The 72089-nt window shown below is 38.2% G+C and overlaps 2 protein-coding genes across 7 annotated transcripts; both read left to right on the top strand.

Annotated features, from left to right (window-relative positions):
- The first annotated feature begins 28596 nt into the window (after positions 1–28596).
- On the top strand, positions 28597–56073 carry LOC149847385 (uncharacterized). Of its 6 annotated transcripts, XM_089996986.1 has the most exons (11): positions 28597–31756; positions 40027–40231; positions 40527–40677; positions 42746–42866; positions 43073–43147; positions 44884–44974; positions 46054–46324; positions 46406–46448; positions 46868–46971; positions 55314–55738; positions 55866–56073. In XM_089996986.1, exons 1-10 carry the CDS (start codon positions 28711–28713, stop codon positions 55731–55733), a joined length of 4527 nt encoding a protein of 1508 aa, XP_089853112.1. In that variant the 5' UTR covers positions 28597–28710; the 3' UTR covers positions 55734–55738; positions 55866–56073. The 6 variants fall into 6 exon arrangements, 4 of the variants coding, with proteins under 4 accessions (XP_089853112.1, XP_089853111.1, XP_089853113.1 ...); XM_089996985.1 differs by having other exon boundaries at positions 55314–56073; XM_089996987.1 differs by lacking the exons at positions 55314–55738; positions 55866–56073 and adding an exon at positions 54781–55227.
- A 7562-nt stretch (positions 56074–63635) lies between these two features.
- On the top strand, positions 63636–63942 carry LOC149847386 (putative calcium-binding protein CML27). The gene is made up of 2 exons (XM_089994018.1): positions 63636–63785; positions 63829–63942. The coding sequence occupies exons 1-2, from the start codon at positions 63636–63638 to the stop codon at positions 63940–63942; spliced, it is 264 nt and encodes an 87-aa protein (XP_089850144.1).
- Positions 63943–72089: the final 8147 nt, after the last annotated feature.

Below are 72089 nucleotides of genomic sequence, written 5' to 3' on the forward strand. Positions count from 1 at the left end.
GACACAGGCTTAGCCCTTAACCTGGATGAGACATTTTTTGAAAAATACCTCGTGGGACGAGGTTCTGGTATAATCTTTATTTGAATGGATATACAAAGCATGGATTCCTTGATGGGGAATACCATGATGGGACTAGGAGAAATACCTTACCCGAATGAGGCAACTCTCTTTGAGAAATATGAAGAATGCTAAGTTGTATCAAAGTAGATATTGAGCATTTATCTCTTTTTTTGGATAACTAGAAAATTTTGCCAATAAGATGAAATTATAATTGATTCAAATGCTTGAAAGTGTGCACGTATGCGTAAAGATATTCTCTCTTTTACCTAGAGTATTTCCTTCAACGAGGTTAACTCCTTGGATTCTAGAGTTAGATTCAAATTTTAAAGCTGTTGAGTTTCTTTAAGGAAGTTATACATTTCCTTGACATGGATAGAGAAGAAATACTCTTAATTTCATAAAAGCAAGCAGTGAAAAGACATTGATGAAATGATTTCGCATAAGAAAAGATGATTCCTGGCAATTTTGGCAGTTTGATATCCTGAGGCTTTTCCCATAATGATCTTTTGGTACTCTTTTTGGGATATTGAGCTTTCTTGAGTTTCTACATCATCCTTCATTTGGATGTTTCCTGACTTTTCTCTCTTTTTCGGGGAAGGGTACGTCACAAACTCCGTCATCTTGGAGATGCTTCGATCCTTCTTTCTCTTAGGGATTATATAGGCTCATTGGTTAAAAATGATAGCAGCAATCAAATATCTTTTAGGGTTTGTCGGGAAGCTCAGCGCAGTCGCCTTCATCTTGGCGGTGATCTGAACGTTCCCTGGAAAGATCCGTCACAAACTCCGTCATCTTGGAGATATTTTAAATCTTCTTTGGCCCCGGGGGTCTACTCGCTTAATTTGCCTTCATCTTGACGACAATTGAGAGATCCCTTTTGTGGATATTTGATCAAAGCTTAAATGAATGAATGAGGAGATATAGAATGAGTGGATCCTTTTTAACGCTCAGGATATTTCCACTGCCTGATTGCCAGAAAGTCGTCTTAAAACATGCGTCATAGCTATTATCAATATCGATTCGCTTCTAACTTTTCAACATCATTGAATATTTCTTTTGCTAATCATACCAAGGATCTTTCTTGCATCCTCTTGGTTGACCAACAGAGAGAAGATTTGAATTTTCACTCCTTTTCGCAAAAAGCTTCATCCTTTTGAAAAGAATACTAGAGGTAATCTGAGGTGATTCTTTTTGTGCAGTAAAATATTGGAATCAAGACATATTTTAGCAGATTGGCAAAGTTTTCGAGAATCCTTTGTGAAATAATCACTTAATATAGATTTTGATAGGACCTCGGGCTGAACATCTTTTATTTTTGGCAATCTTGATCAGTAGAACTGGGTTTTACGAGACCAACTTAAAGAATGAGGCTAAGTAAAGAATTTTGGTAAAGAATCTTGTAAAAGAATTTGGTAAAGGAAATTTTGGTAAAGACTTTGGTAAGGAATTTTTGGTAAAAAGACTTTGGTAAAGGATCAGTGCTAGACTGGAATTTGAATGATCAATTTTTGAGAAAATTAGAATTTTGAAGGACCAGTATACACATTGGAATTTTGAAAGACTGATCGAGATTTTGAAGGACTGATTAGAATTTTTTGAAGGACTAGCATAAAATTGAAATTTTGAAGGACCAATTTGTAAAAATTGGAATTTTGAAGGACCAATGTAAACATTGGGATTTTGAAGGATCGATTCATAGAATCGGAATTTGGAAGGACCAATATAAACATTGGTATTTGATGAAGGACCAATTTGGAATTTTGAAGGACCAGCGTGAAACTGGAATTTTGAAGAAAGGACCAATTTGTGAAAATTGGAATTTTGAAGGACCAATATAAACATTGGAATTTTGGAAGGATCGATTCATAGAATCGGAATTTGGAAGGACCAATGTAAACATTGGTATTTGATGAAGGACCTATTGGAATTCGAAGGACCAACGTGAAACTGGAATTTTGAAGGACCAATTTGTGAAAATTGGGAATTTTGAATGACCAATTTGTGAAAATTGGAAATTTTGAAGGACCAATGTAAACATTGGAATTTTGAAGGACCAATTTGTGAAAATTGGAATTTTTGAAGGACCAATGTAAACATTGGAATTTTGAGGGACCAATTGGGATTTTGAAGGACCAGCATGAAACTGGAATTTTGAAGGACCAATTTGTGAAAATTGGGAATTTCGAAGGACCAATGTAAACATTGGATTTTGATGAAGGACCAGTGTTAAACTGGATTTGGAAGGACCAATGTGAGAATTGGATTTTAATGAAGGATTTTGTGATGAAGAACCAGTGTTAGACTGGATTTGGAAGGACCAATACGAGAATTGGATTTGGTGAAGGATTCTGATGAAGGACCAATGTTAGACTGGATTTGGAAGGACCAATGTGAGAATTGGATTTTATGAAGGATTTTGATGAAGGACCAGTGTTAGACTGGATTTGGAAGGATCATTATAGAAAGCTGCGCTGCTTCTATGAATGGTTTCAGGATTATCCCTTATCCTGAACGAGTAATTAAGGGATTTTAAAGAGAATAAAACTCAATTTGGATATTCAAGGAGATGGAATATATAAAAGGGAAAAACCCGAGTCGGAACCCAGATTTTCAAGATGAAAGATGAAAGAGAAAATTGAGTTTTGAAAACTTAAATTTCTAAAGAAACAATTGTTTTCCAATGCGAGGATTGGATTCAAAAGGAAGTCCGAGTCGGAACTCGGAACTTCGAACGAAAAATAATAGAAGAAAAACCCGAGTTGAAACTCGGTTTTCTAAAAAAAATGATCGATTTCCAATGCGAGGATTGGATTCAAAAGGAAGTCCGGGTCGGAACTTCGAACGAAAAATAATAGAAGAAAAACCTGAGTTGAAGCTCAGTTTTCTAAAGAAATGATTGATTTCCAATGCGAGGATTGGATTCAAAAGGAAGTCTGAGTCGGAACTCAGAACTTCAAACGAAAAATAATAGAAAAAAAACCCGAGTTGAAACTCGGTTTTCTAAAGAAATAATGGATTTCCAATGCGAGGATTGGATTCAAAAGGAAGTCCGGGTCAGAACTCGAAACTTCGAACGAAAAATAATAGAAGAAAAACCCGAGTTGAAACTCGGTTTTCTAAAGAAATGATTGATTTCCAATGCGAGGATTGGATTCAAAAGGAAGTCCGAGTCGGAACTCGGAACTTCAAAAGAAAAGATGAAAGGGAAGACTCGAGTCAGAACCCGAATCTTTAAAAGGAAAGGATAAAAGATAAAAGGAAACGATTGGTCCAATCAGAACCAAAGGGAAGCCCGAGTCGAAACTCGAAACTTCAAAAGAAAAGATAAAGGGAAAGGCTCGAGTCGGAACCCGAATCTTTTAAAAAGATAAAAGATAAAAGAAAACAATTGGTTCAATCAGAATAAAAGGGGAGCCCGAGTCGGAACTCGAAACTTCAAACAAAAAGATAAAAGGAAGACTCGAGTCGGAACCCAAATCTTTAAAAGGAAAAGATAAAAAGAAAATTAAGAATTGATGAGAATGGAAGATGGTTCAGGTTTATCCCTTAACCTGAAAGGGAATGAAGGAATAAAATTGACAAATTCAACAAAAGTTAATAAAGGGTTGATAAAGAATTAAAAGAATTGATAACAAATGAAAAAGAATCAATAAAATTGATAAAGAATCAGTAATAAAGAATTGACAAGGATTGACAAAGATCTAAAAGAATGGCGAAGCTTGGTAAAAAAATTAAAGATACTTGGAAGTTGATGAAAGACTTCAAGATTATCCCTGTTCCTGAAGGAAGAAGGACCTCGCGGGACGAGGTTCAGGTTTATCCCTTAACCTGAGAGGGAAATTCAGGTTTATCCCTTAACCTGAGTGGGAAATTGAATAAAATTTATAAAAATGGGGAAGAATTTGAAGGAATTTATTTTGAACAAAAATTTTCACAGGTAGCATTGGTGCTCCTATGAGGGGTCTCAGGATTATCCCTTATTCTGAATGGGAAAAGAAGAAGGAAAAAAAGGAATACCTCATGGGAAAGAGGCATCAGGTTTATCCCTTAACCTGAAAGGGTAATTTTTGAAAATAAGAATTTGACAAGAAAAATTAACAAAATCAATGAAGGATCAATAAAATTGACAAAATTGATAAAGATGAATAAAAATTGATAAGACTGATAAAATTGACAAACAAATAATAAAAGAAAAGAGTTGATTGAGAAGAAAAAGAATTTTGTTTGATCCTGCCTGCATGTGGGATCTCTTAAGAAGTAGGAAAAGAATACAAGGAAATCATTTTTGAAAAGAGGATTAACTGTGAGAGCTTGATTTTTGAAAGGGGATCATTCACGAGAGATCATCATGAGGGTTAAATTTTTTGAAGCAATGATTTGAAAATCAATTTGTAGAAAATATGATCAACACGAGGGTTGATCTTTGAATGTAATGATTCGAAATCAATTTTTAGAAAATATGATCAACACGAGGGTTGATGCTTGAATGTAATGAAATCAATTTTTGAAAAATGAGATCAACACAGGGGTTGATCTTTGGAATGCAATGATCGAAATCGATTTGTAGAAAGATATGATCAACACGAGGGTTGATCTTTTGAATGCAATGTCTCGAAACCAATCTTGGAAGATAAGACCAACACAAGGGTTGATCTTTTGAACATAAATGATTTGAAACCCATTTTGGAAGATAAGACCAACACAAGGGTTGATCTTTAGGTATAAATGTTTCGGAATCAATCTTGGAAGGTAAGACCAACACAAGGGTTGACCTTTTAATGCGATGGTTCAAAAACTTATTTTTTGAAAACATGATCAACTCGAGGGTTGATTTTTCAATGCAACGGTTCGAAAACCTGTTTTCATTAATATAATCAACACGAGGGTTGATTTTGACAAAGGTTGGACCAAAGAGTATTTGAACTCTTTGGTCATCATAATGAAGACTTTCAAAATTTCATGATTTTTTGAAAAACCCTCATAGGTAATATCATTTCTCTCATGAATGATGTCAGGATTTTGCCCCGCATTATGAAAAAGAACAGGAATTTAATGACAAGAGAATATTTTGAAGTGTAAACGTAATTTTTAACAAAATGTGCCCCAATATGGCGAAAGAAGTAAGAATTGAACACACAGGTATGAAGGAAATTGATATTTCATTTATAAGTAACTACTGAAAACAAGAACTTGACTATTTACAAGCATGCGACCAAAAAGATCACAAAAGACTAGGGCTGACTCGCGCCTATAAGACGACGGGAAAAAGCAAAAGGAAGAAAAACTTTGATATCATCAGTTCTTTGAGTGATCTGGGAAAGGCTTGGTTAGGACAGCGGGCTGCTCTTCTTCTTCGTCCTCTATCAGAAGATTTTTATCAATGCAATCTTGGATGATGTTCTTTAGGACGAAGCAGTGCTCGGTGTCGTGCCCCACTGCCCGATGGAACTTGCAGAATTTGTCCTTCCATTTTCCCAGGGAGACCGGGGGATCATCAACTCTCTGGAGTTTAATCATATCTTTGCTCAGAATATACTCTAGAACTTGTTTGAGGAACTGTTCCAGAGCAGTGAATTGGCGGTCATAACCCCAACCTTCACGTTTTATCTTTTCCTTCTGCTTGGCGAGAACTGACTTGTCATTCTGCTTGAAGGGTTCCTTTTGCTGACCCATCTGCTTGGTCTTGTTATCTTTGCTGCCACTGCCCCCAGAGTTAGCTGAAAAGGTATAATTCACTTTCTTTTTGAGGTCTTGGCCGCCCTTGATGAGAGTGATGCCTTCATAATTCCCATTGACCATCCCCATCTCGAGCCACTCAGCTCGTTCGATAAGCTCTATGAATGATTTAGAGGGGTAAGTGGAAATGAGGCTTCTAAGAGGTTGAGAAAAATTGTTCAGGATAACTTGGAGTGTGTGCTCCTCTGAAATGGGGGTTCTCATCTTGTTGCAGGTATCTCTCCACCTCCGAATGAAGTCTACAGCTTTTTCCTTATCTCCTTGTTTCAGGTTATACAGGTGATTGAGGGTTGGAAGTGCCTCAGTGTTGAACATGAATCTTTCTACAAACAGATTAACAACCTTGTCAAAATTTTGCAGCTCAACGGGGTTGATATGCTCTGCGTACCATTTTGCGACTACGCCTTCTAAGCTGGGAGGAAAGCACAAGAAGAGGGCCCGATTGTCTTCACTGAATCTGGCATATTCGGCAAAGAACATCGCGAGATGGGTCTTTGGGTTGCCGGACCCATCGAACTTAATAAACTTTCGGGGGAGATCTTCCAAGTTGTTGTCCCCATCTAAACCAAGGTAGAAGTCCTGTCTGGTATATACCCTCTTTCCCTTATCTCGGATCTGTAGGTCTTTGACCATCTTCGTCAATATTTAAACTGAGTCTTCTGCCGGGACTCCATCTTTAGGATTGTTGACTGATTCAGGTTCCTCTGCCACTTTCTTGACTTGTCGTAGATGTTTCGGGACGAACACAAATTGTTCTTCCTCAGAATCCTCATCTCCTGACTTTGTACCTTCAGAGGTGCTGTCTTGCTGAACCTTCTTCTTGCTGATCCTGACATGCTTCTTCACTGGCTTCCTTTTGACCTTGGTTTTAGAGGATGTTTTCTTTAAACCTGCCCCAGCTTGCTCATACATCATTTTTGCCATCATCTTTTGAAAGATTTTATACATCGCTGGATTGACACCATCCTCATCCGAATCATGTTTTCGGGACAACCTGGAAGAGTTCATCTCTTCCATTTCGTTGTTATCGCGCTGCTGAGCTGCCCTTCTTTCTGCTCTCGTTTGAACCATGATTGGAACTATTGGTGTTTTCTGCCGAATAAATGAAAGGTTCAGATCAAAGAATTTTGGAAGGAAAAGAGATAATGAAAGAGAATTTTAAAGAGATCTCTCGATAAAAAGGATTTTATATGAAGAAGATGGAATACACGAGGAAAGAGTATTTTTTGAAGATGACAAGACCCTGAATATTTTTGAAAATTGCAGGCAGGATCAAAAGAAAATAAATCAGAAGAAGAAGAATATGCCTGGACTTTTGAGAGATAAGGGAAAGAATTTAAAAGAATGTCCAAGGTTTAAGAAATTTATGGGAGAATAAAGAAATAAGAAATATACCATCCTGGATTTTGAGAAAATAAAAGAATTTTTATGAAATAAATATCCAGGGTTTTGAAAGATAAGAATTTTCAAGATAATATTTACAAAAGAATCAATTTATACAAGCAATGATGCACAGAATAGCACTCCCTAGAAGTTGACTCTAAATGTAAATTTTGAAAAGGCTCGTAGGACCTTAAACCTAACTCTAAGGCTTAGATCATCTGATTCCAATCAAGGTACGCCGATATACCCAAGCCGAAGCTCGAAGTACGTGGCATAAGAATTATTTCTCCGGTTCTAAGGTAATGGCTTCCCAACATCCTTGAGCACCTACCGATATACCTCGGACTATGGCCCTTAGGTACGTGGTAGGGGGGCGCGAACCCAAATAAGTGGCCCAGTTGTGAGGCTCTCTCCCGAACTATGGTTCAGTGAGACAGCCCAGCAACGTGAAGACCGGGACATTATAGGTAAGGAGGTTTTCAAAATATGTTCAACATGCAACAAAATCAGAAGGTTCTAATGCAAGTCCTAAAGAGATAGATTTAAATAAAGAGAAGCATACACTTGCATATATTGTTTTTGCATTCAATCCCTAGAATTGAGGAGCGTTGTATTTCAGACATAAGTCTAATGTGAGCATGGAATAATCTCCTAAATATGGTCCTACCAAACCATACTTATATCCTATATGCAATGATGTCAGCTTAGGATAAAGTTTAGGCTCCTAAGGTTTGCATGGAAAATATAGCTGACATAGAAAGAATAAAGACTTAGATGATATTAAAGCAAAGCAAAGGCATAGATTCAACCGGACGAAGACGAGTCCCATCTTGGTCGCCAAAACTGTGATCATCGCAAAATTTTTCCTCTCTTGGTGTTTCTCTCTCTTCCTTCTCTTTTTCCTTTTTCAACCTCTATTTTCCTCCTTTTTGAAGGGAGAAAAATAAAAGACAGAAAAAAAGAAGAGAGAAGCGAAAAGAAAAGAAGAAAAAGAGAGAGAAGAAATATTCTGCGAAGGTCTCACTTGACCTTATTTTTTTGAAAAGATTTGAAAGATTACTCGCCTCCGTTTTTGAAATATTTGCGGGAAAATGGAGAGACGGGATTCGCTCGTCGGTACGAGGTTCGACCGTTCCTGGCGCCTTTACCAGGGGTAATCGAACCAAGGATCGAATTTATGCCTTTTGCTTTGCCTAAATATTATCTAAGAATTTATTCTAAATCTAAATGCACAAAGAATCATACTTGTGCAATGCAAGGATGTATGCTCTTTTTGAAAAGATGTTTTGAAAAATTTCCAAGTTTTTTGAGATGAACTTGATAAGGGAGTGAAAAAATGATTGAATTTGACTTTAGAACTTGAGATAGATCAGAGAAGTTTGAAGTAAATCAGGATTGAAAGAATAAATCTTGATTTTGAGAAAGAATGATTTGAAGTTTTGAAATGAAAGGAAATGAAGTTTCAAAGTCGAAAATGGACTTTGAATTTTGAATTTGAATTTTAGGAAAGAAAATGAATACTTGAGATGGAATTGAATTTAAATTTTGAAGTTTGAAATTGGAATGGACTGAGAAAATCAAATGGTTTTTAAGAATAGAAATGGATTCAGATTAGATCCGAAAATGGAATTGAAATCTAGAATTGGAATTGGATTCCGGATCCTAAACAGAATGGGATCCGAGATTTGGAATCCAAGATGGACTTGGGTTCTGGATCCTAGAATGGATTTGGATTTGAAGTCTAAAATCCAAATATAAAATTGGGTTCCTGATCCTAAGATGGATTTTGGATCTGAAGTCTAAGATCCAAAAGTGGAATTGGATCCTGGATCCTAAAATGGAAAATTGGATTTGAAGTCTAAGATCCAAAGTGAAATTGGTTCTGGATCCTAAAATGGATTTGGAGTTACATTCAGAAGATGAATCAAGAACTTCCAAGTTTAAATTGAACTTGAAAAAATGAATTTTAGAATTTGAATATACAAACGAATTTCAAGGTCAGATTAGACCTTGAATTTTTGAATTTGAAATTTAGAAGGTGAATCAAGAGTCTCAAAAGCTAAAATTGAACTTTGAGTTTGATTAGGGTTTTGAATATAAAATGAATTTGAAATTTCAAAGTCAAATTGAACTTTGAAATCTGATTTGAATTTGAATACAAAAATGACTTTGAAATCTCAAAGTTAAATTGAACTTTGGGATTGAAAATGAAATTGAGGATGAATTGGATTTTATAAGAATAGATTGAGGAAGATATTTACATCACTTGGAGTTTTTGAAAAAGGAGTTTTGAAAATATGATGCAGTTCTATCCTAAATGATGAATGAATTTAAATTTTTGAAATTAGATTTTTGAAAAGCTATTTCATTCTTTAAATGAATTAAAATAAGATTAAAGATATAATACATCCTTGACTATGGTCATTGGATGTATTATATAATAATCTATGTTTAAATTCAAGTAAAGAATGAAACACATTTGGTGCTTTTATAGAATTTAAAATGAAATTAACTCTCAATATACCCTGACTATGGCCATTGGTATATATTTTGAATTAATTTTAAGTTAAATTCTGATAAAAGAAGAAAATATTTAAGGAAAATATGATGAATTTTGAAAACGGATCCAGTGTGGATCCAATGTTATTTCGTAAAAGATAAAAATGCTAAGTTTTGTCCACACCCTGACTATGGCCATTGATGTGGATCATCAACTTAATATCAATTACCTCTTACGAAATGGTGCACGTGCCATTCGTGTTTCACCATTGTGAGAATTTTGAGGAATAAAGGAAGAAATGTATGAATACAAGTAGTTCAATGCTTTTTACAATGCTCATTCATTCTATCTAAGACTAGAAATGTAGAGTCTTTATCATCTTATTTATTTACAACAATTGGATTTGAGAACATCAAAAAATATTTTAATCCTATCCTTCCTTATATTCCTGCTAGATAGAATTTGCACAAAAGGAGATGAAAAATATGAGTGTAAATGGTTATCCAAAATCTTACACAGATGCTTGATTCATATATGGTCTACCCTGTATTTATGAGAAAATGCACATATATATAAGAATATATGTACGTACGAAGAGAGAATGAATTTACAGTGGTTCCTGTTAACCACTTGTAAAAGAATCATAAAGATATGATGATTATGATAGTTCAAGAATGAATTATCATAAAGATAAGAGAAGATATTGCAGTGATTCCTGTGAACCACTTGTAAAAGAATGATAAAAATATGATGATTATGATAGTTCAAGAATGAACTATCATGAAAATAAGAGAAGAATTTACAGTGGTTCCTGTGAACCACTTCTAAGAAATGATAAAAAAATATGATGATTATGATAGTTCAAGAGTGAACTATCATAAAAAGAAGAAAAAGGGATTACAGTGGGGATTAGTAATGCATGTTAAAACAGATGATGCACATATGTTGTGCAAGTGCAAGTACAAAGGTGCACGAGAAGGAAGTGAGGATGTGGAGTATTATGGTGGACCTATGAAGGTATGTGAGGAGACACTGGGCGCGTGTCTTACACACTGAGCATGAACATGGTGCTGTAGTGAAGGATAGGTACAACTAATTTATGAGGCAAAAAGTGAAGTGAGGGCTGTGTAGGTGCAGAAAGTATTGTAGAATATATACGTGCAGCAGCTTCGGTTTCTTGATTTGCGGAGGGATAAAAAATTTCCTTACAGCTTTGCTGGGCACACATCCATAATCTAATACGCTTGATCCAAGAGGCTGATGATATGGACTGATGATTCATACAGTGTTAATACCCATTCTAACTTATATTGCTTAACACAGATCTAACATATTGTTTTCCTATCTAACACATCATACTATTCACACAAGGTTAACCCACAGACTATTAACTGTAGCTCATGCCCTATTAACTCAAATCTACTAATCCACATTCAGTGCCAAAAGTGTTAGCACACCTTAATTCTGAACATTTGTCACTCGTATGAACCCATTCACAGCTGTCATACATTCACTGTTATTGTCTACTCATTATATGTAGCCTATACCGCAATGAATTGACATCATATACCACAAAAAAACTGCTAACAGAGGCTATTACAATGTGCCAACTCCTATTGTACTAACTCGGGGTGCTAATACAACCAGTTATTAACACACCTTATTAACTAGCACTAACACAGACTTGTTCACTGCCTAGATGCCAACGTATCCTAATTTAATACATACACTAACAACTTGGACTAATTGAACTACTAACTATCCATACAAACGTTACTGCATTAAAGATTGAACATTAGTAAAAGATTACCAAGAACTAATGCTAAAGGCCTAGTTACTAAAAATTGAATAAGTCATTTAACAACAGCAAAGGCCAAACAGTTAGAAATCACCATTAACAATAACAGGGGATCATAATTGACCTAATGAAGTAGAAAATGCAATCATGACAGGAATTCAATGAATAAATATAACATCTGAAAGTGAATATGCTATTACGTAGGTGCAACGGGATGGTGAACTAAATATCATGCAGATGGTGTTGCTGTAGGAAGGCAACAGGGGAGTATTTATAAAACATCCCAACCAAATAATCGAAAATAAAAAAAAAACAAAAAATTTGATAATATTAGTGAAGGCAACGAACTAGGCAATAAGAGTGAAAAGGATAATACCGAATGATGTAGAGAGCTGCTAGTTTCGGATAATGAAAATTTTGTTTGCAATGCAGCAATATGAAACGCCACAAATTTAGCTGTCCTGGATCCAATTTGATTGGATCCCCAATGTATTTTCTGATCCACAGTTCAAACCCTTTGCATCCGAGATCATGATACTCTCAGCAACTCGAGCAGAACTCGAATTAGCTGGAGATGACGTCAGACATGAGTTTGACGGATGAGGGCATGAAACCAAACATCTCTTCTGGTTATCACCTGTAAAGGAAAAAAAAAAGAAGGAAAATGTCAAGTGTCAGGTTTCTAGCAGGAAGAGGGGGGGGGGGGGGGGGCGTTAGATCCTGCAACTTCAACCTGAACTTCTTTTGTTGTATTGACCTCATAGCTTTGCATAGTAGGAGTACCAACTTTTAAGTTTCCAAAGATATTATCGAGACCTTCTAACCATTTTGTCACAGTATTCAAGAAGTATTGATATTGTGAATTTTAACAAAACAGAACAATATAAGAGCATCGTGAATTAGTAATACCAGATTCGTCATTTATAATTCAATCAGGGCAGTCTTGAGGGATCGGCTCATCAAGGAACAAGTATAATCTGGAGATGGGGATTTCTGAACTTAATCACCACTGGCCTCTGGATGGTTCATAGATATCCACAAGATGATTCCTCAGTCGAGATTTAATATGAGTTTAGCCATATTCATAATGGCCTCAGCAAGGCTATGTCCAAGAGATATTGTCAAGCAATATTCTGGTGATAACAACCAGTCTTTACAGCAAGTCAAAAACGAGAAATAAATCAGGATTGCAGAATGCATGACACATGACATTAATAGTGAAGCTACGAAACTGGAGGTGGTAGTGATATAACAGGGGGAATTCCAATAGGGAAACATTTCTATCACCCATTGACGAGCCATCCCTAGATGCAAATTTATCTCTTCCAGCAGCCACCTCAAAAGAGAAAAATTAGCAATATATAACAAAACAAACAAACGAACAAGGCGTCTACATCTTGTTTCAAAATCTCAAACATTATTCAGTTCCGATAAACAGCCACAGCGTGTATTAGCAAATTCAAATGGATGACAAAAAGGGCTCCTTAGGATTAACATTAAACACGCACAGGCCTTTGCTTCTTATCCCAAGGTTTTGGTGGGTCTTGTTATGAATGTCAGTGAAAACCTTCATTCCCATAGCAGCTCTTGATCGGTCTTATAATGAACAAAGTATAGAAAAACAAGAGTTCATATAGAATCAGAACAGCATCTCATAATGAATCAGACGCAAATACTTGACAAAGACAAAAGAGATGAACTCAATCGTGTAAAACATGAGGATGCAGAGGAAAAGAAAAAAAAATCCTCACGATACAGCTAACTGATGTGAATAAGAAATCATTGCGTCGATCCCAATCGATTAATGATCAAATAGAAATTCAAGAAATCTAAAAGAAAATTTTCACGATCAATAATGTGGAACAGAGCATTAAACGAAACATAATGAAAATGGCCAAAACTCAAAGGCAAAATGAAAGGAAAAAAAAAAGATGTCGGAACATATGCATTCCGTTAGTGTTGCATGTCTGTAGATCAGTTTTGCCACTAACAAACTGAGAATACAGGGATGCTTCAATGGAAATAACAAAATAAAAAAAAGAAGAAAAAAAAAGAAACACAGAGAAATGAGATAAGAAGGGGAAGGAGATTATGAAAGATATAAAGAAAATGCAACGAGAAAACGTGAAAGAATACTAAAGAGAAAGAAGAGAACAAACCACTTACCTGTAACTGCAGGAGATTTGACCTCCTTAACTCAATCAAGGAGGCTCCGATAAAGAGAATCGAAGATCAGGAGAAAAGGGAAAAAAAAAGGAGCAGAGGACGAAGAAAATGTGGCTGAGCAAAAGCAGAAGGGTGGAGGGGTGAAAACGGGTGATGAAGAGAGAACCCTCTGTGCCTTTTTAAAGGAGGGGAAGCAGATTCGGGAAGGATGGGGTCGTTAGAGATAAACGGAGGGGAAAGAGGGTGCGCACATGGAGGAGGTGAAGAGGGATCCGAGATGGAGAGGGAGAGGCTCCTGGAGATGGCGATCTTTTGTGAAAAAAGGGAGAAGGCGCCTGAAAACCCTCTTTTACGAAAACCCTAAAAAACAAATTTTCAAGGGGCCCCCTTTATTTTTAAGTTTTGCGAAGAGGGGGCTCCCTAACAAATTTTCGAAAAAGAAGTTTTCTAAAAAAAGACTCGATTTTTCAAAAGGGTGTTTTTCAAAAAGTTTTTTTTCGAAAAAGAATGGTTTTTTTTAAAAAGTGATTTTTTTTCAAAACCAATTTCTTGTTTCTTTTCTATTTGTATTTTCCATTTTTTTGTATTTTTACGTAAAATCCTAAAGTTTGTGAGAAAACAAAGATTAAAACTAAATTTTTGTGTTTTTGCAAAAATATTTACAAAAGAGAATTTTCTGAGAATTCGGGTTTTTATTTTTTTTTTGAATTTTTTCTCGAAGAGGGGTTCGGATCCGATTTGGATCAAAATTGGGTCAGAGCTAAGACTTTGGGTCCGAATTCTAACGAATCCAGGGGATGAAATGAAATTTTTGGTTAAAAATTTACCCGATTATTCAGAGGACGGAGGTCAGGGGCAAAAGGTCATTTTTGGATTTTTTGGAAAATTTGGGGTGTTCACACGATGGATATAGTCCGTCGCTAATCCACAATTTTCTTATAGTGTTTCTCAAAATTTTGGCTCAACTTTTAGCCGAGTAACTTACAGCATTTTAAAGTTTCATTTCTAAGCTCGGGTGTACGGTTCGTACCCCACTGACCATGCACTCATATGACATGTCTCAAGTACAACTTTTCATAAGTGCTCGTATGGCACTATAATGGTCTCGCAAGACCGCAAGCTCGGTTTTGAGCTTTCACATGAACATGACATAGAAAACGTCCTTTATTATGCAATTTTTTTTTTTGTAGAATAAGCATAGATCAAAAATATTTGCATCAGTTTATATATGAATTAATTAGCATCATAAGTGCCCCTATGGCACCACAAGAGTTCTGCATGCTCAATTTCAATTTTATACTATCATGTCCCTATAGTTTTTTCTTAATTGTGCCATTATAACAAAAGTATGCATTTAACAATAGGCAGTTCATGTTTTTGAACATGGGTCATAACATTTATGTGTCAACCATCTACAAAACCATGTGCAACATAAATACGTCATTGATATCTCATTCATTGGCCACATTCATCAACACATAATATTCTCTTCATAAGCATTTAATAAAAATCATCATGCTATTTAAACATATGCACTGCAATGAGTTTTGCCATAACCAATGTATGTGCACATTAATGTGTCTCCTATCTACTCTGAGTATGTGCATAATAGTAAATCTCTGACATAATATATTTTTTATTTTTAGGGAAGTAACAAGTACAATTATCATTTTCTATACTTCACAAACTCAAGAATGAGATAAACATATATTTCGGGAATAAATAATGAAATGTGCAACTTTTGCAAAAATGTGTTTAAGTATACTATGATAGCCAAAACCATCCAAATTTCTATTTTGCTTTAGATTGACAAATATAACAAGAATACATATACAATTGAGGTTTTGTGAACTCGGGCATTTATCATTTATAAGGTCGAACCGAACCTTTTGTCTCTCAAAATATTTTATCATATATATAGTTTATCTTTTGACTATAGTTGGGTTGCATTGAGCAATAGACATGTCGATGGTCCCTAACAGCCAACACTAGGCACGATGATAGGGTAGCATACCCTATCAGTCACCACCGGTTGGTGAGGAGCTGAAATCATTTGATCTAGTTTGTTGTACCTGCAAGAGTGTGGCCGCCGCTACCATTCAAAAGAAACGAACAACGGGGCTGAAGCAGTGCCGATGGTTTTGTTTTATATTATTTATTTTTAAGCTTTGCTGGTTATAGCAGACCCCTATTGGTCTGCAGCTTGCAGCACGCCTGCAGTGCCAACAACAAGCTAGTAACGCCAACAACATGCCAGTAGCGCCAGCTTCCCTGGGCCAACTCGAATTGGGGCTGGGCAGATCAACGAAAAGATCTGGTTCGACCAGTCACGAATGCACCAAAAAAATGAGGCTCGGGTCAAGCTGACCCCTACCCGTTTCCACACCAATATGTGCCAACGTTTTTTAAAAAAAACAACGTAGCACACTAGTATCGTTTCTATATCACAACTCAAGAGTAAAACAAATTTTGAAATTGTACTTAAACAATCCAGCATGTTACATGGAAAGGTACGCCCACAGATGATGATTTTTTTTTAACATTTCTAAGAACCATCATGCAAGTCGATCCATATGTTGTTATTAAACTCTTTTAGGGAAATTCGTATACATCAAGGATGTCCATCTATATCCTAATGAATAGTCTAAATGTTTAATCTCATATGGTGAGATGTGTATCTACATATAACCGGTCACAAGAACAAAAAAATCAGAACATGAGTATGGCACACCTATATTTATTACTATTATTATTTTTTTTCTTTGTAAAACATGATGTACAAATGGTCTATTTCATCTATCTAAGGAATCAAAGTTTGTTTTTTCAATTAACCCATGTTGTTCACAAATGAAAGTCTCAGCCATGTACTACAAACAAAAAGGATCAGTAACCACCATTTACTTGTTTTGAATCCAATAATAACATGGCCGTTCAAATTAAAAATTCCAAAGATTTACCATAGGGTGAAAAACCAACAAGCACAACGCATAATCAAAACGGTATTTAATAAAACTTTAGGGCTTATAAAGGAAGAATCAAACAAAAATCATGTATGTCATGGTACCCTATCATGCATACATGCTGCATGCGTACAATGATCTACATCAAATTTTAGCATGCGTCTGGAACCATGTTGTATGTTTTTTTTTATAAACAGAAATTAAGGTGCATCCTAAAATGATCATATTGTATTTGTACAAGCTAGAAAGTAATGTTCTTTCCAATATAACCAATTCAATAGGCGTGATGCCTAACTTCATCAGTTCGTCAACACCGATTCAACATTCTCCATATCAACCACTCACTATGCGTGAACGCGGTTCTTTATAAACAAGGCAATACAAAAGCCTATTTGCACAGAGTAGATATAAATAGTCAGGCATTTGAATCAAGGTTGTATTATAAATATATATATTTTTGTAACTATGTACAATAAACCAGTTGTATGCGGCTTAGCACTGAACAACGTGCATACTTATAGGAGTACAAAGACACCTTGCGTCAACCATGGTGAAGGTTGTTGGTTGGACCTCTATGTATCATCCTATATGTAAATAGATGATCTAGCACATACACATGCCTTGTGACGCTAAGCACAAGCATATAGAGATTGTGCCCTACAAAAAAAGGAAAATTGTTGCAGCATATTCGTGCTACAGGGCACCGAACACATGCACAAAGATACTATACCCCTTACCTCAACTTGAAGAATCGAGCCCGCGGACGACGTCGCTTCCTTCCTTTTTGGTTGGAGCTCCACGTAAGGTAAAGAAAGAACTCTCACGTTAACAATGGTGGCTTAGAGAGAGAGAGAGAGAGAGAGAGAGAGAGAGAGATGAAAGCCAAAATAGTGGATTCACGACTTTCCAAGGGGCTACTCCCCTACTTTATCTCCCTCAAAAATAGGTTTTCAAAAATCTTTTTGAAAAAAAGTGGAAATCGTGCAGCCCATGCACGATTTCCCTTTTTCTAAGGCTTCTCACTCACCTTCCTAAGTTGCCCCTTCTCCTTAGTTGGATTTTTGCTTTTCCAACTAATTTTGTTTTTTATTTTCGGTACCCTTCCTCCTCTTGTGGTGGGATTTTCCTAAAAAATGTGGAAAAGTAAAGAGTAGCAACTCTCCACATATTTTTTTGTTGGAGATGGCTAAAATGTAGGAGTTCTTTGGCCCCACGTTTTACCTTTTTTAAAAAGTAAAATTGTGATTTAGTTTGTGTAAAAAAATAAAAAACAAGCACACGAGGGGTTTCAAACTAAGGTCCATCCCCACAGGGGCAACAAACCCCACCATTGCACAAATTCACATTTCGTTGCAAGTGGTATGATTTTTATTTTTTATAAACTCGTCTAGGACTATTTTTGGTTTTTATGTCAAAAAAAATGTGTTTCTTCATAACACGCATGTGCGCATGGTGGGTTTTGATTCTGCGTCAAACCCCAAGAGGTAACAAGCCTCTCCGCTACGTCACATTCAATTTTGTTGTAAGTTTTGTCTGAATCAATTTAGATAAACGCTTGTTTAGCATTTTTCCTAAACGGCTTCACCTTTCTCAAGTGAAATCTTCTGACTTTTCTTACACACCTACGGAACTTCGTTAATTGTTCTTCGGTTCTTGAATAGGGACCACAATATATTTGGATCCATCAGGATCTAATTGCAATCTGATTGGGATTCGGATCTCAAATTCGAGTTGGATCTAAAATACACTTTAGATCTTCTGAACTCACTAACTAGATTTTTGGATCTTGATTGAGATTCGATCGTATTTGGATCCATTGAGTTCCAATTGAATTGAAATTAGATTTCGGATCCATCAAGGATTTGAATCCACTCGCCCTAACTGAATCCACTCGCCCTAACTGAATCCAATCACTGGATTCATTTGATCTTATTCGGATTCAAGATCCATATGGATCAAATCCATATCATGCTATCGTATTCATTTTAAAGAATTTTAACATTTATTTATTTCGCTAATTACCAAAATTTTGCAGGTTTTACACGACCATTTTTTATCTTTTTCAAAACATTTAACATCAAAAAACTGAATATGTGATTATAGCATGCTCATATGTGTTCTCAGGCAGTCAAAAAACTGAATATGTGATTATAACATGCTCATATGTGTTCTCAGGCAGTCAAAAAACTAAATATGTGATTATAGCATGCTCATATGTGTTCTAAGGCAGTCAAAAAAACTTTATATGTGATTCTATCATGCTCATATGTGCTCTAAGGCAGGCAAAAAACTTTATATGTGATTATAGCATGCTCATATGTGCTCTAAGGCAGGCAAAAAACTCTATATGTGATTCTATCATGCTCATATGTGCTCTAAGGCAGGCAAAAAGTTATATATGTGATTCAATTATGCTCATATGTGTTCTAAGGCAGACAAAAAACTGAATATGTGATTATACCTGAGAGGGACCTGCAATCGAAGATCCCCTGTTCAGCACAATATTGTTGATCTTATCTCGAAGAAAGGGGGCGACGATGTCATGGAAGTAGTCATTCATTGTGTCCTTAATGATCTGACGTACATCATCACCAGAAAGAATAGGCTGCTGCTTGGAGCTTATGTCGGTGAAAAAAATCTATGAGTCGTAACTGGAATAAGCAATAACTGGTGAAGTGTTCAGATTACTCCCAAACCAGAACACGCGCCCTTTTTTGGGTTCACCTGCTGCAGTCACCCATGCTGTAGGATCAAATGATGGATGTTGAGTAGCGTCATCACCATATCGCTCTACCATCTGTTGCTCATATGCCTCCTACAAAATCTTTAAAGTATGCATTAATAATTAATGATAACATTATGATAACTTGCATATTGCAATGATTATTAATAGAATAAATACATACTGTTGTCGTTCTCGCCTTCTCTGATACGAAGACTCCCGTGGTCTTCCGTTTATGTGTTTCAACAAACACATCCTTATATGGTACAATGTCTCCTTTTTCTGCTTTCTGCGAAGTTAAAGGACAAAAGATTTAGTTTACAAGTTTGCAATAATACTTATAAAATTAATATTATATATTGATGAGTTACCATTTCCTTCAGGTGGCTCCCAAATGTCTTAGATCCACCTGTGTGTAGATGGGCTTTGAGCAATTTCGCTCGATTTTGTGCAGCCTTCGCAGAGCGATTTCGAAATGCATCTCCCGCCCACTTATCGCACATTTCATCACAATAATCTCTCCTGATAGTAATAGGGTCATGGCCCTTCCAATGTAGTGGATCATCTATTACGCCATATGCTTTTTTTGTTGCAGTCTTCATATTGTGCAGCATGTCTGCAAATCGATTGGCAACCACCTTCTGCCACACCTTCCTTGCATCATTTTCTTCCACCGTAGTTGCAAAGTGATTCGAAGCCTACAAATATTTTCAGAAAGTTAGTAGACATTACTTAAATAAATTAAATATGAAACACATTAACTATGAGGAACAACTGTATACCGTGAATGAGGACCACAATCTGTCTAACACCTCCTTTGGGTACTCTTTCCATTGAGAACCGGTCCTGGTAGATGTTGCAAAAGTGAATTCCTAATATCCCGTACTACTTCTTGTAGCTCAAACCCCGTGCTGCACATGAATTGTTACACAATAAATATTAATATAAAATATTTATAAGATATGCAATAATTGAAAATGAAATACTTACGATCGATTATCGATATACACTATTTGAATGAGTCTTCTTGTGCCAGACTAAGAAGACCATGCTTCCTGTGTTGGCTCCTGACTTGTGTGATCAACTGGTGTAGGTGGGTCGTGTATAGGTGAAACATCATCTGTAAAAAAATACGTTAGAAATTCTCGGAATGCGTATTTGAACTAATCAAACATCCAATTAGTTAAATGATATACCTATCACAGAAGCCCGTGAAGATGAAGGCTGGGCCTGGCTAGTACTGGATAAGCGACCACTGTAACCTCCACGAACCATATTCTAACAAATAACATATGTCATACAATACATTCAAATAATTTACATCAAGTATTACAATACATTCAAGTCATTCGCATCAAGTATTACAATAATTCAAATCATTCGCATCAAGTATTGCAATACATTCAAATGATTCACAACAAGTATTACAATATATTCAAATCATTCATATCAGGTACTGCAATGCATTCAAGTCATTCACATCAAGCATTGCAATGCATTCAAATCATTCGCATTAAGTATTACAATGCATTCAAATAATTCAAATCATTCACATCAAGTATTGCAATAATTCAAATCATTCGTTGCATAAATTACAATATATTTAAATAATTTAAATCATTCACATCAAGTATTGCAATGCATTCGAATCATTCGTATCAAGTATTACAATACATTCAAATAATTCAAATCATTTACATCAAGTATTACAATGCATTCAAATAATTCGTATCAAGTATTACAATACATTCAAATAAATTTTTTAATCATTCACATCAAGTGTTGCAATACAACTCATGCATTCACATCAAGTATTACAATACATTCAAATAATTCAAATCATTCACATCAAGTATTGCAATGCATTCGAATAATTCGTATCAAGTATTACAATACATCCAAATAAAATTTTTAATTATTCACACCAAGTATTGCAATACAACTCATTCATTCGCATCAAGTATTACAATACATTCAAATAATTTTTTTAATCATTCACATCAAGTATTGCAATATAACTCAATCATTCGCATAAAGTATTACAATACATTCAAATAATTTAAATCATTCACATCAAGTACTGCAATGCATTTAAATAGAGGTTTGTAGTACAAGATTTTGCTCACTAGCTTGAGAATTCTTCCTCGTCACTAGTTTGACTTTCTGCTTCTTCTTCTTCTTCTTTGTTTACCCATCCACTTAGTACATCATTTGGATCACATTTCTCTATAAATGTTTCATCGGCCAATGGAGATATGACATGCATATCATGCGCAACATCGTGACCATAAGCGAAGTCATAGACATCATCTGATTGATAGTAATCGTTGTCTTCAGCTAACTCATCTTCCTATAATTGATCATACTCAGGGTATAGTTTAGACTTCACCTTGCAAACTGCCCACCATTCATTTCTATCTAACTTTTTTATACTCAGATATGAAGTATAATAAACTTGTTGAGCTTGCGAGGCTAATATGAATGGTTTATATGTTCCAAACCTGGATTTATGATTCACCTCTACAATGCCTGAAGCTTTGTCGAGTCTTGTTACAGTTGGATCAAACCAATGACACTTGAATAAAGTTACCCTGTTATTTATGCCTAAGTAAGTCAACTTCATTATTTCCTCTATAACACCGTAGTAATCATGTTCATTTTCACCGTAGCTGCTACCCTTGACACACACGCCACTATTCATCGTTGATTTGTTTATACCGTAATCTTTTGTATGGAATCGATAACCATTTACGATGTACCCATTGTAGCATTGCACAACTTTGGTCGGACCATTTTCTAAATCACATATTCCTTGATCTTTAACATCACCATGGCAGACCTACGCACAGATATAAACAATGATTGTGATCACGATCAATTAAGTAACTTAGTGTTGTTTATAAGTACAAAATTTATGTTAGCTTCTTTACCAACTGTTTCAACCACTCCACAAGCTTAGTTTCACGTTCTTTTTGTATTTCTGCATCAGTGAGATGTGAAACTTCTCTTTGCAACTCCAGATCAAATCGTCTGCAAACCACAAATACTTATATTACAGAGCCATGTATTCACATATAGAACATAAAATGATTTATAATTGTGTTGCATCTACATATACTTACTCGATGTATGGGTCGATCGCTGAGCAATTAAAAAGAATATAGATGTGTGTTGTGTCTTTCTCTCGATCTGTCAATATCCTTGATCGGCATCTACCAAATGCATGCCCAAGTGGTTGAAATATCGACAGTTTGTCAGCTACAATTACTTGTTCTCTATCATCGTTACGGGGCAGGCATGTGTAACGTGTTGGAATATGAGGTTCGAAGTACATAGATGAGAAATTTGAAATCTTTTCTAAAGTGTACACCTCACAAATAGAGCCTTCTACTCTTGCTTTATTACGAATCTTTTTTTTTAGGTCGAACATGCATCTGGCAAAAATATACATTCCAAATTTTAAATATGTCATTAAAGAGACAAATATAAAAAAATATATACCTTTCAAATGGGTACATCCATCGATATTGCAAAGGGCCACCAACCCTTAGTTTATATAGCAGATGCATGATCAAATGTTCCATAACATCGAAAAATGCTGACGAAAATATCTTTTCTAGCAGACAAACAGTGGTGATGACAGAGTCCTCGAGATTCTTTACATCTGATACTACGACCTCCGATGCGCACAATGTTCTGAAAAATCCGCTCAACTCAGACAATACCTTCCATATAGGTTTGTCTAACATATCATGGAATGCTAGGGGTATCAATCGTTGTATAAAGATATGACAATCATGTCTCTTCAACCCATATAACTTTCCATCGTCAATCTTCACAGCCCGAGCAATGTTAGAGACATATCCATCTGGAAATCTCAGTTGTCTCAACCATTGACATATATGTTTTATTTGATCAGGTCCGGGCACGTATTTTGCCTTTGGTTTCAGTACTTTGCCATTATACTCTTTGAGTTCCAATTTTGGTCTTTTACATATTAATTTTAAATCCGTACGGGCCTTCGCATTATCCTTCATTTTTTCTTTAACATTCATTACTGTATTAAACACATTATCAAACACATTTTTTTCCACATGCATCACATCCAAATTATGTCGTATCAATAGGGTCGGCCAATACGGTAGTTCCCAAAAAATAGATTTCTTCGTCTAATTATGATCCTTCCTAAATCCATGGAAGGGTGTAGGACTGCGGGCATCTGTTAATACATCTAGAAAGTATCGCAATCTTCTTAGAATCTATATGCCAGACAATCTTGAGGATGGACCTTCTGTTTCAGTTGTGCCTGCTTTAAACGCATTCTTTTGTCGTCGGAATGGATGGTCACTGGGTAGAAATCGACGATGGCACTCAAACCAGCAAGGCTTCCTTCTATGCCTCAATCTAAAAGCTTTGGAATCCTCCATGCAGTACGGACAAGCCAACCTCCCATGTGTGCTCCAACCAGATAGCATACCATATGCAGGGAAGTCACTGATTGTCCATAGAACAACGACCTTCATGTTGAAATTTTGTTTTTTTTGGGCATTATACGTGGTAACACCGTCATCCCACAATACTTTTAGTTCATCAATCAATGGCCTTAAATATACATCAAGATTTCAGACCAGGGATCAACAGAGACAATAAAAGATTTGGACGTTTCATACACAAGCTTGGTGGAAGGTTGTATGGAGTTACAAATACTGGCCAACATGAGTATGGAGTTGATCTACCCCCAAATGGATTAAATTCATCTGTACATAGACCGAGTCTAACATTTCACACTTCCATTGCGAAGTTCTGATGAGTACGATCAAAGTGCTTCCAAGCTTCAGCGTCAACAGGATGTGTGATCTTGTTTTCATCGTGTCGAACTTTATTTTCATGCCATCTCATGTGTTTAGCTGTCCTTGAAGACATATATAATCGCTGCAATCTAGGAGTGATAGGAAAGTAGCGGAGCGACTTGTATGAAACTTCTTTTGATCTCGTGCTACCATTGCCTCTTATCTTTGGCTTGAACCGAGGATGCCCACATGACAGGCATGATATGTTGTTTTCCTGCTCCTTGAAATTCAACATGCAGTGATTTGGACAAGCATCAATCTTTTTGTAACCCATACCTAGAGCGTTGACCATAACTTTCGCACGACAGAAATTTTGTGGCGATTTATCATCTTTGGGCAACATACTCTTCACAATCATGCACAAACAGTCAAAACATGATTGACTCAAATTATACTCGGACTTCAAATTCATTAGTTGAAGAACTGCAGACAAGATAGTGTGACTCTCGCAACCGTTCCAAAGTGGCTCATCAGCATCTCTAAGTAAATCATAAAATCTACTAGCTGCATCGTTTGGTGATTCTTCATCTACGACAGTTCTTACATTACTAGAACTCATAGCAGAACTCAGTTTTGTTCTTGCGGCATCAAATATCAAATCCGTATATGGATTATCGTGCACCACATTCACCCGTGCATCAAAATCATTTCTAAATTCTTCTTCATGAAACATCCAGTTCTGATAATCACTCACAAAACCCTTCCTGTATAGGTGATGTCTAACGCTATGAGGTTCTACAAATCGATTATTCTTACAAATCTTGCAGGGACACCTAATCTGACCTGTGGGATCCACTGTACTAACACTTGCCGTTGCAAATTCAATAAAACTGTCAACACCATCCATATATTCATGCGATAACTCATTGTCCATTATCCTACAATACATCCATTCACGGTTTGCAGTGATTTTCTTATGATGTTACAAATAATAGCCTAACGAATTAAAAGAGAACAATCAGAATGCTACGATGAAGAAAATATCAAATTTATCATGCCATATATGATGTCATACAATAACAAGAATTTTGATGCATGCATTGATAACTTAATATTTTCATGTGCAAACTATTAATGACACGATACAATCATTTGAAACATGCTTTCATTATATAATTTCACATGGAAGTCATAATCAAATTGAAAGTAACTACATGCAAGCATGGATACAATTACATCAAACATTGCAATACATCGTAATCATTCATATCAAACAAATGGGAAACATGTACCTGCAGCAAACACACTTCAATATCTCACTAACTACTACCATGCCTAGCATGGACTCCGTACTCCAAAAATAAGAACACTTCAATATTCATACATTAAAATCATGCTCAATATAATCTTCGAACTCCAACAAAGCAACCCTAAATATCAACAACTAAGTGAGTGAGTGAACAATAAAGTGTTACATCTAATAAATTAAATAACATGTGATACGCTTGCATCACTTACTCACCACGGGTATTTACCCGATTTGCATTATTTTTGACACTTACTTACCACAGGTGGCTGAGCACGAGCAGGTTCCGTTGAAAAATCTGCAAAAAAAAACACTGTTTTAAAATAAAGTTACCACGAAAAAAAAGGCTGTTCCGGCAAGGGGTCGACTTCCCTGCTGTTCCGGCAGGGGGTCGACCCCCTTACGGAACATATAGGTTAACCCCCTTACGGAACATAGGGGGTTAACTGACCCCCTGTTCGGGCAGGGGGTCGACCCCCTGCCAGAGCAGGCAGAGGGTCGACCCCCTGCCTGTTCTGGCAGGTGGTTAAACCCCCTGCCGGGGTCGACCCTCTGCCGGAACAGGCAGAAGGTTAACCCCCTGCCTGTTCCGGCAAGGTGTTAACCCCCTGTTGGAAAGGCAGGGGGTTAACACTTTGCCAGAAACGCAAGGGGCCCTTGCCGGAAAATGCGCGCGGGGGGGGGGGGGGGGTCCTTTACCTTTCTCCGGGCGGCGGGGCCTGCAGACAGTGGGACCAGCGAACGGCGAGAGTGGGACCGGCGAACGGCTGGAGCAACGAAAGAAGAAAAGGAAAAGCTGTCTGAGATTAGGGTTATTCAAAACTTAGCGACAGAATTAATCCGTCGCTAAGCCCACGTAAATCAAATTTACGAAACCAGCGATGGACTATCTTCCGTCGCTAAGTAGCGACGGACTAGAGTTTGTCACAAGAGTCGTCGGCAAATGGTGCGGTCATAACAACAAAATAGTATGTCGCAAAATCTGTCGCTAAATAGCGACGAACTGGGCGACGGACTATATTTCGTCGCTATTTTCGTATGCTTCATTGATTATAGCGACGGATGTTTGTCGCTCGTTAATCCGTCGCTAACTAGCGACAGAAATAGTCCGCCGCTACATTCCGTCGCTAACAACGTATTTTCTTTTAGTGATAGTATCGTAAAGAAATATACAAAAGCAGTTATTCTTTGAGTTTCAAAAAGAAGGTGACACTCACGCTCATTTGAACCAACAATCAATTGGTGGGACCTTAGATTTAGGATCTATTTTTGAAGGCAAAAGACCTTGATCGAGGTCTATCAATTCTTTTAGCGCAGAAGATTGGTCTTTTACAGTTGTCTCTTAGCTCTTTTCTCTTTCATGACCTTGTGTGAGGCGCCACTTGTAGTCTGTGCTTATATTTTGCCTTTCAATATAACACAACTCTATTACAAGGATGAGGGGGGGTTTCGTCTAGCCATAGGATATGTTACAAGTTTTCAAAAAAAATAAAAACTTGAGCTCCACTCACACAATGATTACAAGAGATGCTGCCTTCCACACTTCAACCTAAACACAATAGTTTGCCTCACAATAGGCAACTCATAGAAGATGGTCGGATTGAAGGAGGTTCACAGTCGGAATGGACTGTGTTATGCCTACAGGCAAGCTTGTTGCGGGTTGCGACAATCTGTAGTCAAGTCATTGCACACACTAGATGTGGTGTGACGAAAGTGCGTGTAGCAGGAGGTGGCATGGATGAATTCGCGTGCTGCAGGTTAAGCATGAAGTCTGGAGCAGTGTGCGGTGAGAGTGCATCGCAGGAGGCAACGCTGATGATGTCGCATGTTGCAGGAATTGTGTGTTCTCTAGCGCGCCATGCAGGGAGCGTGCACGGTTGAACACGCGTGTGATGCTGCAGAGGTGCGACATCATGCTTCTAAAGGAGCGCATGCGGATGCGTGAGCGCTACACTAATGCCTTGCGCACTAACAGTTTGCACAAAGTCCAAATCGATGATCTTGGGCCTATGTTAGCCCTGAGTTGTGCGCTGCTCAGTTGGAAGTGTGTGCTCGACAAATTGTCTACACTGTAAGGCAGTCTAAGCCGAGAAGCCTCTCTTTACCTGAACAGAGTCAGAAAGACCTATGCAAGAAGCAAAGTTGATTCTCCCGTGCGGCAGCCATCAATGATCGTCCTCAGTTAAGAGTCAGCACATGCAAATGATATTGCATCAATGATTGTGCTGAGCATGAAGATCAATGAAAGAGCAAGGAGTGTCAAGTACTCATCTTTGAAAGAAGGTCAACACTGCAATCTTGACGTCTTCACTGCAATGAACAACTTTAAAGGAATTTGCAAAATTGTTGAACGTGCGATGAACCCAATCTAGGCTCGAAGTGCTTGATCAAGTCCTAATCTAACTCAATTAGCTTGAAACTAACTGAAATTGGCCGAAGAATAAATGTTGCGCATCAATCTTGAATATCCCTGATTAAGGGATCCGAATGCCCTGAGGCATCAAATAGATTTCTTTCTTTTCAAAAAATCACAGCCTCTAATTTCTATTTAAATGATTCAAAAGATATAATTCAATGACAATGAGACTTATTTATAGGCTATACAAAACCATAAAACCAGCTTGCATAAACCACCAACTGTTTCAACTGTCACAAGTGATCACAACCGTCTAAGGCTCCCATTCGCACAAACTTGCGTATCTGGCTGGCCATTAGACTCTGTTATTGTTGTGCTATGAGAGACTGCGCACTAACCGATCTGATACCTTAATAGATTTACTGTGGGTCACATCACAATCTAAAAGTAACATCACACTACCGGCAGCAATGCAGTCTCTTGGAAGTGTTACCTAGGAGACGTTCAAGTACTTCATGACTGAGAAAAGATTGTTGCAGTCTCTTGGAAGTGTTACCCAAGAGACGTGCTAGTTATATGTTTTAGTGAACAACGCTATACAAATTACTCATTGATGCCTAAGCACTTGTTCGACCTCGTAGCACGATAATGTGATCTCGATCCCTAACACCAGGTGCCGTATTTGACTAGCGCTGCAACGGTGCTTCGGGACCCAGCAGCGTTGTACTTCCAAAATGAAACCAAATCCTCTTTCGTGTCAATCTCAAAAGATTCCCATCGATAATAAAGAGACCCGCCTTTTCTTTCCTCAACAAATAAGCACGAAACAATCAAGAGGAAGAGGAAGAGGAAGAGGAAGAAAGAGAAGAAGATCCAAGAAAAGATAACAAAGAGAGAGAAAGGCTTACGGCAGCGTCTCTCTCTCCTTCGACCATGGAAGACGGCCGACGCGCCCTTCCCCGTTTCGTTACGGACGCCAGGTACGCTCTTCCGCACCATAACCATCCCCACCACCCTCTCCTCCGCACCGATTTCGTCGACATCACCAACGGCATCAGCAGCGGCGGCGGTGGCGCAACCAATCTGGAGGCCTCTCCCCGCATTTACCCACCTCCCCACCTCCCCCAAGACCTCCGATTGGGGATCCCCCACCACCCACCGGTGGATTTCCGGACTAACGGCGATCGAGCCCTCGATCGGTTCCTTTGCCGGGAGGGACACCCTGATTTCAGAGGTGCCCAGGATTTCTACCCTTTTGATTCCCCTGAATTTGGTGGAACCTTAAGAGAGGATCTCCGGGTTTGGGATTCGCCGCAGGAGGCAGAGCCCTTCTTTGACCCGCACGCCGTCAGGAGGGAACGGTTGCCGATCGATTCCCGTCTGCGTCCGTCGCATAGGCTCAGGATTGAGGAAGGGGTTTCGAGGGGGAAGAGGAGTAGGGTCGTCGATGAGTTCGTTGATGTTGATGGAATTAGGTATTTTAGGGTGAGTTCGTCAGATTCGCATGGGGTTCCGGGGAAATCTCCTGGGAATCATGGGTATAACAAGGGTTATAGGGATAATGGTGGCTTTGTTGATCAATTTGGGAGATACCCATCGAATTCACCTGCGGGTAAAGGGAAGAAGATCGTTCCCGGAGGGAATTCGTATAATACCCACAAGGTTCAGGTTTTGAATTCGAAAAAGAAGATGTTGAAGAATGGAACGAGTATTGGGAAAAGGAGCAGTTTTGATCAAGAGCCTCGCACGGGGTTGGTTGCAGCACCACCTCCTAAGGGTAAGGAGGATGAGAGTTTGGGAGTTGGGGATTCGGTAGCAGAGAAGATGGTGGACCTTGACGTCTCGTTTAAATCGAATGCGTTGGTAGCCAAAGAGATTCTGTCTGTGCCTAACGATCAAGGGTCTAATGCAAGCAAATCTACGGTGGCTAATTCATGCAAATCCATGGGAGCTAATTCAAGCAAAGCCATGGTTGTGAAGAAGAAGGTGAAGAAAGCCAAGAAAGTGGCTGCCCCTGTTTCAGGTGCACCAGTTTCCATTGTGCAGAAGAAAAGTGCAAAGGCATCGGGGTCACTAACTAATCGACCTGCAGCTATGGTGGATTCTAACAAGGATAAGTTAAGTAGTTCTTCAAATGGTACCACATTATGTAACAAGCCTGCTATGGTTATCGAGGGGTCCACACCGGATTTGATTTCACAAGATTTAGGTAATTGTGGAAGCAGTATGGATGGAGCTGATGGAAATGTGAAGCAGTTGGTGGTAGATTCTGAAAAAGAAAGAGTCTGCACTTTGGATACTCATGAATTGTGCACAAAGAGTACAGAATCTGGCAAGAAAGGTGATAATTTGATCTCTGTTAATTGTTCCAATGGCACTTTTCTCAATTCTAGTGAGGAACAATGTAATAATGTGATGCACCGGAAAAGAAAAGAAAACTCTGATGATACAATTCCATTGCAACCACCGTCTGAAGATGTGAAGGCTTCAGTTTTGGAGAGAAATCCACAATCTGAAATTGTGGGTGGTGATGCTTGTGATGCTTTGGTTACAATGGAACAGTCTGAAGATTTAAGACAGAGGGCTCAGGGATTCGTGGCTTCTTTTCATAATAACAAGTCAGGCGACAACCAAACTGTATGTGTGACTTCTGAAAGAAGTGAGTGCAATTCTGTGGACAAAACTGAACCAGGAGATATTGGTCCTCCAGGGAAGAAGTTAAAGACTGATGATGGTACTGCTTTAGTTGCAAATACTGTTGATTCAATCTCTCCTCCAAAGATTCCTCGTGCAGAAATCAGAGATTTGTATATGCATAAAAAGGTGCCAATTGAACACACTGTTCTGGATGCAACCTTGCAATCTTCATCACAAGCAACTGGTGAATTGACATCTAAACTGACCGGTGTGACTTTCCCATCTGTATCAAGGGCTATCGGTCAATCAACATCTAAGTTGAAGACAGCTAGAGAACCGACCAACAATAACTTGCAGAGCACTGTAGTACCTACATCGTTACCACAGCCAGCATTTTTTCCATCACTGTCTCTAAGAAAAGGCACAAAAGCAGCAGCTGCTGCTCGTATAAAGGGATCCAGGACCTGGCATCGAACTGACAATACTTCAAATTCCACATCAGCAGGACAACAGGTTTTATCACATGCTACTCCTTTGTCAAACCAATCACTAAAGAAGCAGGACATGTATCAGAATACTTCTTATATTCGTAAGGGGAATACACTCGTAAGAAAATCGACACCTATTGGTGCTAGCCCTGTGGTATCACCACCTTTAGGGCTCCCTTTAAATCAATCACAAGTGAAAGCAAAATTTTCATCAACAACTGGCTCACCTGATAGAGGGGATAATACCGCCAGTAAGAGTGTGGGATTCAAAAATAAGATCAAGGCAGTCAGTTCACTGCCCCATGAAAATCCTGATGGAATAACCCCTATTCAGAGGCCAGATACGCCACCTCTAGCTCAAGCTGCTAAATTACCAGTCAACTCTCCACAGAGTTCCCCTTTCCCAGAGTCGCTTGAACCACCTCCTGAAAATGGATTAGGGATCTCCTCTACATCTATGATGCTGGACTCGATGAAACAGAGTGATGATGAATCACATGCTGTGAAAGCTTCAGATATTCAGTGGAACATGAACTCGAATAAAGCAAAGTTAGAATCAAACCAGGTGACTGATGTCAAGACCAAGATAAATCAATTAATTGCAGCTTCCAAACCTGTCTGTCATGGCTCATCCCCCAAAACAGAAAATTATCAGGCACTGGCCAGCACAGTTTCATGCGAACACTACTACAAGAAAAATAAGAATCAACTTGGTCGGGATGTTACTGCATCAGAAAGCCAATCCATTCAAGCATTAGTTGTTCCTGATGATGGCTCCAATTCAGAGGAGAAAAGATCTCTTAAACTGCGTTCTCAACAGAGCCGTGGTTTAAACAAAAGAAAGTTTGATCGAGGTACAGAATTCAGTATTCTTGTTCAAACTGGAATATGTAGTTGAAATTTCTCTTTTCTGCTTTATCAACTATCATAAGATCAGCGTAACTTTAGTTAATCAAAGACAGGGGAAGGATGTGTATGTAGACTCTAGAGTGAATTCAATCTTACATTTCCATCTAAATAATTACCGCTTGACATGGCAATCTTCTGAAAAGAAGAAGCATGCACATGTTTAGGACTCAAAATTTGCTTGGATGAAAGATATGTTTGCATGTTTTGATTTTCCGGAACTCATTTTTGTCCTATAATTGATAATTAATTTGGAACAATTGGAGCAGATACATTAGGTGTCATGCTTGCTTTCCTTGAGGTTTATTTCCCATTTTAATGAAAGAATCTATTTTTTATGGTTTTCACTAAAAGAACCCCCTTTTTTGTGTTTTTGACCAAAAGAAAACCTAGGCTTTTGGCAAAGATAAATTCCAGTATGTTAAAGTTTTTGATAAAAAAATCTAGGCAGTGAAGTGGTTTAAAAAAGAAAAATAAAACGATATTTGTGAAGTTCTGATAAAGTGCTTGATAATGTTGGGCATTTTCTTAAAACTCAAGGAAATTTCTTTACATTAAGCTTGGAGACAGTCAATGCATTGTGTCTATCATTACCAGGCAGTTTAATGTGCAAAACTGGCATGTCCAAGCCGTGTCGAGTCATATTAGTATTAGTACCTGTGATAGCATCCCGCTGTATTTAACAGCAATGCACCAGACTCCTGAAAGAGTCTTGGTAACATAGTGCCGAAGCACTGGAATGCCGGAAATAGATAATTTGGAACATCCACAGTTTGATTTTTCTGAGAGAAAATTCAAAGTTGTATGGTTAAAACTGAGAACCAGGAGTTGAAGGCACATCCAAACTGTAAGAAGAAAGCATAATACATTGTAGAATTGTATATCTGATGCCTTAAGTAGATAAGATGTTTCCATGGGTTGCACCTAGAAATCTCCTCGGCCAGTCCAAGTGCTAGACAAGTTTGGTAGTGGGATCTTAGGGGGACTCTTAGCCAATATTGGGTGTGGGCAAGGGGAAGGGAGAAGGGGGATTTTATCATTAACTCAAAGCACCAGTTACATAATATGAGAAAGCATACTAATGTAAATTCCCTCCAAGAACTAAGAGAAATAGAGAACAAAAATATACAATCGAGAAATGGGTATGTACACTATACTGCATACAGTAACAATTTCCCTCTTTTCAGAGGCCAGCAAAAAAGTGGTTAAAGAAAAAAAATAGCATGAAGGCATTACGTGACAACAGATAACCTACCTAAAGAAGAGAGCAAGGATGAGAGTAAAGGAGTAGAAGATAGGATGTCAAGGGCATGATGTAGAGGGTTTGGAGGTTTTTCTTGTCCTTACTAGTGTCCTAGTATAGGTCACATTCGGTTTGCTGGGTCACATGTGACTCCAAATCAAATTTGATTTGGAGTCATATGAATCAGAATCACAAGAGGCCCCTTGTGATTCTGATTCTCATATAAATGAGAAAATGTCTCTCATTTGCAAAGGCAAATGAGAGTGTGTATCTCACCACTCATTTTCTGATGTTTGTTTAGCCAATACCAGTTAGATTCATTCTCTCATTTCAATGAGAGTCCAAATATTGTGAGCCGTGGGATGCTACAAAACATGCCCATAGTCCTGAAGGGGTTGGGTGAAAAGTGACAACAGATAACCTGCCTCAAGAAGAGAGAGCAGGGATGGGAGGGAACAAAATATAAGGTAGGATGTCAAGGGAATGTTGTAATCAGTTCAAAAGTTTCTGCCCGTGCTAGCATCCTAATATAGTCCCATTTTGGTTTGTCTGGCAAGCTTCCAGTTATCTTCCCTCATCAGTCTGTCTATTCCCATGCCATATGAAAGAAGGAAACCCTAATCGACAGTGAGAGAAGAGAAGAGAGGGAGAGAGAGATTCCAGATGAAGGAGGGTTCAGTCGATCGTGACTGCCCTCTCATTCTATTTAAAATAAAGTGTAAAACATTAGGGTACGAAAATACCCTTTTTACAAAATGTTAATTTACAATACATGAACTGGATCTGGACCCGATCCATTACATAAATGGATCGGGTCAGACATACACAATGAAGTTAATAATGCCTTCTTTTCAGCCTCCCTCAAGTTGTGCATGGTGTTGGACCATGAACAACTTGTTCTTCAAAAACCAAAATCTATCCTTTGTTAACCCTTTAGTGAGGATATCAGCAACTTGTTCTTTAGTTGACACATACATGGGCTCAATCTCTTTGTCTTCAACCTTTTTCCTAATAAAATGTTGATCTATTTCAATGTGCTTTGCTCGACTATGGTGAATGGGATTGAATGACATGTTGATGGCACTTTGATTGTCACACAGCAACAGTGACCGAGCAATCGGTTCTCCCATTTCAGTCAGAAGATGTCTTATCCATGTACCCTCGGCCGTGGCAGTGGCCATCGATCTGTATTCAGCCTCAGTGCTTGATCTAGCAACCGCCTTTTGTTTTCTACTGCTCCAGGATACCAAGTTTGGCCCAATGAAGCTGCAGTAACCAGATACTGATCGTCGTTCGTCTGGATCCCCCGTCCAATCAGCATCAACATAAGTAACAATCTCATGGCCCCCGTCTGGATCTAATTCTTCCTTGCCTTTGTATACCAGCCCATCACCCACTGTACCCTTTAGGTAGTGAAGTATACGTTTGACTGCCTCCATATGTGACACACGAGGTTCATGCATAAACTGGGATACCTGATTAACCGAATATACTATGTCAGGTCTAGTAAAAGTCAGGTATTGCAACATGCCAACTAAACTGCGATACTTAGTGGGATCTCCATATATATCCTCTTCTTGCGAACTCAATTTCTGATGAATGACACTTGGAGTTGTTAACGGCTTACAATCTGTCATGCCTGCTCTGCCGAGAATGTCCAGCGTATATTTGTGTTGAGTAAGGGTAAGTGTATCATTCTTGTTATCAACTTCTACCCCAAGAAAATATCGCAGCTCTCCCAAATCTTTCATCTTAAATCTCTGATTTAATAACTTCTTCACCTGCTTAATGTGGCTTTTACAATTCCCTGTGATGATGATATCATCTACATATATCAACAGAAGAGTAGTAACTCCTTGTTCATTGTGAATGAATAATGAGTGATCCAAAAGAGATCTAGAAAAGCCATGCCGTTGTATTTCTAGAGAAAAACTGTCGAACCAGGAACGAGAAGCTTGTTTCAAACCATAGAGTGCTCTCTTTAATTTGCATACATATTTTTTGGCGTCTCGTTTTGCATACCCAGTGGGTTGTTCCATGTAGACCTCTTCTTTTAAATCCCCTTGCAGAAAAGCATTTTTTACTTCCAGCTGGCTCAATGTCCATCCATGTTTAATGGCTAGACTCAACACAATACGAATAGTCCCCATCTTAACAACAGGACTAAAAGTTTCATCGAAGTCTTGGCCTTCCTCTTGTGTGAATCCCTTGGCTACAAGTCGAGCCTTGTACCTTTCGATGCTCCCATCTGGTTTATATTTTATCTTGTACACCCATTTTGACCCAACGACATTTCTGTTCAGTGGTCTAGGCACAATCTCCCATGTGCCACATTCATGTAAGGCCTCCATTTCTTCATTCATTGCTTCTACCCATCTTCTAGAGCTCGTAGCTTGATAAAACATAAGAGGCTCATCCTCTTTACTTATGGATGTCAAGAATAACTGAAAATCCATTGAAATTTTTTTATAACTTACCCACCTGTCAAGCGGATGTCGAATCCGTGAAGATCTTCTGATATCTATTTGCTGCGAAACGGATGATCCAGATGGATCCGTGTTCGTACAAGGAATGAATGAGGGCTCTTTCTCTCGCCGAGTGTACACAATTCCCTTATACCTTGTTGGCTCCAAGTCATATGTGACAGTTTCCTTCGTTTGAGTTTCATTGGCTGAATCCTCATGTGGCTCATTCTGACTGCAATTTTCTGGACAATCTACTGTACCGTTGGAGAAGAGTTCTGAATTTAACCATGGGTAGTACACCTCAATGCTGGAGCTTGAGTTATCAGTATCCACCATAGTTGAATTAGTATCCTGATCAGCAAAGTTCATTTCATCGAAAATAACATTCCTTGATATTTTGACACGCTTACTCAGGGGATCATAACACCTGTACCCTTTGTAATCTTCTGCATATCCTATAAACCTGCATTTCAAAGCCTTATCTTGGAACTTGTGCCTGAGTGAGCTATCAATGTGCACATAACAAACATACCCAAACACACGTAATTCATGATAATCAGGTTGTATGCCAAAAAGCGAGAAGTATGGTGACTTATTTTCTAAGATACTCATGGGCAAGCGATTTATCACATGAACTGTGGAGTGGAAAGCCTCAGTCCATAATGATATAGGGAGATTGCTCCCGTGCATCATGCTCATCGCAGTCTCAACAATATGTCGATGCTTCCTCTCAGCAATCCCATTTTGTTGAGGTGTATGAGGGCAAGACACTCTTCTCTTTATCCCATTATGTTGAAGAAAATTAACAAAATCACTCGAGGAGAATTCACCTCCTCCATCACACTGGAAATTAAGAATGTTGGTAGAGAAATGATTTTGAACAAAAGAGTAAAATTTCTGGAACAATCCAAAAACTTCTGATTTGTGCTTCATAAAGAATATCCAAGTGTAACGTGAGTAACTATCAATGAAAATAAGATAGTATGTACTGCCAGAAAAAGAAGTAATTGGAGCAGGACCCCAGACATCTGAACAAATGACCTCAAATGGCCTTTAAGCTCTTTTATTAATGGAAGCAAAAGGTAAAACATGACTCTTACATAGATGACAGCTAGAACATTTTGTATCAACGACTTCTGAACTCAGACTGGACTTAGGAATAAGATTATTCATGACAAGTTTTTCAATGAAATGACGACCACAATGGCCAAGACGACTATGCCAAAGTCTTGGCTTATTACTTTCAGAAACAGTAAATATAAAATCAGAATCAAAGACTTGACGTTGATGAGGCTTCAAGGATGAATAGTTGGAATGAATGAAGGAAGGATCTTCTTGGAAGATGTACATGTTGCCCCATCGTTGTCCTTCAGCGAATATCCTCCTCGTGCGAAGATCCTTGACATAAACAGAAGAGGGAGTAAATTCGACTGAAGCATTAGCATCATCAACAAGTTTTGAGACAGAAACAATGTTCTTTTGAATATTATGAGCATGGATGACACTTGGAAGTTTAAGAGAGGATTTTGACATGTGTATAATGGCATTTTCAGTATGTGAGATGGCATGATGGGATCCATATCCTGTGACTATGCTATTCTTTCCAACATAAGGTGTAAGAGTCAAGAGCTTACCTACATCACCTGTAACATGAGTAGCTGCTCCGGAGTCGACATACCAAATTCCTTTGTCATTTTGCTTCATATTTAATCCTGCCAAGGCTGCCAACAGTAACTCTTTTACTTCTCCATCCTTTTTAGTCTCTGCTTGTGGAGCTTTCCCTTTGTTTTGGGGATTAAACCAACAATTCGCTTTAATGTGCCCTTTCTTGTTGCATAGGAAGCAGGTGGGAATGGGTCGTTGTCCCTGGACATTGGGTGTTGGAAGAATGCCACGACCTCCATAGTTATTTCTCCCTTGGCCTCCTTTTCCTCGAAAAGAACTTCCTCTACCTCGACCATAACTCATTCCCATAGCCAGCACATCTTGTGTTCCGGAATTTCCATGAGAGGTTTTAGAGGAACCTTTCAGATTCATCTCATATTACAATAATTTTGCACGAAGATCTTCAAACTTTGGAAGTTCTGGTAGACATAGTAAGGTTGTCGTCATAACATGATAGTCTGGCCCCAATCCACTCAAGGTTTGTTGTACTTTATCTTTTTCACTGACAAGACACCCAACAACCGCCAACTGATCTGTGATGCCTTTCATTTTATTCAGGTATTCCATAATAGACATGGAATCTTTCTTCAGCATTTGAAATTCTCGCTTAAGAAACATAATTCTTGCCTCAGAAATTTGTGAATATGTTTGAACTAACGTATCCCACAGTTCCTTTGCCGAACAATCATCAGGAAGAGCAATAAGGACCTCCTGTGAAAGAGTTGAAGTGATGTATGCCATTAGCGATTGATCTCTCTTCATCCAAGCAACATATTCTGGATTCTTGTGAAGAACAACAGATTGTCCTCCTTTATCGTCCGCCTTTTCTTGCGAAAGGAATTCTGGAGGCGGTGGGACCGATCCATCCAAGTGACCAGAGAGGTCCTGACTTTTTATAAACGGAATAATCTGTCTTTTCCAGGTTAAGAAATTGCAGTTATTCAATTTTTCAGAAACTAGTTTACCAAGAAAACTTGAGGATAGACATGATTGACCGTGAGTAAATTCCATTTGATGAATATGCTTGAACTGACACTTAGGTAAAAAAAAACAGACGAGGAAAGACAGATGGCTACTAGCAGGCAGTTCTCTTTAGAATCAACAAAAAATACAAAGCAGTAGAAAAAGAAATCACAGATTGACAGTGATTAGCAGGTAGCAGGGAAACACATATTCAATGCAGGGAAAAACAGCAGGAAGGAAATCACAGATCAAGAGAGGCAGATTAACAATGATTAGCAGGTCACAGGGAAAAACACAGATTAAATATAGGAAAAACAACAAGAAAACAACAGGAATTAAACCACGGATCGAAAGAGGATCGAATTTTCACAAAGGAAAGGGGAAACCTGATTTTATTAGACACAGATTTTGTTGGTAGAAACACACTGATGAAAGAATCACAGATTGATGCTGTGATTCTTTGAGATTCACGGCTGATTTTGTTGGTAGAAACACACTGATAAAAGAATCGCAGATTGATGCTGTGATTCTTTGAGATTCACGGCTGATAGGTCCAGAAGTTGGTAGAAGCACACTGATGAAAGGTTCAGAATCACGCAGATTCACGCTGGGTATTTGCTTACACAGATTCACGGCTGATGAATCTGGGCTTTCTTCACACAGATTCCAGAATCACGCAGATTCACGGCTGGGTATTTGATTCACACAGATTCACGGCTGATGAATCTGGGCTTTCTTCAAGATTCACGGCTGATAAATCCACTCTGCTGACGCTGATGGACTCACGCTGGGATTTGCTCACACAGATTCACGGCTGATGAATCTGGGCTTTCTTCACACAGATTCACGGCTCACGCAGATCCACGCTGGGCTTTCTTCACGCAGATCCACGCTGGGCTTTCTTCACGCAGATTCACGCAGATCCACGCCTGGCTCTGATACCATGAAAGAAGGAAACCCTAATCGACAGTGAGAGAAGAGAAGGGAGGGAGAGAGAGATTCCAGATGAAGGAGGGTTCAGTCGATCGTGACTGCCCTCTCATTCTATTTAAAATAAAGTGTAAAACATTAGGGTACAAAAATACCCTTTTTACAAAATGTTAATTTACAATACATGAACTGGATCTGGACCCGATCCATTACATAAATGGATCGGGTCAGACATACACAATGAAGTTAATAATGCCTTCTTTTCACCATAGTCATCATATCGTTTTTTTCTTGCAAACAATTGCTGTGGTGAAAATCAATTCTTTGGTTATGTGTTCATTTTTCTTTAGCCTAGTCTACCACCAAAAGTGCCTTTGCTTCTATATCTTCCTTCGCATGTTACATGCTCTCATTTGTTGAAATTTGCAGATGTTTTGCCCTTCAATTCTAAGAGATTTGGATGTTTAATATTTCACAGCCAGCAAAGCTAACTTACATAACCATTGTATTTTGAATGTTACAAATTTTATTGTAGCTCAGTTCAACTTCTATGCAAGCCTGTGAATAGGTATGAAATAGAAACAGAAGAAGCTGTTTTTCAGATTTATTCAGGCAGGTATAACTCTAGGTGTGTGTGTGTGTGTGTGTGTGTGTGTGTGTGTGTGTGTGTGTGTGTGTGTGTGTGTGTGTGTGTCGGGGGGGGGGTGTATACGATTGTTCTGTTTCATCTTATCAACAAAGGAGTTGTGTATATTACTGCAATTTGAATTATGACTAGCAATTTTAAATGGTGAACTATGATAATGTTTTCAAGTTTAAGATGAGGATTTTTCTATGTAATGGCACTTGAGTCTTTGATTCAGTGGATCATCAACATTTTACCCTTTTTTAGAAATATCTGCTTGATGGTTTAATTTTTATTGAGATCTTGATTGGTTTCATATTTATGCAGTTTCTGAGGTTCAGAGTGGCAACCCTCAAAGGACATTAAAGGTTTGGACACTAAGCGGGACTCAGTCACAGTCTAAGGAAACTATTTCCTTTCAGAAAAGATTTGTTCTTCCATCACTTGTTCCTTGGAAGAGAAAGACATATCATACTTTTTATGGAAGGAGCATGGTGTCCAGTGCAGTTAGGAACTCATTATCCATGATCAGGCATGTAAACTTTTCTTAGTTGCTTTCAACTTTTAGTTCAGCATCTGTCATTCTTGCCTTGTTGCAGCTATGATGTTCTAGATTCCAAAGAATCTTTTGACTACAATTTGTGGTCAATATTTTTAGGCTGTTGCTGTTATCTCAGTAGAGCACTGCTAAATAGTTACTACAACTTTATCATAAACGGCATATATCATCTCATGATGTTCTGTGGTTGTTATATTATTATAGATGCCATGTCATCTATGTAATACAATTTATTGGTAATACTTTATTGATGTTGCTATTCCTTCAGTAGAAAGCTACAACTATCACGTAAAAGAGACACATTGTACACGAGATCTAGCAATGGATTTTCTCTGCGCAAATCAGCAGTACTCAGCATTGGAGGAAGAAGCTTGAAATGGTCAAAATCCATCGAGAAACGCTCAAAGCAAGCTTGTGAGGTTAGTGTCGGTTTTAATGTGCATATATAGATGAGATCTACCCTTTCTCCACATCATGGATGCAAAAAAAGAAAAGTGTGCATATGCATACACTCATAGACAATATGCCAGCATGCACACATTCATATTCTTTTATCCAACTATCTTTGCCTCATGATAATTTTAAAAGTTAAAAGGTTCATTCTAAGTGGAGAACATGCCCCAAAGGGGTTCGGCGTTGTAGGATGGGGCCTAGGCCGCTAGGCAGGCGGTCTAGGTTCAAATCCCATGGGCGTCATCCCTTGCACAAGCTGAAGCGTGACGACTCTCCGGGGGCAATGGGTAAGCCCACGGATTTTTACTCTGTCAGGACAATGATCATAAGTACGGCAGGCAGAGCCAGCACGGCTAGGTCTATGATCCTGGGGGTAGTTTCTCTGTGTAAATATCAAAAAAGGTGGAAGCACACACACACACACACAAAAACACAGTTATAGGGCTGTCAAATGGGTTGTTTGGTTGGTGGTTGGTTGTGATCCTACTAAGGAAATGGAGTCATCAAACTTGCATGAAGGTAAGATCATGTCAGAGTTACCAAATGCTCCTTAGTTAGGTTGGAAGTTTGCTTCCCAGAAACTCGCTTCGGAAGCATGATACTCCTCGCTTGCAAAACTTAATGGGAATCTTGATTCTCCTATACTTGTTTTTAGATTTTGACAAAAGTTTAGTTCTTACTTCTTACACTAGAAAATCATGAAATTTAAGATTAGTCGTTTTATTTTTAGTTTTTTGTCGCTTCTCATTCTATTTGAATTTCACTTTCCATTCAATCATTTCACTTTCAAATTGATTTCTCACTTCTTGCTTCCGCTTCCTGTATCGATTCTCACTTCAGCTTCCTAGTCTAGCAACCTTGGATCATGTTAGGTTTACCCCAGGTTACCAAGATACAAAGTGAATGCTGGAAGCTAAAGCAGTGAAGTGAGCAGTTTAAAAATGTGTGAAGCATGAAGCATGAAATGTTTAAGAAGCATCAAGGAAATGTTTAGAAAGCGAGATTGGAGGCAATGTGAAGCAATGTAGCCGATGTAGCAAAACCACCATTTCTCCTACTAAGAGGATTGAGCTAGTAGAGCAGCTTAAAACTTTAATTTGTTGGAATCGGTTGATCAACCATGAGAGGCAATAAGAATCAAGAACACCAAAGGTTTTATTGAAAATTTTATATAAAGATCGAATAATCAAGCTGTTGAAATGTGATGAGGTCTTTTGATATATTTATTGGTCTAAGATTCATTTTGGGAGTGATAAATCACTTGCATTAACAAGTTGAAATGTGATGAGGTCTTTGTACTTGTATTTTTTGACGACATTCTTGTGTACTCTAGGACTTGGGGGGAACATTTGGATCATGTAAGGCATGTATTGGGGGTGCTAAGGGAGCACCAATTGTACGCTAAGAGGGCCAAATGTAGCTTTGGGCAGACCCAAATCGAGTACTTGGGACATATTGTAACAAAGCAAGTAGTGGAAGCGAACACCACCAAGATAAAGGCCATGGTGGAGTGGCCTACCAGCACATCAGACTTGAAGGATCAGCATCCATTACTAATATTTTTCTGTTTTTCATGTGATTAACAACTTATACTGAGTGTATTTCCTGATGTGTTGTTTTTTTGTACTATGTTTCATTGGTTCTTAAATATTACAATACCATATTTTTCTTTTCTCATTGATTGAAAAGCACCTGATCACACCAATAGTTAACTTATTTGCAGCAATCATTCCTTGAACCCGTTCTTTTGAACTTTAAATGTGTTTTTCTTTTTTCCATTTCGATTTGTAAACAAAACAATATCTTTTTTGCATGTTCATAATAACCATATATTAGGCTTGTTAACTATTTTGATTCTTTTTGTTTCTTTCTTGTAATAGGAAGTTTTGAAGGTTCTCTGCTTGTTTCACTGTTAGCTACCTAAATGTTGGACTATGGCATCTATATTGCACCTATTCTAGGATAATCTTACCTAATGATATTTCTGCATTTATTCTTTATTAGCAATTGATATATGTTGATAGCGGTTCACAGGAAGCAACATTTTCTTTTGCTGCTGTGGAAAAAGAGAAAAGAAAGAAGGGTGCTGTTGCCACTGGAAAAGTTGTAAAACACGCCTCTCGTAAATATGCTTGTGGTACTGAATTGCAGCCAGGTCAGCTAGCTTTCCTTATGTTTTGCTGAATCTAGATTTCCATCTGTTCTGGATTTCTTATCTTGCTATAATGCAGCAATTAGTTTTTGATAATTAGAATACCTTCATGACCTTGATGCTCTGAAAGGACTTCATCTGTAAATTAACAAAACTGCATGGTTTCTTATGCATTATGAGAGGATGTAGTTGTACTCTTATTGTTGCAGGGGAACGGATCTACCGTGTTGGTTCAGTTCGATACAAAATGGACTCATCTAAGAGAACTCTTCTGCGGATCCCTGGTAGTTGTTTCTCTGGCTTTTCCTTTTTTCATTGCGACAGTTTTGTTAGTATCTGGCATGTCCTTTTTATATGCAATTTCCTGTGTCCTTTTGCCCACATCTTTATATTAGTCATTCATATGGATGTTGGATTATTTGTTAGTAATCAAGCAACTTGTGGACGTGACAGTTATTTCATACATGCCTGAGTTGGCTTGTTCATGGAATGAAACTTTGAATATTTTGTCTAGGATGTAATATCTTAGTTATAATTCCTTGACGTGTTTAATTGTATCCAATCTCATTATGTGTGGTGATAGGATACATGTGTAAATACTCATGCATATGTGCACACATCCAATGGTCTGGGTTCATGTTGGCTATGGGTTGCCAACTCAGCCTAGGTGTTTAAGGCCAAGTTGATCCATTTACAGAGCCTCACCCTGTAACACCAATTCATTATGATTTCTGAATTCCAGCATAGGTCATGCATATGTTTGTTGAAATGGTGGACAAGAACCATCCTGAATATGCTGTAATTCAAGAAAGCAAATTTCTTGGGATGCTTTATGCGCCTTTATGTTTTAAATATCTCTCAGCTGATTACTCCAGAAATCATTTCTCTCTTAAGATTTATCTAGGTACCTTCTTCTTTTTTTTATGACGAGGAACCCTCACCAAGAACCGGGTCACTTAATGACCAAGATCCCAATTTTATGCAAACAAAAGTTGCACGTCCTTGGACTAAAGCCAAACAAAGCAACAAGCTGGTTCTATCTGAAAAATGTATTGATTATTTAGAATCTTTAGATTAAAATGACTGAATACAACAACAACAACAACAACTACGCCTTCATCCCAAAACAATTGGGGTCGGCGATATGAACCAAAAAAGGAAATCATTCTGGGTCTTCCACATGAATCCTTCTCCTCCAATCATTTCTATCCAATGCCATGTCCTCGGTGATTATTTAGAATCTTTAGATTAAAATGACTGAATGAATCTTATATATTTATATAGTCTGTTACCCAATTATGATTATATAGCTTATATTCATTCTTGATAGAAGTATCAAAGGTAATGTGATGAATTTGCATTTGAGGTGATCTCACATGACATGACAACACAGATCATTCTTTTCGACTCTTGGGCTTTGTTTCAGAGAAACAGTTTTTTCTGTTCACTTTTCTTCTTTTAGGAAGCTAATATGAAGGTTGAAATTTTTCATGCCAGATATTTTTGAGAATGGCTCTTGATAATGTGAAGTAGTTGAATGACGAGACATTAGTTTATGCCTTTTCTTTGATACTGTTATGTAAATTTTTTTTAGCAAATTAATGCACAATGAGAATGGTTTTAATCAGCATGAATAATGAGGGCTTGCTGAGGTTGCATGAGTGTGCTTCATGCCTCTTTGCTTTTTAAAAGGAACTTTGCTGCCTGTCTAGATGTTCCAAGCATCTTGTTTTTGAAACTCTCTCGTAATGCAACATTATCCACTTTTTCTCTCATTATTGGTCTGAATTAGGGCTTGTAATCTTGGTTGGAACTTGTTTGCGATCCTGATGGATTACTGTGATGGTAAAGTGGGTGCTGGAGCCATTTCTTTCTTTGCAGTTTGCATATCAGAGCAGTAAATAGTTCAGGCGTTGATATTCTCTTTCTTCATTATGATACAAATGGCTTAAAAGGTTGAGAGTAAAAACTGTACCTATGCTGTTTTTCTTTACAAATGATGGCTTTCTGTGTGCTTCAGATGAAAGTGTTTCAGCTCCTGTTGATCAATCATCTGAAATGGGTACCAAGCTATCTTTTGTTCCAAGGAGGTTATTGATTGGAAACAATGAGTAAGTGCCATATTCCTATTGGTAACATTTAATTTCTCAGAATCTATGGTTTTTGTGTTGCTCTTGTTTCCTTTTTTTCTCCTGTTGTGGATCATATATGGAATCATTGGTGCTGGCTTTTGCAATTTCATGGTTGAACTTGCAACCTTTGACATCAACTGAGTTCTGCCTCATTGGTGTATAAGTGTGCTGCATAGGTTGGTGGGTTTTCAGACCATTGCTGTAGTCATTTTTTTATTCTTTGTGGGGTTGTCATGAGTTTTTTTTTTTGGGTTAGAGGGTGGTCATGAGTTGTTGGCATGGGCTGTGGCTGTTTGTTAGGAGGAAGGGTAGCACTGGAGTCTCTTGGTGCATCAAGTTCCAAAGTTCCCAAGAACAACTGTAACCCTGATTCTGTGATGCCCTAGGATGACCTTGTAGGTTTGGAGGAACTTGTCAGTTATCACCATTACTACTTTTTGGCAAAGCTGGATCCATACTTGATGTCCTTTCTCTCTTCTTGGCAATGTTAAATAATATGTAATAACCTAGGCTAACTAGGAATTAGTCTTTTCTTTATTTTAGTGAGAATAGTTTAGTTAGAATACCTTTTTTACTTTTTATTTTTTACCTTTTTGACTAGTCAACTTTTTGACTTAGTCAAAATGCAAAGAGACGTTGGACTCCCAACGGCTCTATTTAGAGCCGTTGGGAGCCCAACGACTCCCTCTTCTAGCCTCTCAAAATGTGTATAAATATGGGGCTTTGCCCCCTTTCCATGTATTGTTTTCTAGAGGGTGATTCCCAATCAATAAAAATATATTTTTTCTTTGTTATTGCATACCCTTTTTTGGGTATTTTGTATGAACCTTTGTGGTTCTTGTGAGTGATCTTTGGTTGGAGATATTTGAAGTTTCGATTGATGGTGATGCAAGAACTCATCTTCTTACAACTGTAGAACTTTCGTTTAAAAAGGACCAAAAGGGTGTGTTTAACATACTTTGAACTTCTACCAGCTATATGTGGAAGTGAATAATGTGTACCATTGAATTTATTTTGTCTAACTGGATAAATAATATGTACTTTTGTTAATTGAATAGATATGTACAAGTTGGGAGTGGTAACAAGCTTGTAAGAGATTCAAAGAGGTTGACTCGTATGCTGGCAAGTGAGAAGGTTAAATGGAGTTTGCACACTATTAGATCACGCTTAGCCAGAAAGAAACAATACTGTCAGTTTTTTACAAGGTTTGGAAAGTGCAACAAGGATGATGGAAAATGCCCTTACATTCATGATCCTGATAAGGTGGCTGTCTGTACAAAGTTCTTAAAGGGTTCTTGTTTCAATGAAAATTGCAAGTTGACCCACAAGGTATTGAGTTGGTTCATTTCTTTTTTCTTTTTAAATGATTTGCATGATGTGTTTTTCTAGACTATCACATTACTTGGCCAGGTCATACCAGAAAGAATGCCAGATTGCTCATTTTTCTTACAAGGTAATTAAGATCTCTATAGATGTGTCATGCATGTTTCAATTGCTCTAGATATCTCCAATTTGCTGCTGGTGTCTTGACCTGCATGGTTGTAGCATTACAGCAACTTGGAATTAAGGATGACTCACTGAGTTGGATAGATGTGTAGCCAAGTTATACCAGATGTTTTTCATGATGATTATTGATTGATTCTGTGCAAATAGCATGTCTGAACCTTCTTTTCATTGCTTCATATTTTACTATTATAGAAAGATAAAGGATCTGTGATAGCCTCTCTCTCTCTCTCTCTCTCTCTCTCTCTCTCCCATGCACATGCATTCACACACATACGAGCTTCCTTGAGCAGGTTTTTGTAGCAATGAAAGTCATCCCTGCAGACATGTAGACGTAAATCTTGATAAACATGTGTGCTCTTTGAACAGGTTTATGTAGCAATGAAAGTTGTCCTTACAGACATGTAAATGTAAATCCTGGTGCATCTATCTGCGAGAGGTTTCTCAAAGGTTACTGTGCTGATGGTGATGAGGTTTGTCTTAATTGGATTCGCTGTATATATTTGACATGTTTCAAACTTTTAGTTCATGAAAAACAGATTATAACTTCACATGCATAGGAAATTTAATTCAGCATAATTGTGCTTTCTTTCTATGCATGGTTGTGTTACATACATACATACATACTGTGAATAATCCTTGCAAACAATCAAGTTTTCAAATAACTTGATACTTCAAATACTAAGACACAAAATAAATGTGCAGTGTTTATAAGCTTTACACCACAAAAGAAGTGCAATAAATGCAGTGTTTATAAGCTTTACACCACAAAAGAAGTGCAATAAATGCACGGTGTTTATAAGCTTAAGGAGACAACTCCTTACTGTAAAACATTCCTTCAATGGACTCACATAGCCTTTATTTATAAGCACTTAAAGAGACGTTGGGCTATTCCCAACGGCTCTTATTAGAGACGTTGGGAATCAGCCCAACGTCTACCTTTTAAACTGTGTACACTTACAGAAATATTACATAAAAGAACAAAAATAAGAAATAAAAAAATTACAAAAATAAGAAAAAATAAAAAGGAGGAATTACAATCATATTTAAAAACATGAATATGCGTAAAATGTAGAAATGACTAAAATACCCTTACAGCTAAAGAAATATATATTTTATATATATAAGTAGATGGATACATGTACATATATATGTATATGTATCTTCTTTTATATATATAAAATATATATAGAAAATACATTGTCTTATGAATTACAATTTGACACCCCCCTCAAACTTAGGGCAAGATGACCAAAAGTTTGCCAAGGAGAAAATTGAACCGCGGAGCACACAAAGCTTTGGTGAAGAAATCTGTCAACTGATATTTTGAAGTTACATATGGAAGATCTATAACTCCTTTCAGATACGTTTCCTGAATATAGTGACAGTCCATCTCAATATGTTTAGTCCGCTCATGAAAAGTATGATTTTTTGCAATGTATATTGCACTCTTGTTATCACAGCATAGCTTGGTGGGCCTTTCTATTGAGATCCCCATGTCTTCTAATAACTGATGAATCCATATAATTTTCATGGTAGTAGTCGCCATGACACGATATTCAGCTTATGTTGAGGATATAGACACTTTTTGTTGCTTCTTACATCTCCATGAAATCAGCGAGTCTCCTAAAAACATACAAAAACTAGTGATGGAGTGACGGTTATTTGGGTCACCTCCCCAGTCAGAGTCAGTATAAGCAATTAATTTTAATTCAGAAGAAGAAGATAAGAATACTCCCTTGTTTAGTGTGCCCTTTATATATCTCACAATCCGCAAGATGGCACTCATGTGAAGTGATGTTGGTGCATGTTGAAACTGACTTGTAGTATGAACTGCATGAGAGATATCTGGTCTAGTAATACTCAGATACATCAAAGATCCCACAAGCTGTCTGTAGGGGTGGGATCAGAGAGAGAAATACCATCATCAATCTTCATTTTGGCTCCTACTATAGCAGGAGTTTCACAAACCTTATCATCCGTAATACCTGACCTGTCAATAATCTCAGAGGCAAGCTTAGTTTGAGATAAAAAATACCTTCTATGAGAGTATGCTACTTCAATACCCAAAAAATAAGTTAGAAATCCCAAATCGGACATTTCAAACCTATCCTTCAAAATTGATTTTATGCTTTTAACCCCTTTAGAATCACTTCTGGTTATAAGTATATCATCCACATATAAGAGTAGAATGACAATCCCTACATTGGATTTTCTAACAAATAAGGCAGTGTCAGTGAAACAGGAAGAAAAACTATTTTTTAACATTACAGAGTTAAATCTATCATACCAAGCCTTGGGGGCTTGTTTTAAACCATAAAGTGCTTTTCGAAGACGAAGCACTTTCTCTTTGGGAGTCTCCATTCCTGGTGGAGCATCCATGTATACCTCTTCATTCAGATCACCATTTAAGAAGGTGTTTTTAACATCCATTTGATAGATGTTCCATTTGTTGATTAAGGCAACGATAATAAGACATCGAACAATGACGATTCGGGCCACAGGGGCAAAAGTTTCTTCATAATCAATCCTGTATTCTTGACTATATTCCTTTGCAACTAATTGAGCCTTATATCTCTCAAGAGATCCATTGCTCTTAGTTTTTACCTTAAATACCCATCTACACCCTATTGCTTTCTTACCCTTAGGAAGATCTTGGAACTCCAAAGTCTTTGCCCTGTTGAGAGCTGAAAGCTCACATTCCATTGCTTTCAGCCATTCATCATTCTTTTTAGCTTCTTTGAAGTTTCTGGGTTCTATATAAGAATGAATGGCGCTAAGACAAGCTCTATGTTTAGGAGTAAACGAATCATATGAAATAAACCTAGAAGGCATATTTCTACTTCTCTCAGTTCTTCGTAGGTTTTCATCATTTGTTGAATTGGACCCACTAGGTTCACTGAATTTTTCAATTGCACTCCTAAAACTGTTTCTATCTCTATGGGTATATGTTATAGGATCTCTCAATGCTCCATTTCTATGTTGGGAGATAGGTGGATGAGAAGAGTCATCTTCTTTATCATTGACGTCATTATGAATGAAATCGTCATCACTATCATCATCATGTGCTAACATTTCAAATAAAAAAGAGTAATCCATGTTTTCTTCAAAGGGTTCACTCCTTTCAAAACCATTAACATTTTTCAGAAAACTCACATTTCTGGAAACATATACAACGAAACCCTTTTTGGGTTTCAGAATATCCAAGAAAAGCGCAGACAATGGCTTTTGGTGAAAGCTTGTCGTTCTTGTCAGTAAGAACGAAGCATTTACAACTGAAAATTCTCAACCGACTATAGTCGGGTTCTTTGGTATACAGTTTTTCAAAAGACGAGATATTGTTCAAGTTTTTAGAAGGTAGCCGATTTATCAAATAGACAGTTGCTAAAGCCGCTTCAGCCCAAAAACCTTTTGGGATGTTTTGAGAAACAAGTAATGTTCGAGTTGTCTCTATTATATGTCTATGCTTCCTTTCGGCTAATCCATTTTGTTGAGGGGTTTTCGGACAAGATCTTTGATGAAGAATACCATGACTTTCAAGATAATTTTTGAATTCACTTAAAAGGTATTCTCCACCAGAGTCAGTTCTAAAAATTTTTATATTCCCATTAAATTGATTTTTAATCATCATATGATAGGTTTTAAAAATCGAGAAAACTTCATATTTGTGTTTAAGAAAATAAATCCAACAATATCTTGTGTAGTCGTCAACAAAAATAACATAATATGCAAAGCCTCTTTTTGATAGGACGGGTGCCGATCCCCATACATCCTAATGGATAATTTCAAAAGGTCTTGTTGTAAATATAGATCTTTGACAAAAAGGCAATTTTTTCATTTTTCCAAGAATACAGTCATTACAAGTGAAATCACTTTTACATAGATTTTTAACAAAAGGTAAATAAGAAAATTTTGCAATATTTGGATGTCCAAGTATCTTGTGCCACACATTAATATCCTTTTGTTGGGCAACGTTACAAAACGGGTTCTTTGGAATTTGAAGGGAATCGACATAGTATAGATCACCCTTCCTAGAGCATTCCCCAATCAATCTCCCAGACCGGCGATCCTGTATCCAACATTTGTTAGATGAAAACTTTATATCACACCCATGATCTGAGAGTTGAGAAACGGAAAGCAAATTTAAGTTTAATTTGGGTATAAATCTAATTTTTGGAATAAAGAACCCTTGTTTTTTAAAATTTCCTATTCCTTTTACTTCAAGAGATGTTGCATCCGCGTTTGAAACAAAAGATGGAGAGGAATTTTTTTGAGTATTCGAAAAAAGAACTAACACTTGGGGTCACATGAAAAGAAGCACCCGAATTTAAAAGCCAAGAGGTCTTACCGGGAGGAGAAGAGGTTGACATGGCGGCTCCGGAAATAGCCCATTTTAGAAGAGGTTGAAGTGCATCCACGATTTGTTGTAATGAGAGAGCTCTATTTGAAGATGACGAGCACTCTTCCTTTTGAAGTTGGGATGTAGTAGCCATGGCAAGTAACTTTTTTCACTTTGGGCAAATAGGCTTGATATGCCCCGGTTCCTTACAAAAATGACATAAAAGCTTGCTATAATCCTTCTTTCCTCCTTGATCACTTGAGTTTTGATTCTTGAAGTGAGGAGGCTTGTAGGTCCTTAAGTTGCTCCCCGATCTTGAGACGACATTAACTCCTTCATTTTTTTCATTATTGGAAGGTGTAGCTAGAACACTTGGGTTGTTCTTGCTTATACCCATACGAGTCTATTCCCCACTTAGTTTAGTAATTACATCTTCAAGAGAGGGGGAAGTGAAGGCGGATAAAAGAGAACACCGGATTTGTTCGAATTCAGGCCTAAGCCCATTCAAAAAATCAAAAAATCTTTCTTCTTCCAATTGTTTATGACGAAACTCTATGGCTTATCCACTCTACTTGGGTTCGAGCATAGCAAACTCATCCCAAATAGAAGAGAGTTCGGCAAAATACTCTTATAGTCATCTCTTCTTGATGAAGAGTTAGCACCCTCTTTTAGAGGTAATATTTATGGGATAGGTCCCTAGAGGTGTACGTCTTCTCAAGGTACTCTCACGCTTGAGAATCCTTCTTAAACTTGATAATATTGACGTTAATTCTTGTTTCTACGGATGAGAAAATCCATGAGAGGATTTTAAAATTCCTCATCTCTCATTCTTCATGCTTTTTGGTGTAGTCTTCAAGCGCCTTGACTCTTTCTTCGCCTTCAAGGATTTTTATTTCTCCTTTCTCCATCAAAGTTATCTTTGGCTCCGGTTCAGGAATCGAGCCTTGGACATAACCCCAAAGCCCTTTTCCTTTAATACGAGCCTCCATGTTTCCTGCCCAAACGTGATAGTTGGTCCAATTGAGTTTGAAGCCGAGAGAAAAATGAGTCTTTTTCACCCATTAGAGAGGAGAGACGATGAAAAAGAATATGTACCACAAAGGATTTTTAGACCTTTCTTGATAGAAGACTCTTCTAAAATATTGGATGAACAAGCGGATCCACTCCAATCACCAAAAAATTGAAGGCATGCTTTTCGAGGCACCCGAAAAAGTGAGAATCCACACGATCTTTCTTTCTCCAACCTTGCTCTGATACCATGTGAATAATCCTTGCAAACAATCAAGTTTTCAAATAACTTGATACTTCAAATACTCAAGACACAAAATAAATGCACAGTGTTTATAAGCTTTACACCACAAAAGTGCAATAAATGCACAATGTTTATAAGTTTTACACTACAAAACAAGTGCAATAAATGCACAATGTTTATAAGCTTAAGGAGACAACTCCTTACTGTAAAACATACCTTCAATGGGCTCACATAGCCCTTATTTATAAGCACTTCCTTGGGCTATTCCCAACTGCTCTTATTAGAGACGTTGCCCAACGTCTACCTTTTAAACTGTGTACACTTACAAAAATATTACATAAAAGAACAAAAATAAGAAATGAAAAAAATTACAAAAATAAGAAAAAATAAAAAGGAGGAATTACAATCATATTCAAAAACATGAATATGCGTAAAATGTAGAAATGACTAAAATACCCCTACAGCTAAAGAAATATATATTTTATATATATAAGTAGATGGATACATGTACATATATATATATATATATGTATATGTATCTTCTTTTATATATATAAAATATATATAGAAAATACATTGTCTTATGAATTACAATTTAACATATACATACATACAACAACAACAACAACAACTACGCCTTCATCCCAAAACAATTGGGGTCGGCGATATGAACCAAAAAAGAAAATCATTTTGGGTCTTCCACATGAATCCTTCTCCTCCAATCATTTCTATCCAATGCCATGTCCTCGGTGAGGTTCAAAGCATTCATATCCTTTCCTATCACCTCCATCCATGTCTTCCTAGGCCTACCCCGACCTCTTTTAACTAATATATTTTCCCATTTCTCCATCCTTCTAACTGGAGCATCATTAGGCCTTCGCCGAATATGTCCAAACCACCGTAAACGATTCTCTCTCATCTTATTTTCAATGGGTGCAACGCCTACCTTCTTATGTATCTCCTCATTCTGAATCTTATCTTTTATTGTATTTTCACACATCCATCTCAGCATACGCATCTCAGCTACACTCATTTTTTTAATATGATGTCTCTTGGCAGCCCAACATTCCGTACCATATAGTAAAGCAGGCCTAATAGTCGTCCTATAAAACTTTCCCTTCAACCGCAATGGCATTCTATGATCGCACAACACTCCAGTTGCACTCTTCCATTTCATCCACCCAACCTTTATCCTATGATTTACATCTCCATCAATTTCTCCATACTTTTGAATGATAGATCCCAAATATTTGAAACAATCATCCACCGATATTTCTTGCTCACCAAGCTTCACTACACTCCCATCACTACTTCGTTGCTTACTAAACCGACATTCCATGTATTCTGTCTTACTCTTACTCAACTTAAAACCTCTTGCTTCCAATGTCTGTCTCCATAATTCTAACTTAGCATTAACCCCGACTCTAGACTCATCAATCAAAACAATATCATCAGCAAACAACATACACCACGGCACATTTTCTTGAATTGATCTCGTAAGCTCATCCATCACTATAGCAAATAGGAAAGGGCTTAAAGCAGATCCTTGATGTAACCCAACCGTTATAGGGAAATTGGTTGTCACCCCTCCACAAGTGCGGACATTGGTTACTACTCCTTCATACATATCTTTAATTATACTAATGTACTTGAGAGAAACATCTTTCTTCATCATTGTCCACCAGAGAACGTCCCTAGGTACTCTATCGTATGCCTTCTCCAAATCAATAAAAACCATATGCAAATCTTTGTTCCTCTCTCTATTTCTCTCAATAAGTTGTCTAAGAAGATGTATAGCTTCCATAGTTGATCTTCCAGGCATAAAACCAAATTGATTCTTCGATATCATGACAACCTTCCTCAACCTAGACTCAATCACCCTTTCCCAAAGTTTCATAGTATGACTCATGAGTTTTATACCACTATAGTTTGTGCAATCTTGTATATCACCCTTATTCTTATATAGAGGCACCAAAGTACTCTTCCTCCACTCATTAGGCATCTTATTTGTCCGCCAAATCTTGTTAAAAAAATTTGTCAACCATTCTAAACCTTTCTCTCCCAAGCATTTCCAAGCCTCGATAGGTATACCATCTGGGCCAACTGCCCTTCTTGATTTCATTTTCTTCAAAGCCTCTGCAATTTCTTTCTTTTGAATCTATGTATGTATATGTGACATGGATATAGCATCATCACTAGGGTTCGCTAATTTATCAATCCACTCAAGTCTTGAAGATATTCAAATTCACTAGAAATAAATAAACAAATGGATACAAAAAACACTAGATTGCCACATTATTAGTTGCAAATATCTAGAACAAGATGGGATTGGAATTGAGAAACAAATACCTGTATGATACTATCAGCCACTTAATATTCCAGTTGTTTCAGATCTTATTGAGGTAAGACTGAACTGACACTAAACAAATAAAGCATAGAGAAAAGGTTCAGCAACAGGTTATAAATACAGAATTACCTGCAATGCTAGCATACACTGACATTCCAGTTGTTTCAGGTCTTACTGGCATACTTTCTTCAGTCAATCTCTTGTATAAAGTGTATGATTTGTGTTGGAATCAATAGTCTATCTGTGCATCTATTTTTTTCTTTCTTTGGATTTGAAGATATCCAGAACGGTGGAACAAAAAAGAAACGGGCTTAGACTTGTGGTTTGTGCCATGATCTTGACAGGAATTTGTGGCCACAAGAGACTACTATGTCACATGCATTTCGGTGATTCCTATTCCAGATAGGTGGTCCCCTTTCTTGTCTCATCTTGGCTAACCCGGGTTTGTCAAATCAATGGAAACTGTCATCTGGGATTTTTCAGCTTGGGGACGTTGGAGATTGCCTTTGACGCAGCTTGCATACTAGATGTGTTGGAACTTTGAAAATCTTTCTATGCTAGTTGTGTACAGTTTTTACATGAATGTTGGGCAATATGCGATGTTTATGACTGGTAGCAAGCTTATCTTGTATCTAGAGATTGTTAGAATTTTGTTTGTGCCCTCTGTCAGCCTTTGAGCTGATTGAAGCATGTTTAGGTGCAAATGACTGCAGTTGTCTGCAGTGTTATGTTATTGCTAAGAATCACTTTGCGTAGTCCATTTCTGATAAGAGGGTAAGATGTTACCCGGGACAAAGATGTTCATGGAGTTTCATATCTGCCTTTAGGTACTGATATACCCAGCCTTTAAGTTGATTGTCTCATTTTTGCAATGCAGTGTGATAAGAAGCACAGCTATACCTGTCCAGAATATGAGGCAACAGGAATCTGCACGCAGATATCCATATGCAAGCTTCATCACCCAAAGAAAGCCAAGCCTGGGAAACAATTATGTCAGAAGGGTCGGAAAAAGACCAAGGACCGTTATTTTATTTCCAATCTTCTTGATCTGGAGAAATCTAGAACAGTTGTAACTAAGAAGCAAACCATGGAGAAAGCCCTCGACGATGGTTTTGTTTCTGATGGCAAATTTGTTGATTACATCAGTCTTGATGTAGATGATGATGATGAAGCAGTACAGCCAATCTATCTTTGGGCCAATGAGACATCTATGCCTGACATTGTCTTGGACTCTCCAAAATCAGATCTTGATGTAGTCATAAAACCCATCCGTTTGATGCAAAAGAGCGAAACGTGACGATGGTCTCAAGCCAATTTGTTTGGAGTTGTATATTGATACAAGGGTGTATCATACTTCAGTCATTTTTAGTGTTTCTTCCGTGTATTGTGGGTTGAATACACTGATGTAATTGATTATTTCTTGTTGCAGTTTTTATGGAGAGCTGCATAATTCCAAGTGATGCTCAAGCTTCTTCATCCGCCCCGGCTGGGTTGTTAAGTTTGCCTGCAGGTTAAGGATCTTCCTGGTGTATTCAAGAAAGATTCCTGCAGCATTTGGAATGTAAAAGAAGACCACAGAACTTTGTATTTTGATATTAGATTATGGGCAATCTCACGCCGGAAAATAAAAGTAAAAATAAGACGGAAAAGAAAGTGAAATAAGTTGAGAATGGATGTGAATGTGCTGGCTGGGAATGCCCCATTGTAAAACAATGAAATGATTAGAGGAAAATTTTCATCTCAAGACAGATTTGATGTTGTGCATCTTACATTTTGCTGCTGCTTAGTAGGATGCCATGAGCTATGCTATAACCGTCGCAAGAAATCATTTGTGCAGGTTGACATCCTCAACTGTTTAGCCAGTCCGTTGAAGCTGACAAATCTTGTTCAACCCCAGCTTGTTTCCTTTTACTAGGGCTTTGTGTGGATTCAGACGATTTTCACCGAGGCAGCATCTGCTAAAGTCATTTTCGAAAGAACAAGGTGGAGTACTTAATGTGTACTTAGGACATCAATGATTGATATGCTTCACCACCTTAAAATCTTTCTGTTAACATGCTATTTCCGTCATTGCTAGGGAGCCTGTAATAGGTTTGAGGTGCATTGATGCAAACAGATCAGATCCAGAACAGCTAAATGCATGAGTCAGATCCGGATCAGCTTGGAATAGCCAAAAATCACAAAACCTCAATGCTGGATCCCACCTGTTTGCATCCCCACATAAGATGGAATTTTTTTTTCCAAGTGGAAAATGGACTCCTTTTTACCTTTTCTTTTTGTATAATTTGTAAGCACAGTCATTAACTGCAGATGTAATGAAACGTAGCAGTCTGCCTGAATGATTGTGCAATTTAGCCAGCCCACCACTGCATCCATGACAGTGGTTAAACCCAACAAATATCAGATGTCAGAGATCTTGCCAGTTGGGAGCTAGGTTTTAGCAAAAAGATGCTTCAAATCAAGATTTTGTTAATCTACCATTGCGTAAGCACAGTTGGATGTGTAGGTCACTATCATAACCAAAGTGTCTCGTTCGAACCCCACATGAGTCGTCCCCTAGCTTAAAACAACAACAACAACTACGCCTTCATCCCAAAACAATTGGGGTCGGCGATATGAACCAACAAAGAAAATCATTATGGGTCTTCCACATGAATCCTTCTCCTCCATTCATTTCTATCCAATGCCATGTCCTCGGTGAGGTTCAAAGCATTCATATCCTTTCTTATCACCTCCATCCATGTCTTCCTAGGCCTACCCCGACCTCTTTTAACTAATATATTTTCCCATTTCTCCATCCTTCTAACTTGAGCATCATTAGGCCTTCGTAGAATATGTCCAAACCACCGTAAACGATTCTCTCTCATCTTATTTTCAATGGGTGCAACGCCTACCTTCTTACGTATCTCCTTGTTCCGAATCTTATCTTTTATTGTATTTCCACACATCCATCTCAGCTACACTCATTTTTTGAATATGATGTCTCTTGGCAGCCCAACATTTCGTACTATATAGTAAAGCGGGCCTAATAGTTGTCCTATAAAACTTTCCCTTCAACCGCAATGGCATTCTATGATCGCACAACACTCCAGTTGCACTCTTCCATTTCATCCACCCAACCTTTATCCTATGATTTACATCTCCATCAATTTCTCCATGCTTTTGAATGATAGATTCCAAATATTTGAAACAATTATTTACCGGTATTTCTTGCTCACCAAGCTTCACTACACTCCCATCACTACTTCGTTGCTTACTAAATCGACATTCCATGTATTCTGTCTTACTCTTACTCAACTTAAAACCTCTTGCTTCCAATGTCTGTCTCCATAATTCTAACTTAGCATTAACCCCGACTCTAGACTCATCAATCAAAACAATATCATCAGCAAACAACATACACCACGGTACATTTTCTTGAATTGATCTCGTAAGTTCATCCATCACTATAGCAAATAGGAAAGGGCTTAAAGCAGATCCTTGATGTAACCCAACCGTTATAGGGAAATTGGTTGTCACCCCTCCACAAGTGCGGACATTGGTTACTACTCCTTCATACATATCTTTAATTATACTAATGTACTTGAGAGAAACATTTTTCTTCATCATTGTCCACCAGAGAACGTCCCTAGGTACTCTATCGTATGCCTTCTCCAAATCAATAAAAACCATATGCAAATCTTTGTTCCTCTCTCTATTTCTCTCAATAAGTTGTCTAAGAAGATGTATAGCTTCCATAGTTGATCTTCCAGGCATAAAACCAAATTGATTCTTCGATATCATGACAACCTTCCTCAACCTAGACTCAATTACCCTCTCCCAAAGTTTCATAGTATGACTCATGAGTTTTATACCACGATAGTTTGTGCAATCTTGTATATCACCCTTATTCTTATATAGAGGCATCAAAGTACTCTTCTTCCACTCATTAGGCATCTTATTTGTCAGCCAAATCTTGTTAAAAAGATTTGTCAACCATTCTAAACCTTTCTCTCCCAAGCATTTCCAAGCCTCGATAGGTATACCACCTGGGCCAACTGCCCTTCTTGATTTCATTTTCTTCAAAGCCTCTGTAATTTCTTTCTTTTGAATCTTGCGCATGAAGTCACGATTCATCTCATTAAAAGAAATAGAAAAGTCTTCAAGATCCTGACCATGAGTTTCATTAAATAGCTTATCAAAATACTCTTTTCATCTCTCCTTAATCTCCTCATCTTTGACTAAAACCCTTTGCGTTTCATCTTTGATACATCTAACCATACCCAGATCCCTCGATTTCCTATCTCTCATCTTTGCAAGCCTAGAAATATCTTTCCCACCCTCTTTGGTATCCAACTTGTCATAAACCTCCTTATATACCTTATCCCTCGCGTTCCGAACTACTTTTTTAGCTTCCTTCTTTGCTATCATATACTTCTCCAAATTCTCATTATCACGATTTTTACTTAGATTTCTATAACACTCTCTTTTAACCTTAATAGCTAATTTGACATCCTCGTTCCACCACGATGTATCCTTACCTAGCGGTGCACCGCCTTTAGACTCACCCAATACCTCCTTAGCCACCTTTCTCATGCCACCCACTATCTTATTCCACATAGATTTTGAATCCTCCTCGAGACACCAATCAACTTCCCTAACTACCCGCTCTACAAACATTCCTTGTTTAGCTTCTTTCAGTGCCCACCACTTAATTCTAGGATCTATCATATGTCTATCCCTTTTGCGATATTGTCTAATTCTAAGATCTAAAATTAAGACTCTATGTTGTGTAGCTACACTTTCTCCCGGTATAACCTTACAATTGATGCAACAACCCCTATCTCTCTTTCTAAGTAGGAAAAAATCTATCTGACTCGTATTAACCCCACTTTTAAATGTTACTAGGTGAGACTCCCTCTTCCTAAACCAAGTGTTTGCTAAGATCATATCATAGGACAAACCAAAATCTAAAATCCTTTCTCCACTTTCGTTTCTTTCTCCTATACCATAGCCTCCATGGATATTCTCAAATCCATCCCTACTAATGCCTACATGCCCATTAAGGTCACCGCCGATGAAAAGCCTTTCTCCATAAGATATCCCTTGTACTACTCAATCTAAATCTTCCCAAAATTGGCGCTTAATGGAATCATCTAAACCTACTTGAGGTGCATAAACACTAATAATATTTGTACCTAATACTAATTTAATAAGTAAAATCCTATTACCCTTCCTACGGACCTCAACTACATTATCTATAAACTCACGACTCATAACAATCCCTATCCATTCCTATTCCTATTTATTCCTGTATACCAAATCTTATATCCCCAAGGTTCTATCACTTTTGCTTTCTCACCTACCCATTTGGTTTCTTGTAGACATAAAATATCAATCTTTCTCCTACACATAACATCTACTAACTCTACCAACTTACCAGTTAAAGATCCTATGTTCCAAGTGGCTAACCTAATTTTATGGTCTTGGACTAACTTCTTTACCCCCACCCGTCCAACAAAGTGAGGGAACCCTTGCCTATTTGACACCACACCTGGGCGTCGGTGTGAAGCGTCGCTTCAGGGCGAGGACCTAGCAACCCTTGCCCATTTATCACTGCCTCCGGGCCTATAGAGTACAGCGCATCGCTCAGTAGGGAATGCCCCAACGAAATTCTCATATTGGTTCATATGCATAGGGTATGACTAAGTTTTTATGCTGGCTGTCACAGGCCTACCGCAACCCTCCTCCTTTATCCGGGCCTACCGCAACCCTCGTCCCCTAGCTTGCCTATTAAAAAAAACATGAAATATACTGTCATGAACATGGAAAGTTCTTGAAGCCCTTGGATTCATTAGTGGTTTATTTGCAGCAAAGAGATGCCTTGACTAACAGTGCCAGCCACTATCAGCCTAAATATGGGTCCAACTCCTTGGCATGGCAACCCACCCCCTGATCAAATCCCAGGGGCTCTGCTTGTCTGGGTCCAACTCCTTGCAGGTTCAAAACCCAATGGTATAGTTGTATAACTGGTAGGGGTCTGCCTAACCCCAGCTTGCCTTTCAAAAAAAAAATTTGAGGCAGACCACCCCCATGTTATTCTTTGTGCTCCATAGACTCATAGAAATGGTATCATTATTCCAATATGGAGGTCTAAAAAATATAATTAAGCTAGTGATAGGCAATGAATGTTTGACATGTACTGGAGAAAACTTGCAAAAATTCTCACATAAACAAATGTTTGATATCTTCAAATAAACAAGGAAAGAGGTTCTTATGGACTAAGCAAGCTTTGCCCCTGAAAGTCAATTTACCACTGAATAGGCACAGCAGATTTCAGCCTGATCCTGTTCGATCCATTTTGCAGCATTTAATTTAGCACCACAGGTTGCATTCTGCTACTTAAATTGGCAAGGATGAACATATAATTCAGCTACTTGATTAAAATATACATACTTGAAGAATAATTTACAAAAGGTTTTATTAAGACTAACAGTCTTCCTACCAGAAAGATAATGAATTGGGTGAATGGGAAGTTGAAACTTGGTAATTATTACTATTTATAAATGGATTTGGGTCGGGCCAGGATGGATCCGACCTGCTTCACATTGGCCCGTTGGGCCAATGGGCCGGGCCATGGGCTTCTCTTCAAACCCGATCCCATTAAGAATTGGGTCATCTTCGGATCGGGTTGCACTTAAAGCCTGACGGGCCGAGCTCTAAACTGGCCCGGGCCAGGCCAGCCCAGCCCGATGCCCACTCCTAGTGCACACAACCTTGTGTTGGGATGTTGCAAGTTCAAAACCCTATGGCACAGATACAACTGGTGGGGGTAGGGCTGGGAAACAAGCTGATCCGCTTGTGGTTCGGCTCGCCATGAACTCGGTCGTGTTCGCTTCATGTAGCTGGCGAGCCAAGCCACGAGCATCTCGTTAACAGAAGGTGCTCGCCTCGGCTCAGCTCGTGCAAGCTCATAATAATATAAGGTATAGAATTTAGGTACAAATATTTATTATTAAAAGTAGTTTTGTGCATGTGGTTAGACCACAAGGCACTCGGACTTTTCTACTGGATCCATGTTACCAAATTGAGTTTGGACTCAGGTTAAGCCTTACCACATCAGATCTGGTCCAAATTCACACTTTTTACATACTTAAAATTCGGATTCAAGATTGGTCAACCATGATCTAGCTCATATAGGATCCATTTCCACAAGTCCTATCAATGGGTTGGACCTGCACTAGAGCTGGACCTGACTTTGACGTGCTGGTACCGGGTCAGGGTCTGAAGACCTGACATAGCCAGAACCAGATCCACACCCAATGATACATACAAAAGCCAGTTATATTGAAAAACGATGGATATTAATGGAACTGGGGTTGGACCATTAGTTAGCAAAATTCCATGTAAAGCACGTTTCTGTCAATAAAACTTTGAAAATGAAAAAACAATTGACACTCTTTTTCAAAAATTGACAAAAACTTTCTTTTGAGAGAAGCATTTAGAATGCGAAAACTTATATTTAAACAAAATACTAAAACAAAAACTCAATTATGGATCCAATTGGACTGGATCTTGGGCTGGGGTCATATAATGATTCATGAATCTGAATCTCATTGTTCCTATACCCTAACTTGTTTTTCATAGAAAAAAATCTCATATATATGATCCTTTTTTTATCCCAATTTATAACCCGTATGCATTGTTGTATTTTCGCAATTCATTTTTTTGCAGTTGTCTTTTCGAGTATGAAACCTTTCAATCAAATAACATATTCCGTACTTGACAAATTTTGTTATTTTTCATGTATTGCTAATTATGTGTTCGACTTTTTCTGTTATATTTACTCAGAGAAACCACCATCAAGATCAGAGACCTAGCCGCATTAGCTCTGCCTGGCCGACAGGTTATATGTTCCCCAGAAACACGCACTCTAGCTACAGTGCATGTTCCGAGGTCTCCACTGAGCGCCGCGTGATGCTCAGTGGGGTGTACGGGGGAGCCGTACACTACACTCCATTGAGCGCCACGCGACACTCAGTGGGGACCCCAGAACATGCACTGTAGCTACAGTGCATGTTCCGGGGGTGCACACGCAACACCCTCTCCTCTGCTTGCCATACTTACGATCATTGTCCTGACAGCGTAAAACTCCGTGAGCTTAATCCTTGCCTTTATTTCATTTGTTTTGAACCTGGGTCATATATAGAGGTGTCAACAGGCTTGGTTTACCCTGACTTGACCTGAACCAAATCCTTGTGGTAATAAATAAGAAGACCTGATTAAGCCCCAGGTCTCGACTTGAAGGTCTGATTAATACATAGTCTTTGGTATAGTTTGTGAAGTTTTATACCAGACCCGGACAACCCGAGTTCCAATTAGACCCGGGTCCAGACCCAAATTCCAGATTAATACATGGACCCAAGTATAGTTTGTGAAGTTTTATACCAGACCCGAACAACCCAAGTTCCAATTAGACCCGGGTCTAGACCCGATACCATCCCCAAAAATCTGGACCAAGTCTAGTTTCACCTGGGTCTGAATAAAACCCGACAGGTTGACACCCCTAGTCATGTATCATATCAGATCTGGGTTTATATAGGATCTAACCCGATTCATTGACAGGGGTAAACTTTGCATACCGTTCATCATAATCTTGAATTGACAAATAAAAAATAGTAGGTGGGTCCCACATGAAATATCCTAGCAATGGGTGCATAAATGGCGTGCCCTTACACAACCACAAGTTTTGCGGGACCATCGAGAGAATTGAGCCATTGAAGGATTTTCTCTGCATGGAAGCTCCCCATGCCACCTTCCCCTCCATCCTAACCCTGGAAGGCAAAAGCTTTCAGACCTGTTCTAAGATGATCTGTCAGGTCACTTTTAAAAAGTGATCTGACATCTCACCGTCCACTGTTTCAATCCTGTGAGCTTTTTTTCAAGTTATGGGGCCCACCGAAAAGTCAATATTAACCATTGATCACAATAATGAACGGTGAGGATGTTAAATCACTTTCTCAATGTGATTTGGCGGGTCACCTGATCTGATCGCCTTTGCTGCTCCGTGCTTTAATCCCTCTGTATAAACACGTGCAAGTTTTGGAAGTTGAAACCAATGACATTGTCTATCAAATACAGCTTTTTCTTTGAGCCCTCACATGTATAATCAAATTGCACCATCAAAACCAAGTTGCCATCTGGAGTTCCTTCTTAAGCCATGGTGCTTCTCCAACCAGAGTTGTGGCTGATCTTTGACGAATTCGATCACAATGGCGACGGCCAGATCGACCTCGACGAGCTGCGGTCGATCCTCAAGTTGGTCGGCATAGACGCGAGCCAGGAGGAATTGGAGAAGATCATCGGCACCGTACGTGAGCTTGGATCTGAAAGAGTTTGTGGTGTTGTGTCAGGAGGCCGCTGAGGAGGGTTATGGCGAAAGTGGAGAGCTCATGGAAGCGTTCAAGGTGTTCGACGAGGATGGGGACGGGTTCATTTTGGGTGAGGAGTTGAGGAGGGTGCTGTAGAGGATGGGGCTGTCGACGGAGGGCAATGGGGATTGCATGATGATGATCTGCAGGTTTGATGCTAACTCGGATGGACGGCTGCATTTCCAGGAGTTCAAGGATATGATTCTTTTCAAAAGCCAATACATTCCTAAAGAAACGAAATATTTTTAATATATAACCTATTTCAAAAAAAATGCATTTTTGTTGCAACATTTCCACCCTTTATTTTTTTTTTTTATAACTAAGGAAACCTCACTGATAACTGGGTCACTTAATGCCCTGTGACAAGCATGAATTGGGATGCGACCACAATTCACTCCTGTCGAAACAAAAGTGGGACACGGAACGCGCGTCCAACACATCAAGAACACATTCTCTAAGTTTCACCCCCTGTTAGGAAAAGAACAGGAATGGGGGAACCAATTTTAAAAACAAACCTACAAATAACCCCCCTCCCCCGACTCTCTCTCTCTCTCTCTCTCTCTCTCTCTCTCTCTCTCTCTCTCTCAACACCGAAACTCCCCTCACCTACTCTCTATGCAATTTGGCATGTTTTCTCTGGCAAGCGACATCCCTTCGACGTTGTTATGTCCTTTCTCTCTCCAGCGCTGTTACCAGTCCTCCTCTGCACGTATAGTGTTGTAGGATTAGGGTGCTCTCCCTTCTCTCTCTCATGGATATAATTAACCTTAATTTGATTTCAAGGTTAAGGTTTGTTCAATCCGATAATGTAGGGTGTAAGTTTTATATTGTTTTGGTATTTAGATCCAATTTGAGATCCATATTTAGGGCAAAAAATCATGACTTTTGTCATACTTTAATAATTGGATCCATACCAATTATAACAATTGTATATCAAAAATATGGTTTGCATGTTTGTTTTACATCAATTTTTATATTTTTTTGTATTTGCATTCAATTCAAGAACCAATTTTGAGGGCAAAAATTCATGATTTTTGATATACTTTAATAATTGGATCCAATATGATACTGATTTTAGAGTTGGGATATCAAAAATATGGTTTGTGTATTTGTTTTTACATAAATTTTATACTTTTTGTATTTGGATACAATTCTAAATCCATATCCAGAGTTATAATCCATAATAAATATGTTAAAACATAGATAATGGTGGGTGGATCAGGTCGTACGATTCAAAATGAAATAACCCGACCCATTATCCATGTTTGTTCAAGTTGTTTGTACATCGTAATCAAACATGGGACATTTAGAACACAACTTCCAGGCATTATCAAAACAAACATTGGACTTACAATTGTTACAAAACAAACAAAATGTGTGTTATGTCTTTTTGTTCATTCATTCTATCAAATCTCAAACAAGCCATCAAACAAGCCCTAATGGGTCTGCCTCCCTTGGTCCTAAAATATTTTGGTAACATTTGTTTAGTCAAATTGAGAAACTAAACCACCTTAATTATACATTTGTTTTAACACAAAAAGGAAATATGACATAAAATAATTTTTTTTGTAAAAAAAACAATAATGTCACTTGATACCTTGGGTGAGTATTTGAAATGCATTCATGCAAATTAAATGGTTAAGGACACATGAGATATGGACTCATGAATAAATATCATTGGCATTGGCTAATCAAGAAATGAACTTTCATTTTTCTTTACAAATGAGAGTTGTTTCTCATTTATGTGAGAATCAGAATGGGAGCCACATGTGATTCTGATTCATATGACTAAATTTGATTTGAAGACACGTGTTGCCCAACAAAGCAAACTAACCCTAAATGTCATTTGGGTGGCTTTTCCTAAATAGTTGATGAGCTAGGCAGCTTTTCCCAACTTTTTTTCTTGTTCTCGTAGGCAAGCTGATGAGGGATAATCCCTGGGATTCAAAAGTTGAGGCCCTCATATGTGTCAGTGTGACTTTACCATCAACTTTCTTATTTGATGCTCTATGCCAATACAAGTTTATCTATAAAATTGATTTATTAATATGTCAATTTTATCTAAATCTTTTGAGAAGGGGGATGGTCCTTCCACTAACAAGCTAGCTCATTCATTCTCACCTTTAAAAATCATATTTCAAAGTATCTCTCAGAAAAACTGATCATATAGATGTAATGATTAAAGACTTAGAAAGCGAAGCAGGTTATATGTCCCCCCCCCCCCCCCCCCCGAACAGGGGAGTTAGCTACATCTCATGTTCGGGGGTCCCAAAGAGCACCACGTATGTAAGCATGTGCGTCTCGTATCCCCATGTTTGTCAGCATTAATTAGCGTTGGAGTTTGATGCGATTGCAAAGACTTAAGTACCCTCTCCTCCATTGGTGCCAAAAAAAATGATGATTCTTGAAAATGAGTGGTTGTAAAGACTTAAGTGCCCCGAAGATGATTATTTAAGACCTAGTCTCTGCACTGCAGGATTATCCGAGAAAGAAATCTCCCCTGGATGAGGCCATGAACATTAACTCTCTCTCTCTCTCTCTCTCTCTCTCTCTCTCTCTCTCTCTCTCTCTCTCTCTCTCTTCTTTTTCTGCTTCTGTGCACATCCAGCAGAAGATCATACATTGCTCCATCAAGCACCGACTGACCTGCACATTGACTGTTGTGGAGCCTGATTCAGAGTTTTTACCCTTACAGGAGGAGAGTTTGGGGGCTCCTCCCAGCGTGAGTAGCATCATTCAACTAAATGAGTTGTAGATCCTGATTCAGAGTTTTTACCCTTACAGGAGAGGGGTCTGGGAGCAAATCCCAACGTGGGTAGCATCATTCAACTTGAAGAGTTGTGGAGTCTGATTCAGAGTTTTTACCCTTACAGAAAGGGGGGTCTGAGGGCTCCTCCCAGCGTGGGTAGCATCATTCAACTTGAAGAGTTGTGGAGTCTGATTCAGAGTTTTTACCCTTACAGAAGGGGGGTCTGAGGGCTCCTCCCAGTGTGGGTAGCATCATTCAACTTGATAAGTTGTGGAGTCTGATTCAGAGTTTTTGCCCTTATAGGAGGAGGGTTTGAGGGCTCCTCCCAGCGTGGATAGCATCGTTCAACTTGATTCATTGTGGAGCTTGATTTAGAGTTTTTGCCCTTATAGGAAGAGGGTTTGGGGGCTCCTTCCAGCGTGGGTAGCATCGTTCAACTTGATTTGTTGTGGAACCTGATTTAGAGTTTTTGCCCTTACAGGAGGGGGGTCCGGGGGGCTCCTCTGGCATGGGTCCCGGGTGTCATGGTCAAAAACTGCACAGGGTATCGTGGTGAGAAAGACATATTTTTGTTCCAAGCAAGGTTGGAAGAAATCAATGGAAAATTCAGCAAGGAGCATGCCAGAATCAAGATGTGGATGTCAAGCGAGAATGGTGTTGTGCAACTCAAATAAGACAGAATAATAGGGGTATGGTTTTTAGTTAAAATGGGAAAAGAAATGATAATAGAAATCGCTGAAAATTTACAGAAATAAACTAGACTCAATAACGAAGACACCACTTTTTACGAATTTGGAATATGATCTTCGGTTAGGGAGATATGACCCTGACAAGTTGGTCCTAATTCAAGTAGCGATTTACAACGATTTGTTTACTGAATAACACTACAAATCGCTATAGTGATTTGCGGAAGGCACTACAAATCGCTATAGTGAGATTCAAAAACACTATAAATCGCTATAGCGATTTGCGAAAAATACTACAAATCGCTATAGTGAGATCCAAAAACACTATAAATCTCTATAGCGATTTGCGGAAAACACTACAAATCGCTATAGTGAAATCCAAAAACACTATAAATCGCTATAGCGATTTGCAGAAAACACTAAAAATCATTATAGTGAGATCCAAAAACACTATAAATCGCTATAGCGATTTGCGGGCTCGTTGGAGACCCAAAAACACTACAAATCGCTGTAAGAAAGCCCGATAACACTACAAATTGTTGTTGGAAGGCCTCAAAAAAAATTGGTCCGGAGGGCGCTGCCCCCCGAGCTCCCCGCCAGGGGCGGCCCCCCTGGACCCCCGCCCGCTGACGGAGGGGGATCCGCGCCGGGAGGGGAGCCCCCGGACCCCCCTTCTGTAAGGGCAAAAACTCTAAATCAGGCTCCACAACTCATTAAATTGAATGATGTTACCCGCGTTGGGAGGAGCTTCTAAACCCTTCTCCTGTAAGGGCAAAACTCTGAATCAGGCTCTACAATGAATCAAGTTGAACGATGTTATCCACGTTGGGAGGAGCCCCCAAACCCTCCTCCTATAAGGGCAAAAATTATGAATCAAGCTCCACAACTCATCAAGTTGAACGATACTACAGTCAGTGTGCAGGTCAGTCGGTGTTTGATGGAGCAATATAGGATCATCTGTTGGATGTGCACAGAAGTAGAGAGAGAAGGGAGAGAGAGTGAGAGGGTTGATGTTCATGGCCTTCTCCAGGGAGAACTATTTGCCTCCCTTGATTTCTTCTCTAGAGAGAGAGAGGGTTTTACAGTGTTTTACAGAGAAAGAAGAAGAAGACTTTGAAGAGTCAACATCATTCTCGACTTTCTGGATGAAGGACATGTTTGTCCTTTTTTTGAACTGTTTGTTTTTTCTTTTTTGAATGAAGGGCATTTTTGTTATTTTCTCAAACCATCACTTTATGAGAAGAATAGCAAGAAAGTGTAATGAAGTCTTTGCAACCACACCAGATTCTAATGCTTAGTGATGTCAACATACACGGGAATACGAGCCCCATGTGCTTGTATACGTGGTGCTCATTCAAAGCCCCGAACACAGACGTGGGATTCAGTGAATCATCCGGGGGGAACATACACCACCCTCTCCTTAGAAAGTGGCTCTTGGATTAAATTTTTTACTGACAAAGACCGAGACAACGCTTACTTTTGGCACACACACACACACACACACACACACACACACACACACACACACACATATATATATATATATATATATATATATATATATATATATATATATAGAGAGAGAGAGAGAGAGAGAGAGAGAGAGAGAGAGAGAGAGAGAATGTGGTAACAGATTACCAGAATTCTCAACGAACCTCGAGAGCATGATGTGCAACCATCAGATCATGTATATGCTAAAAAGTTGCAAAAATGATGACCACTGATAAAGATTAAAAAGATATCTACTTTAATAGGCTCAAAGTTTTTCGATGGCAGCTATGATATCAGTCATGGAACTCAAACTATATTGGGTATCCATCTCACTTCGTAACCGTCCCTTCCCGTGCATGTTGCTCTCTGCTTAACGCCCTTATTATTAGAGCAAGGGACACGCCAAACTTGGTATTAATTAGTTTTTCAGCTTCTCAAGGCCAATCAGTTGTGTGTGTAGAGATGAGCGATATGAGAAAGAAATGAAAGAGTTCTAGTTAGAAGTAGGATTTTAACAAGTCACTTTATTCTTCATCCAAGAAGAGTGTAGGCTAGCAGGTAAACTATATGGGGGTGTTTCCAGAGTCATTCTTTAAAGCATCAAAACTAATCTCATACTTGTGGATGACAAACCCAAAGGAATCTGCCAGAGGATACTCGAAATGTGCACTTCTTGGGATTGAGTCATAAACCATACTGACTCGAGTGAGGACTTGTCAAAGACCCCCAGATCCGGGATAGCAAGTCATAGAACGAGTCAACCGATCGGCCCTAGCTCTTCCTGTTCTGCTTCCCTTTCCCCACCTCTAGCCGCGGAGGCTAGCTTGACACTCCGGTGGGTAGTGCCCAGCATATTGCCCCTTCCTTGGCCTACCTATTATGTGGCACTGGCTTTCAAATCGCTAGCGAAGTCGCTTCATGGGGTTTCGCTCTTAAACTGTTGTTAAATATGAAACATCATATATTAAAAAATACATGATTAACATTTGATATGGTACCGATTACATGTCAGTCCTCCAAATGAATCCTCACCTACGAAAGCTAAAAACAGATAAATTATATTCTGACAGGATTCAGTCCAGAGTCATTTAAACTCGGTTACACGCTTAGTTTGCCAATGATGACAACACAAAAAAATGAAAGTCACACTTTGGCCTTTCCAATAAACATAAGTTTGCAATTTTCTGATCATAGGTGGTCGAGAAACAACTCTGACAAGAGAACATGATTGTTTTAAAACCTGACGCTCCTAGAATAGCCCAATTGGGACATACCAGAACCATGATGGTTTTTACTGAATTTGTTAAAGATCCAAACACGAAAGTTTTAGAAAATATTATTGTAATTCCAACGAAATAAGAATCAGGTTGATCGGAGTCCGGATGGCTTAGATACGACTCTATCACTAGGTCGGACTAGTATCGTCCAAGACAGTCACCCGTGTGACTGTCCACTATGTTCTATAGCATTTTTGTCCAAACAAATGCCGAATTTACAAAATAGGCAGAACACAAAACTTGTAGGTGTATTAGATAGCTTTCCAACAAGCTATAACACATAGTTTTGAATCTGAATCAAAGAGTCATATTCAAAACAACAAAGTCTAATTCTCTTTGACAGACCACTGATAGACTACTTAAGATGAAGATGCCAAAAGTGCTACTGAGTTTTGCAAGCCTTTGTCAGTCAACTTAGGGAGAAACTGAAAATTAGAAAAAATTAATGCGGTTAAAACCAAAAGGCATGCATGGCGTAGAGATTTATCTCAGATAAGAGTGAAAATTTGTTGCGCAATTGCTTGGCTAGCTCGGCTACTTTTTGCTATGCTGCTAAACGAGGGGAGGGACGCAGGGAGAGGAACATGTTTCCCCCCTAAAAATGTGACATTCTGCAAACAGCAAGTCAGTCAATCCTGCTCGCGACACTCGCTTTGCAGTGCTTCTTCGGTTTCTATATTAATCCAACAAGTCAGTCAATTCTGAATCTTTTATTCCAACAAAGCATCAAAATTCTAATTTTTCATAAGGCCCCATGAGATTCCTTCTAGAGTGCTACTTCATAAAAAGCAAGAAAAGATAAAAAGAGAAGAGAATGAAACAAGTGGTGGTAATTATAGCGGTTCCTTCTACACCTAGAAAAATGTCCAAAGGAGTTAAATTTGGGAAAAAAAAACAAGTAGAGAGAGAATGTGGTAACTGCCTACCACATTCTCAACTAACCTCGAGTGCACGTGGTGCACACATCAGATCGTGTATTCTAAAAAGTTGCAAAAGTGATGACCACTACTAAAGATGTTTTTCAGCGAAAAAAAAATCAAGACTGAGAAGGTGATAGGTAGCTACCACTGTTTTAGCCTACTGCCAGCCTACCAGAAGCGATCGAGTATTTTTGAGTTTTTTTTGCCAATCTAATCTTGCAGATGTATTTGGAATGGTCAAATTGCTAGGAAATGACACTTAGATAATGTTTTTTAATAAAAATATGATTTTTAAGTCTTAAATATTTATAAATTTTTTAGACCATCGATTTGTAAATCTTGTAAATACCTAGTTATGTATTGGAATTTGGATGATCCAAAAGTCGATTCTTATAAAATCAATCATGTAGATCACATCTGTATGGCCAGATTTAAGAAAAATATGAAAACACTCTCCAAAAGCAGGATAGGCTAGTGGTAGGCAACTATCAACCTACTCTCTCTCTCTCTCTCTATATATATATATATATATTGATATTTTGCTGAGACTTTCTTATCCAAAGGTTTTTTAATTTATTACTCGATTTTCCTTGTTGAGAGTCTGAGACTTTCCTAAGAATAAAATTTGTGACACCGCAAGTAGGATACTCCTAACTTGTCCATCAGAGGTTACTTATCGCCACTGTCCTTCAAGAATAACAGTTCATTTATTCATGCCTAAATCACAAATTTAAGTCTTAATTTATCTCACTTTTGTCACAATAAATTAAATAAACTAAAAAGCTTCATAAATTTGAAATGTGGCTATTTATAATGCATTACACAGTTTTAACAAGTTTTCATATTTTATATATATATATATATATCTATATATATATATATATATATATTTTTTTTTTTTTTTTTTATATAAAAAAAATGATGGTCCTGTACATATAATTTAACATGATTCCCTAAAACCTTATAATTTTTTTATTCTCATGATATCCAAACTCGCAAATATCTAACATCATTAGGACCCTTTTACTCTTTGCAACTGTCCCACTTAAACCCAGAATCACACATTTTCTTATGCAGACCTCATGAACTTGCATACATTTATTTGCAAAAATTTGGTGAA

Source organism: Nuphar pumila, chromosome 2 (genome assembly GCF_984573655.1).
Source record: "Nuphar pumila chromosome 2, dmNupPumi1.hap1.1, whole genome shotgun sequence".
Taxonomy (NCBI): domain Eukaryota; kingdom Viridiplantae; phylum Streptophyta; class Magnoliopsida; order Nymphaeales; family Nymphaeaceae; genus Nuphar; species Nuphar pumila.

What these genes read in the sequence shown, in the direction of transcription:
- LOC149847385 (XM_089996985.1), top strand. Translation starts at nt 28,711, where the DNA reads ATGGAAGACGGCCGACGCGCCCTTCCCCGTTTCGTTACGGACGCCAGG. An exon ending in CAAAAGAAAGTTTGATCGAG is followed by an intron (nt 31,757 to 40,026) that starts GTACAGAATTCA and finishes ATATTTATGCAG; the next exon opens with TTTCTGAGGTTCAGAGTGGC. An exon ending in AACTCTTCTGCGGATCCCTG is followed by an intron (nt 43,148 to 44,883) that starts GTAGTTGTTTCT and finishes TGTGTGCTTCAG; the next exon opens with ATGAAAGTGTTTCAGCTCCT.
- LOC149847386 (XM_089994018.1), top strand. Translation starts at nt 63,636, where the DNA reads ATGGTGCTTCTCCAACCAGAGTTGTGGCTGATCTTTGACGAATTCGAT. An exon ending in TGGAGAAGATCATCGGCACC is followed by an intron (nt 63,786 to 63,828) that starts GTACGTGAGCTT and finishes GTGTTGTGTCAG; the next exon opens with GAGGCCGCTGAGGAGGGTTA.